Here is a 63,774-nt window from a genome sequence, read left to right as displayed (position 1 = left end):
GCGCGGCTCCTGGGCGCCGCAATAAAGAGCAAGATCGTGGGCAGCCGCCTGGGCTCTGTGTGCGACGCGGGGGGGAGGCGCGGGGTGCTGGGGGCGCTGGGTGCTGGGCTGCACCGGCGGTGGGTGCTGCGATTTCCGTGTCCTGGGTGCACTGGGTATGGGGTGCGCTGGGTGCACTGGTTACGGGGTGCAGCGGGTGCTGGGATTCACTGCGTGCTGGGTGCGGGGTGTACTAGTGGGGGGTGTTTGGGTGCACTGAGTGGAGTGGGGTGCACAGGGTGCATTTGGTGCTGGGGTGCACTGGTTACAGAGCGCACTATGTGCTGGGGTGCATTTGGTGCTGGGGTGCACTGGGTGTGGGGGTGCACTGGTATGTGGGTGCACAGACGGTGGGTGCTGGCATGCACTGGGTGCCGGGCTGCGTTGGTTGCGGGGGCGCACTGGTGGTGGGTGCTGGTACACTGGGTGTGGGGTACACTGGATGCTGGGGTGCACTGGCAGTGGGTGCTAGGTGCGCTAGGTACGGGTTGCACAGGCACTGGGTGCTGAGGTGTACTGGGTGCTGGGGTGCACTAGGTGTGGAGTGCACTGGTGGTGGGTGGGGGGTGCACTGGGTCTTGGGGTGCACTGGCAGTGCATAGGGGTTGCACTGGGTGCTGGGTGCATTCGGCGCTGGGGTGCACTGGACATGGGAGCGCACCAGCAGTGCGTACTGGGTGCACTGGGTGTGGGGTGCAGTGGTGGTGCTGGGTGCACTGGTGGTGGATATGGGGTGCACCGGGTGTGGGGGTACACTGGGTGCTGGGTGCACTAGGTGCTGGGTGCACTGGGTATGGGGGTGCACAGGGTGCATTTGGCAGGGGGGTGAGGGGTACACTGTGTATGGGGGTGCACAGGGTGCTGGGTGCATTTGGCGGGGGGTGCTGGGCGCGCTGGGTATGGGGGTGCGCTGGGTGCTGGGTGCATTTGGCGGGGGAGTGAGGGGTGCACTGGGTATGGGGGTGCACGGAGTGTATTTGGCGGGGAGTGCTGGGTGCCCTGGGTATGGGGGTGCGCTGGGTGCTGGGTGCATTTGGCGGGGGGGTGAGGGGTGCACTGGGTATGGGGGTGCGCTGGGTGCACTGGTGCTGGGTGCCAGCGTGTGCTGTGGCGCCCCGGGGCCCCGCCAGCGGCCGGGTCTGGCTGGGGGGGGGCAGCAGGCGATGCCCCGTCCTGGCAGGGCCCCTGGGGATGGGGGGGGCGGCTGCACCCCACGGCACCCCACATCGCCCCGCGCTGGGGCCGGGCCAGCCCAGCCCCACCTGTCCCTCCATCCATCCACCTTCTCCTCATCCCTCCGTCCAGCTGTCTGTCCGTCTGCACGTCATTCCCGCTGTCCTCTCGCTCACCCCCCCGTCCCCCTGCTGTCCCCCCTTCCCTCCACCACCCCGTCCACCTGCCCCTCTCCCCGTGGGCACCTCTTTCTCGCCCTCCACCCCTCCCTCAATGCCCCTCCATCCCTCCATCCCTCCCTCCATCCACCCAGGCACCTTGCTATCCCTCCATCCATCCCTCTATCCACCCTCCATCCATCCTCCATCCATTCCTCCATCCACCCCGCCACCTCACTATCCATCCCTCCCTCTATCCATCTGCCTGCCCATCCCTCCATCCATCCCTCCATCTGCCTCCTGCTCCCACCATCCTTCCCTCCATCCTTCTATCTCTCCCTCCATCCCTCCATCCATCTCCCTCCATCTCGCCCTCCATCCCTCCATCCTTCCAGCCAGCTCTCCCTCCCTCCCTCTGTCCCTCCCCAGCCCAGCACATGCCTGGGCACCACGGGGCTGAGACGCTCCAGGGACGTCAGCTGGACACCTGGCCCCCCCCCATGGCCACGTCCTCGTCCCCGCCACCCCCCTCCTGCTGGGGCCCGTCCTGGGGGTCCGGCCAGGCTCAAACATTAACCAGGGCCGGGGGGGTGCGAGGGGGCCGGGTGACATCAGCGGGGGGCTGGGGGGGGCAGCACAGGGGGATATAAAGCCCGGTGGCAGCGGCACCCGGGCAGCCAGCACCAGGGGTCCTGCATCCCGCCGTGTCCCCGTGCCACGTCTCGCCGAAGCAGGTGAGCGGAGCTGGCGGGACCCCATCCGCGAGGGGACGGGGGACGCGCTGGGGAGGAAACGGGCCCGTTTGGGAGCGTGTGCAGGGGGTGCGGGCGGGAGGGACGGCGCACGGGCGAAAGGGGGATGCGCGTGTGCAGGGGTGTGCGTGCGTGTGCATGCACGGGGCTGCGCAATCCCCCTGCGCCTGGGGCGGCGTGTCCCGAGTGTGCAAGGCTGCACACGGGTGCTGGGGCGAGCGCGAGTGTTGGCCCATGTGCGGATGCATGTGTGTGCGTGCATGCGTGTGCGTGCATGCGTGTGCATGCATGCGTGCATGTTTCTGTGTGCATGCATGTGCATGCCGCTGTGTGTGCGTGTGCATGCAGGTGTGCACGCTGCTGTGTGTGTGCATGCATGTGTGCGTGTGCGTGTGCCCGTGCCCGGCCTCAGCGCTGCGGCGGTGCCCGGTGCAGGCCATGGCTCCCCGCGGCCGCTGCGCCTCCCTGCTGCTCCTCGCCTGCTGCCTGGCGCTGCTGGCCGGGCGCCCGGGCGCCGCGGGGCCGGCACAGCCCACCTACCCCGGCGACGACGCCCCCATGGAGGACCTGGTCCGCTTCTATAACGACCTGCAGCAGTACCTCAACGTGGTCACCCGGCACAGGTGAGGGCGCGGGCGGCCAAAACGCTCTCCCCGCTGCAACGGGCTCCCTGTTGCAGCACGCTCCCCATTGCGAAGTCTTCCCCGTTTCTATGCGCTCCCCAGTTGCAACATGTTCCCCGGTTCCGGCGTGCTCCACCATTGCATCGTGCTCACTGTTGCATTTTGCTCCTGTTTCAACGCGCTCCCCCGTTGCAAAATGCTCCCCCTCACATCGTGCTGCCCCGCTGCAATGTGCTCCCTGTTGCAACATGCTCCCCCCTTCCAATGCGCTCTCCCATTGCAATGCGCCCGATTGCAATGTGTTCCCCATTGCGATGTGCTGCCCTGTTGCATCGTGCTCCCCATTGCCTCCATCATGTTCCCCCGTTGCAATGATCATGCTCCCCTGTTGCAATGCGCATCCCTGTTGCATTTTGCTCCCCTGTTGCAGTTTGCTCCCCCTTTTAAACGCACTCCCCCATTGCAACGTGCTCCCAGTTGCAATGTGCCTCCCCATTTCAACGTGCTCCCCCATTGCATTGCACTCTGTTACATCGTGCTGCCCCGCTGCAACGCGCTCCCTGTTGCAACATGCTCTCCCGTTTCAATGCTCTCCCCCATTGCAACGCACCCTGGTTTCTTCATGCTCCATTCCTCAGTCGTGCTCCCTCATTGCAACGATTGTGCTCCCCTGTTGCAATGATCATGCGCCCCCAGTAGCATCGCGCTCCCCCGTTGCAACACGCCCCCGTTGCATCGCGCCCCCCGTTGCACCCTTCTCCCCCGTCGCAGGTACGGCAAGCGGTCTGGCAGCTGGGCGCTGTGCGAGGAGCCCTACGGAGCGGCGGGGTGCTGAGCCCCCCAGGTGAGGGGGTGCAGGGGACGTGCCCCCCGGGGTGGCGGGTGCCTGCAGCGCCGGCCGTGCCTCGGTTTCCCCCGCGGCTGTGGCCCTGCCGCCCTTCACCCCCGTCTCGTTGCAGGGCGGCTCTGGGGCCCAGAGGGTGAAGAGGAGCCCGGAGGCCACAGCCCCATCACCGTCCCCATCACTGTCACCCCCACCCTGTCCCCGGGGCCGTGCCAGGTCCCGGGTGCAATAAACCCCTGTTGCAGCCACCTTGTGCCTCTGCCTGCTGGGGGGGACAGAGATGGGGGGACAGGGACTGACTGGGGGGGCTGGCCGTGCAAGGGGCAGTGGGGACACTGGGGACATTGGCCATGCTGGGGACACTGGGGCTACTTGTGCTGGGGACACTGGGGCCATGGGCTGGGCGGGCTGGGGGTCCTGGGGACACTGGGACTGGGGGCGGTGGGGCACTGGGGACACTGGGACTGGCTATGCTGGGGACACCGGGGCCCCAGGGCTGCCCCGCTGCTGGTGGGTGCAGGGGGGCTCTGCGTGGGGCAGGCGCATGTGCATGCGTGTGTGTGTGTGTGTGTGCATGCGTGTGTGTGTGTGTGCATGCGTGTGTGTGTGTGTGCATGCGTGTGTGTGCGTGTGCATGCATGCGTGTGTGTGCTGCGGCACGGGGAGTGCTGCTGAAGGGCACAGGCACGGGTGCAGGGCAGTGTGCGGGTGTGCAGAGGGGTGTGTGTAGCTGTGTAAGAGCCGTCCCGGGATGGGTCACAGCATCCGTCCAACTCCTGCGTGGGTGAAACGTGGCAGCTGCAGGATGGTGACAGGGGCCTCGTGTTGCACACATGCACGTGCGGGTGCATATGTAAGGGTGCACTTGTGCATGAGTGTGTGTGTAGGTGCATACCCAAGTGTGGGTGTGCATTTGTGCATGCATGTATGTGTGTGTGCATGCATGCACATGTGTGGGCCCATTTGTGCATGTGTGTGCGTGGGCACATGCACACGTGTGTGCATGCACACCTGCAGGGTGCATTTATGCATGCATGTGTTTGTAGGTGCAAGCACACGTGTGGGTGCATGCACATGTGTGCACGCATGCGCGTGTAGGTGCACGCACAAGCGTGTGTGGGTGCATCCACACAGGCATGCGCACGTGGGCTAGCAGGCACCCTGCGTGTGCAGGGGAGGGCCGTGTGCAGGCTGCACGCGTGTGCCTGGCTGCTGCACGCCTGCGCGTCCCGTCGCCGGCGGTGCCAGGCGCGAGGGGCCCGCGGGGGCCTGGCCAGCAGCAGGGCCCGCTGCGCCGCTCGCCGCAGAGATGCCCGCCGCCGCCTCCAGCTCCGAGGGGGGTAAGGCGCGTGCCGAGGCGGGCGGGGGGGGCACACGCGTGTGCACACGGGGCCTGGTGCGCGTGAGCAGGCTGCTTAGGCACTCTTGCACGCCTCGCGATGGGTTTTCACCCAGGGGATGCCCACGCGGCGTGTCAGGCCCAGGGAGCACGGTGGCTGGGGGGGGGCTGGCATAGTGTGTGTGGGGGGCGAGTGTGCATGCGTGTGCAAGTGTTTGCATGCATGTGCAAGTGTTTGCAAGCGTGTGCAAGCATGGGGCGGTGCCGTGCACGCCCGTGCGCTCGCTGCGGGGGTGCTGGGCACTGTCGCGCGTGGGGGCGGCGTGCACCTGCGCGGGGCGCGTGCCCCCCGCGTGCGTGTGCGCCGGTGCGTGTGCAAGGGCGCGCGGCCCCTTTAAGGGCGCGCGCCCCCCGCGCGGCGGCGCTGCCCGGGGCCCTCCCGCTGCCATGGCAACGGCGTGGCCCCGCGCCAGCCGCGCGCCCCCCGCCCGCCCTCTTAAAGGGGCCGCGCCCCCGCCGCGTCCCCCGCCGCGGGAGCCTGCACGGAGCGCGCGCCCGGGGGGGGCTCCCACGGGTGAGCATGCACGGGGGGGGGGGTGCGTGTGTGTGTGTGCACGGGTGTGCATGCATGTGAAGACATGCACGACGCGTCTGTGTGTGTGTGTGCATGGGTGTGCATGCATGTGGAAGCGTCCACAGAGCGTGTGTGCATGGGGGTGCATGCGTGTGAGAGCGTGCACGGGGGTGTATGCATATGGGTGTGCACGCAGCAGAGAGCATGCACGAGGTGTGTGTGCATGGGTGTGCACACGGGGGAGAGCATGCAGGGGTGTGTGTGTGTGTGCACAGGGGAGAGCATGCACAGGGTGTGTGTGCACTGCACACATGTCAGCGTGCAGAGGTGCATGTATGTGTCAGCATGTGTGCAAATGGAGGTTCACATGGATGTGCGCACATGTGAGGAGGCACAAGTATGTGTGCATGGGGTTGTGCACACATGCGCAGGTGCATGGGCATGACAACATGCTTATTTGTGCAAATCTATGTGCACGGCTGTTTTCGTGGGTGTTTGTGAGTGTGTGAGCCCGTGGGGGTACGTGTGCATGTCAGCATGTGTATGTGTGGGTGTTCACATTGGTGTGCACACGTGTGTGAGCATGCACGGGCAATCATCTGTGCTGGTGTGTTTACGTGTGCAAATTCCTGCACGTGGCCGCTCTCGTGGGCACGCACGAGTGCGTGAGCACGCAGAGGGATGCGCGCGTTTCCCCACGGGCATGTTTGTACGTGAGCATCCACAGGGGCTTGCACGCGTGTGAGCACACCCACGCACGCGTGTGCTGCACGTGTGCCATGCACAGGCGCGTGCACGCGTGGCTGCGTGCTTGTGCGCTGGCTCTTCACGCGGGCGTGCACACGCGCAGCAGCACGAACGGGCGCACGGGTGCTTTGCGGGCGCCTGCAGGGCTTTTGCACGCGGTGCCTGCGAGCGTGCGCGTGCCAGGGTGCCCGGTGGGTGCATGCCGCACGCACGGGTGGGTGCTTCACCCCACAGGCCTGGGCGGGCGAGCAGGCCCCGGGGGGGCCGCGTGCGCGCCCGGGCGTCGAGGGCGGCGCGGGTGCGGTGCAGCGCGGGTGCTGGCCCGGCGGGCGCAGCGGGGGCCGCGGTACCCGGATTGGGGAGGTGGTGGCGGCGGGGAGGTTGGGCTCGCCGCCCGCAGCCATGAGCCGCGGCCCCGGCGGCGGGCCCTCGCCGGCCACCCGCGCCCCCGCCGCTGTCCCCCTGGGCCCCGCAGGTAGGGGGGGCTGCGGGGGGGGAGGCTGGGGGCGTTCGGGGGGGGGGTGAGGTTCCCCCCTCGCCAGGGCTGCGGGCAGGGAGATGCGGGAAGGGGGAGTCTGCGGGGTCATGCTGTGACAATCCCCCTCCTCCGAGATGGGGTGGGGGCTCTCTGGGTTGCCCCCCCCCTCCAGGCTGCATTGCACCCCCCCCCACCCCCCCGCCCCGGCTGCATTGCAACCAGCCGGTTGCATTGCAAACTCTCCCTTGGTTGAAATGCAACACCCTGCTGAATTGCAACCCCTGGCTATAGTGCAACCTTCCCCCCCCCCCCAGTTGAACTGCAACTCCTCGGGCTGCATTGCAAACCCCCCCCCCCCGCAGGTGTATTGCAGCTCTCCCCCGGCTGACCTGCAATCCCCTGGCTGAATTGCAACCCCCCAGTTGTACTGCAACCTTCCCTGCACAAGGTGCATTGCAACCCCGCCCCCAGCTGCATTGCAACCCCTGGGTGTATTGCAACCCCCCCCCCCGGCTTAATTGCACCCCCTGGGTTGCTGCACGTCCTGGGGGGGTGAGTGGGAAATAACCAGCCCAGCCTCGGCTGCACCCACCACCGCAGGGGGTGTCCCCATCACCCGGGGTCCCTGGGGAGAGGGAGGCCCAGGGTGGGGGTGGGGGCCCATCCTGCCGGGGTGGGTTGGGGGCCGGGGGCACCCTGTGGCCACCCTGTGCCCCCCCTCCCCCCGCCTGCCGGCTGCTTCTGACTTTCCCCCCTGTGGCTGCTCTCTCCTGCTCTGCACCCCGTCCTCCGTGGCCCTGCGCCCCTGTGTCCCCCCGTGCCCCCCCGTGTCCCCCCGCGCCCCCCAGCCATGCAGCAGGTCCTGGACAACCTCATCGCCCTCCCCAACTCGCCGGCGGCCGCAGACCTGGACCTCATCTTCCTCCGCGGCATCATGGAGAGCCCAATAGTAAGGTCCTTGGCGAAGGTACAGTGGCGCGGGGCGCCGGGGCCGGCCCCGCGGGCTCGCACGCGAGTGTGCGCGTGCACAGGGGTGCGTGTGCGCTGGGCTGTGCGTGCAGGTGTGCAAGGGTGTGCATGCACGCAGATATGTGCATACATGCATGCATATGGATGCAAACACGTGCATCTGTGCGTGTGCAAGTGTGTGTGTGCATGCAAGTGCACATGTAAGTGTGTGCAAATGTATGTGTGTGCACAGGTGCGCGATACATGTATGTCTGTGCAGGTGCGTGTGCGTGCAGGTGTGTGCAAAGGCGGCTGTGTGCTCTTGCACACCCGTGCCTGTATTGCATGGGGAAAGGTGCACCTGTGCGTGCCAGCGTGCACGCAAGCGGGGCTGCGTGTGTGCGTGTGCACACACGTGTGTGTGAGGCTGTTGTGTCGGGGTGAGGGAGGGCCGGGTCGGGCCGGGGGCCGCGGGGGGTGTTGTGAGCGCGGTGCCGGTCGGGATGGCGAGAGGCAGCGCAGGGCCGGCTGTGCGATGGCTGGAGCAACAGTCTGCGGGGAGGGGGGTGTGTGTGTCACCCGTGGGCTGTGCTCGCGGTGCGCGGTTGGCTTCGCATCCGGCGTGTTTGCCAGTGTGCGTATGTGCACTGGTGTGTGCACACGCTTGTGCGATGGCACGCGTGTGCACAGCTTTGCACGACGGTGTGCGTGCAAGGCAGCGTTTGCTCGTGCGTGTGTGCAAGGGTGTGTGTGCCGTGTGTGTGTGTGTGCAAGGGTGTGTGCGCCGTGTGCGTGCGTGCCCGGGGCGCAGTGCAGCCCCCGGCCCGGCGGCGGCCCAGTACAAACCCAGTTCGGTGCTGGGACATCCTGGGGCGCTCGGGCTGCCGGGGGGCAGCGGGGGGAGGAGCAGTGCCAGCAACCCCCACAGCTGCTCCCAGTTCAGCGCTGGGATGCAGAGAGCTGGTCTGGCCGAGCTGTACTGGGCTGTACTGGGAGGGCGGGGAAATCCCCCAGTCTGCGCTGGGTTATAGCGGGGCCTGGGCTGGGCTGGACTGGGTTGGACTGGGCTATACTGGGCACTCCTCGATTGCATGGGCTGGACTGGGTTAGACTGGGCTGGACTGGGGAGTCCCCCAGTGCATGCTGGGCTATACTGGGCTATACTGGGCACTCCCCCAGTGCATACTGGGCTATACTGGGCACTCCCCCAGTGCATGCTGAGCTGGACTGGGCTGGACTGGGAATTCTCCCAATGTATGCTGGGCTGGACTGGGGACTCCCTCATTGCATGCTGGGCTATACTGGGCTGGACTGGGGACTCTCCCATGCATGCTAGGCTGGACTGGGCTATACTGGGGACTCCCCCAGTGCATGCTCAGCTGGACTGGGCACTCCCCCATTGCAGATTGGGCTGGACTGGGCTATACTGGGCTGGACTGCGGACTCTCCCAATGCATGCATGCTGGGCTATACTGGGCTATACTGGGCACTCCTCCAGTGCAGACTGGCCTGGACCCCGCGGGCAGGAGCAGGTGCCGGGGGGCGAGCGGCTGCACGCGTGGGGGGGGGGGGCGGCGCGGGGTCCCTGATGCCCCCCGGCCCCCCCAGGCCCACGAGCGGCTGGAGGAGACGAAGCTGGAGGCGGTGCGGGACAACAACGTGGAGCTGGTGCAGGAGATCCTGCGCGACATCGGGCACCTGGCGCGGCAGGACAGCGCCGCGGCCGAGCTGGCCCGCATCCTGCGCGAGCCCCACTTCCAGGTGCCGCGGGCGGGCGGGGGCGGCGCACACGCGTGTGCATGAGCGTGCACGAGCGTGCACGGCGGGGCTCGGCGTGGGCAACGCGTGCGCGTCGGGGTTGCAGTCGCTGCTGGAGACCCACGACTCGGTGGCCTCGAAGAGCTACGAGACGCCGCCGCCCAGCCCCGTCCTGGATCCGGCCTTCAACAACCAGCCGGTGCCTCCTGACGCCGTGCGAATGGTCGGCATCCGCAAGACGGCCGGGGAGCACCTGGTGAGCTGGGCACGGGGGCGCTGGGGCGGGATGGGGCGCCGCTGGGTGCTTGGGGCAATGCTGGGTGTTGGGAGCACTGCTGGGTGCTGGGGGCATTGCTGGGGGCATTGCTGGGTGCTGGGGGCATTGCTGGGTGCAGGGGTTAGTGCTGGGGGCATTGCTGGGTGCATTGCTGGGTGCAGGGGTTATTGCTGGCAGCTTTGCTGGGTGCTGGGAGTTTTGCTGGGGGCATTGCTGGGAGCATTGCTGGGTGCTGGGGGCATTGCTGGGTGCAGGGGTTAGTTCTGGGAGCATTGCTGGGTGCTGGGGGCATTGCTGGGTGCAGGGGTTAGTTCTGGGAGCATTGCTGGGTGCTGGGGGCATTGCTGGGTGCTGGGTGCAGGGCACTGCTCAGTGCAGGGCATTGCTGGGGCTGGGGCACTGCTGGTGCTGGGTGCAGGGGGCACAGCTGGGTGCAGGGGGCACAGCTGGGTGCAGGGGCACAGTTGGGTGCTGGGGGCATCGCTGAGTGCAGGGATCCCTGCTGGGTGCTGGGGGCATTGCTGGGTGCTGGGGGCATTGCTTGGTGCAGGGATCCCTGCTGGGTGCTGGGCCCATTGCTGGGTGCCGCCCGTGCACCCCAGGCCGCGCGGTGGGTGCGTGGCCGTAGGCGCCCCGCGGTGGGGCCCGGCGCTGACCCCCTGCCCCCCCCCCCCCAACCGCACTCCCGGCGGCGCCGGGTGCTGGCGCAGGGCGTGACGTTCCGGGTGGAGCGGGGCGAGCTGGTCATCGCCCGCATCCTGCACGGCGGCGTGGTGGACCAGCAGGGCCTGCTGCACGTGGGCGACGTCATCCGCGAGGTGGACGGGCGCGAGGTGGGCAGCGACCCGCGGGCGCTGCAGGAGCTGCTGCGCGACGCCAGCGGCAGCGTCGTCCTCAAGATCCTGCCCAGCTACCAGGAGCCTCACCCGCCCCGGCAGGTAGCACCCAGCACCCAGCACCCTGCGCCCGTGCCGCGGGGACAATGCGGCGCCTGTCCCCTGCCGTCCCCGCGCTGCCTGGCACCGGGGCTGTCCCTGCAGCGGCGCCGCCGGCCCCTGCGCGTGCGCGGGCGGGCGTCGGGTGCAGCGGGTGCCGGTAGGCATGTGTGCCATCGTGGGCACCGCGGCGGCGGTGCTGAGCACCTGCGTGTGCCTGTACCTGGGCGCGGTGCTGTGCGTGGGTGCCGTGTGGTGCGCGGCCGCCGCCGCGGGTGCTGTGTGCATGTGCCTGGCTGCGGCGCGTGTCTGCGCAGGTGCTGCCTTGGGGCGTGCGAGGGGGGGTGCAAAGGGGGCGCGGGGCGGTGGTGGGGGCGGCTGCGGGTGCTGATGTTTGCACCGCGGCTGGCTGTGATTTGTGCACGTGGGGGCGCAGGGGGTGCTTTGCAGGCGGCGTGTGTGTGTGTGCATGCATGCGTGTACATGCACACTGCATGTTCGTGTGCATGTGCAAGCAGCAAGGTGTGCAGTGAGGGTTGCACGTGTGCATGCCCACGCTGAGTAGTGGTGCATGCTCTGTGCATGCATGTGTGCAAGGTGCATGTGAGTGTGTGTGTGCAAGCGCGTGTGTGTATGTATGCATGTGTGCAAGGAGCACACAAGTGCGTGCATGCAAGGAGCATGCATGTGTGTGTGTGCATGTGTGCAAGGAGCCAGGAAGTGCATGTGTGCAAGATGTGTGCGAGTGCGTGTGTGTGCGAGTGCATGTGTGTGTGCGTGCATGTTTGCAAGGAGTGTGCAGGTGCACGTGTATGCGTGCAAGTGCATGGGTGTGCGGGTGCACGTGCGGGTGCACGGCCCGGCCCCCTGCTCCCTGCGCCCCTCCTGGGGCAGCCGTCACTCCCAGGACACCGGGGTGTCGCTGGGGAAACTGAGGCACGGCGGGGCCCCGACTCGGTAAGGCAGAGCCGGCACCCCAGGAGCGTGGCGCCCCGCTCGCACCCCAGCCCCCAGAGCTGGGGGCCCCCCCCGGGGCGCCACGGCCCTGCTCACCCCGGCGCCCCCAGGTCTTCGTGAAGTGCCACTTCGACTACGACCCCGGCGCCGACAGCCTCATCCCCTGCAAGGAGGCCGGGCTCAAGTTCGCCGCCGGCGACCTGCTGCAGATCGTCAACCAGGATGACCCCAACTGGTGGCAGGTGCGGGGGGGCCGGGGGGGGGCTGGGGTCTCCCCGGGCCACATCGTGTCCCCTAGACGTGCCCCGTGCAGGGGCGGTCCCGGGGACACGGGGGTCCCCCTGCACCATGCCGTGTCCCCTAGATGTGCCCCATGCAGGGGGCCCTGGGGGACACGGGGGTCACACTGTGCCACACCGTGTCCCCTAGACGTGCCCTGTGCAGGGGGGGTCCCTGGGGGACACGGGGTCACCCTGGGCCATGTCATGTCCCCTAGACGTGCCCCGTGCAGGGGGGGTCCCGGGGGGCCGGTTGCCCACGTGCCCCTCGGTGCCCCCCCAGGCGTGCCACGTGGAGGGGGGCAGCGCGGGGCTCGTCCCCAGCCAGCTCCTGGAGGAGAAGCGAAAAGCCTTCGTCAAGCGGGACCTGGAGGTGGCTCCCACGGCCGGTACGGACCCCCCCCCCCTCCCCGGTGCCCCCCCACCCCCCCCGGGGCCGCGTGCCCACGGCCCCCCCCCCGCGGCTCAGCCAGCCCCTGCCCCGCAGGCGCCCTGTGCGGCAGCCTCAGCGGGAAGAGGAAGAAGAGGATGATGTACCTGACGACGAAGAACGCCGGTGAGCCCGCGCGTGTGCGGGGCGGGTGGCGGGGGGGGGGGGTGGTGGTTTGCAAACCGCCCGGTGACGGTGCCAGCGTCCCGCGCAGAGTTCGACCGCCACGAGCTGCTCATCTACGAGGAGGTGGCGCGGATGCCGCCGTTCCGCCGGAAAACGCTGGTGCTCATCGGGGCGCAGGGCGTGGGGCGCCGCAGCCTCAAGAACAAGCTGCTGCTCTCGGACCAGGCGCGCTACGGCACCACGGTGCCCCGTGAGTGTCCCCTTGTCCCCTGTCCCCGTCCCCGGCGCCGCGGCTGTCCCGCCACCGTGGTCCTGAAACCCCCCCCCCCCCCCCCGGTCCCCGCGCAGACACGTCGCGCAAGCCCAAGGCCAGCGAGCGCGACGGGCACGGCTACCGCTTCGTGTCGCGGGGCGAGATGGAGGCGGACATCCGCGCCGGGCGCTACCTGGAGCACGGCGAGTACGAGGGCAACCTCTACGGCACCCGCATCGACTCCATCCGCGCCGTGGTGCAGGCGGGCAAGATGTGCATCCTCGACGTCAACCCCCAGGTAGGAGGCGGCGCCGCGCTGCGGGTGGGGGAAACTGAGGCACGGGCCGCCTTCAGCCGCCTCGCCTCGCCCGGCCCCGCAGGCGGTGAAGGTGCTGAGAACGGCCGAATTCGTGCCCTACGTGGTGTTCATCGAGGCGCCCGACTACGAGACGCTGCGGGCCATGAACCGGGCGGCGCTGGAGAGCGGCGTGGCCACCAAGCAGCTCACGGTGGGTGAGAGCCGCCGGGGCGGCGGGGGAAACCGAGGCAGGGCGGCGTGGCGGAAGGAGGGGGGGTCCCGCCACCCCCCGACGGCTTGGCCTCCCGCGGGCAGGACGCGGACGCGCGGCGCACGGTGGAGGAGAGCGGCCGCATCCAGCGCGGCTACGGCCACTACTTCGACCTCAGCCTGACCAACGCCGACCTGGAGCAGACGTTCGGGCGCCTGCGCGAGGCCATGGAGCGTCTGCGCGCCGAGCCCCAGTGGGTGCCCGTCGCCTGGGTCTACTAGCCGCCCCGGGGCTCGGGGGGGGGGGCTCGGGGGGGTGGCCGAGCCGAGCCGAGCCCCGCTCCTCCGCCAGGGGAGCCCACTGGTGCGACGAGCTCGCCGTGCTCAGCGCCGCTCCCCCAGGAGCTGATTGGGGGGGGGGGGTCTGAGCTTTCTGGAGGGCCCCTTTCGCCCCCCCCCCTCCTCTCACTCCCATCCTGATTTTGGGGGGGGGGGTTATCCCATGGGTAGGGATGGGGATCCCCCCTCCACTGTGTCTTTGGGGGTGCAGGGCTCTGCCCCCCCCCCATCCCCAGCACCCACACAGCTAATTCACTGCCAAAACTGTCCCCAAATCCCCCCCACTTTTATCCCGTTGGCCTGTCGTCCCCCCCCCCCCCAGTGTCGCAGTTTTGGGGTAGGGGGGAGGCTGGGGGTTCGGGCAGCCCCGCGCCACCGTGTGGCTCCCAGCCGCCTGCCTCAGTTTCCCCATGGGGAAGCGTTGCCCCTTGCCAGGGCGGCGCGTGGGTCGGGATCCCCCCCCCCCCCCGGGACCCTCTGTCCACTCATGTCGGGGTGGGGACCCGTCTCTGCCACTTGTGACCCCCGTCCCGTCCCCCCCGTCGCCCCTTCCTAGGTAGCAATAACCCCGTGCCGTCCTCCTGCCCACCGTGGGTTTAGCCCTGTAATTAACCTTGTAATTAACCCTGTAATTAACCCTCTAATTAACCCCCCCGAGGAGGGGGCTGGGGCTTCCGGCTGGTGCCAGGCCGGGTTGTTTTAGGGTGAGTCGAGTCGGGGCCGGAGGGTGACCCCGAGGGACGGGGAGCGGGACCCTGCCGGCTCCCGGGGGCTCCGGGGCAGGGCGTGCGGGCACATGCGTGTGCACACACACGTGGGGGCCCCGCTCTCCTGCCCCCGTGCCCTGGTCCCCCCCCTCGCTGCCGGCAGGTAGCTGCGTGTGCCCCGTAGCGCCCGGTAGCCAAGTGTGTGTCCCCCCCCCAAGTGCCCCGTGCGTCCCCCCACGGCGCCTGGGCCCCCCCCCCCCTTTTGGTACTTTGCTGTTACTTTTATTAAAGACAAAGGAGAGAAAAGCAGTGATTTAGCATCCTTGTGGCCGCACCCGGCTGGCGTGGGGGGGGTGATGGGGGGGGTTGCTGCCGCCCCAGGGAGGTTTGGGGGTGTCCTGGGGCTCAGCCTGTCCGGGGGTGCAGCACCCCGGTGTGTGTGTGCGTGTGTGTTTGGGGTTGGTGGTTGTGGGTGCTGGTGGTGGTTGGGGTGTGCGTGGGTGTTGGGGTGTATTTGTGCATGCATGTGCTGGGGTGTGCGTGTCGGTGCGGGTGTGTGTGTGTGTGTGTGTGTGTGTGCATGTGTTAGTGTGTGCTTGGGGTTGTATGTGTCTGTTGGGGTGTGTGCATGCTGGGGTGTTGCGTGCATGCGTTGGGGTGTGCGTGTTGGGAGTGGTGGGTGTGTGTGTGTGTGTGTGTGTGTGTGTGTGTGTGTTGTGTACCTACAGGCCCTTACGTGACACTGCCGGGAGAGGTCAGTAGAGCTGCAGCCACCGGAGCTGCCACTGTGTGTGTGTGTGTGTGTGTGTGTGTGTGTGTGTAGGGGTGTGCATGTGTGTGTGTGCATGGGTGTGCGTGTGTGCAGCGGTGTGCCTGTGCGTGTCTGCGTGGGGGTGTGCGCGTGGGGGGGGGTGCGTAGCAGCCGGCGGGCACAGGTGCAGCACGCAGCGCTGTCCGTGTGCACACGCGTGTGCGGCGTGGCCTGCGAGCACGCCGCCTCGGGGCTGCCGCGTGTCCCACGTGTCCCGCCGTGTCCCTGCGCTGCCAGCAAGGAGTTAAGGTGGGGGGGGGCCGTGCCTGCCTCCGCTCCCCGCTCTGCCCTGCGCCCTGCACCCTGCACCCGTGAGCGCCCGTGTCTACAAGCTCCCGCGCCTATAGGTTCCCGCGCCCGTGAGCTCCAGGGCGGTGAGCACGGCGCGGGCGGCGTGGCCGTGTGGGCCCTGCTGCTGGTGGCAGCGCTGGTGACACTGGCCCTGGGGCTGGTGGCCCTGGGGCTGGTGGCCCCTGGGCGCAGCTCCTTTGCCGAGCCGCCCTCGGGGGCTCCGAGGCCGCTGGTGACGGAGCAACGGCCCAGGGACAAGGTGCTGAAGCAGGGTGAGTGCGCGGGGCGGCCTGCTGTCCGTCCGGCTGTCACACGTGCTGGCTGTCTGGTGGGGGCACGTGCTCTTTCTCTGTCTGTCCACCCTGTGCGCGTGTGTCCGTCCGTCTGGGGTGGCTGTCTGTGGCTCTGCCAGGGTCTGCACCTACTGTCTGTCTGTCCGTGTGGGCGCGCGCTTCCCTTCCCTCTGTCCATCGGTCCCCCGGGCAGGTGCTCTCTCTCTCTCTCTGGCCATCCCTCCATCCTTCTGTCTGTCCATCCCTCCCCCTATCCATCTGTCTGTCCTTCCATCCCTCCCCCCTTCTGTTTGTCTGTCCATCTATCCATCCATCCCTCACTCTGTCTGTCCATCCAGCCATCCCTCCTTCTCCCCCTCCAGCCATCTGTCCATCCCTCCCTCTGCCCATCTGTCTGTCCATCCATCTGTCCATCCATCTATCCATCCACCCATCCATCCCTCTACTTACTTATCCGTCCATCTCTCCATTGTTCCCTCCATCTGTCCATCCCTCCTTACATCTATCCGTCTGTGCACCCACCCATCCCTCCGTCCGTCTGTCCATCCCGGCGCTTGTGCATCACGTGCAGCGTGCATGCACTGCGTCACGTGCAGCGCGCGTCCGTGCCAGGTGCAGGGCGCGCAGCGTGTGCGTGTGCACGTGCAGCACGTCTGCAGCGTTTGCAGTGCCGCGCTGTTTGTGCGCAGTGCGCGCGGCGCCTGCTTGCAGTGGGCGCGTGCCGCAGTGGTGTCTGTGCAGTGCGCGCAGCGCCCGCAGCTCGGGGTGAGGCCGGGCCACCCCAGCACCTCTCAAGGCGACCTGGAGCAGATGACACCTAATGACTTAATTCCCCCATCTGGCACCCTGGGACACCCACCCCGTGGGCTCCAGCCGCCCCACACCCAGGGGCCTCCCCTGCCACGTGTCCCCGGTGGGGGGACAACCCCGTCCCCCGGCCAGTGCCAACGCCCCGCACCTTTGGGGGCCCGCAGGCATCCACTCCGTGGTGGATCCTACGACGTGGTGGGCCTGGGCGCCCGGCGGTACCAGCTCCACGCCGGCAAGGCCGCCCTCGCCACCACGCTCGAGGAGCAGTTCCCACCAAGAAGGCGGCCATCCAGGAGCTCATGCGGCTCTCCAAGGTGGGAGCCCCCGGGGACCGGTGGGGATGGTGTCCCCTCACTGCCCTGGGGGCTGCGGGGTGGGAGGTGCCATGTCCCAGGGCCATGTGGGGTGCCCAGGGCACGATGCTGGGCTCCCTCCTGGCTCAGGCTGGCCAGTGGGTGCCTGGGGATGTGGGTGCGGGGACATGGATGGTGGCACTGTTGCCTCTGGGGACATGGGTAGTGGGGACATGGGTGATGGGGATGGTGGGGATGTGGGTGATAGGGATGGGCAGTGGACATGGGTGATGGGGATGGTGGACATGCAGTGGTGGGCACATGGTGGTTGCAGCAGGGACACGGGAAGTGGGCCCATGGCCGTGGAGGTGGCTCGTGGGTGACGTGGGCTGGTCCCCGTGCAGCTGGCCACCAGGTGCATGGCCCCGCTGGTGGTGCTGAAGATGGTGCCGCTGTGGCTGGCCACCTTCCTCATCCACATTGGCCTCATCTACTGGATGTCACCTGTCTTCCGCATGGCGGCCACCAGTCATAGCGAGGCCGTGGCCTGGCTGATGGCGACCTCTGGGCCCTGCTCAGCTACCTCTTCTACAGTGCGGGGGTCCTGGGCAAGGGTCTAGGGCTGTCACAATGGGGGAGTGCCATGTCGTGATAGGGGAGGGCTGTGTCGTGATAGGGGAGGGCCATGTTGTGATGAGGAAGGCCGTGCTGTGATAGGGGAAGGCCATGTCATGCTAGGGGAGGGCCATGTCACAATAAGGGAAGGCTGCATCGCGACAGGGGAGGGCCGTATTGTGATAGGGAAGGACCATGTCACGATAAAGAGGGCTGTCTCACAGCAGGGGAGGGCCGTGTCATGGTAAGGGAGGGCTGCGTCATGAAAGGCAGGGCCATGTCATGATAGTGGAGGGCTGCATCGCGACCTGCCTGGCGCAGGGGGGGGACCCATAGCCAAGGCGGGGGAGATGCGTGGAGCAGCCCTATCGCGACAGCATTGTATCGTGACATTATCGTGACATAGCATTGTATCGTGACGGCGTCACACCATGAAAGTATTATAGCCGTGTCCCCAGGCACGGCGCCACGGGACGCCAGCTTCCTCATGAACGTCCTCGTGGTGCACCACCACCAGCGGGGCATGGGGACGCGGTGGGGGGGCTGGGGAGCTGCGTCCCCCTCTCCAGGGGTGGCCACACGGAAGGGGCCGAGCGAGGAGGAGGAGGAGGAGGAGGTGGAGATCTTCGTGCCTGGCGACATCTCCGACGCTGGTGTCTTCAACACCTTCTGCAAACTACTGCTGCCGGAGCTGCGGAGCCGCCTGGGTGAGGTGGCCACGGGGTCCCTGGGGCCATGGGGATGGGGGACCTGTGACATCCCCCCTCCCCGGCGGCTCCCAACCGGCCTCCCCGCAGGCGTCCGCTCCCGCCTGGACATGGTGCAGCGCGGCGTGGGCTCCTTCCTGGTGTTCGTGGGGCTGCGGGGCGCCGTGGCCGAGATGGCCTTGCCCTCCACCAACTGCTGGATCCACCCCCACGACGACCTGGATGGGATGTAAGGGGGGGTGCCGGGGGGGCCGGGCAGGGCGCTTGCGGGCGGGTGCACGGCGCTGTACGTTGGGCCCGGCAGGATGAGCCATTACGCCGCGAGGACGTCCCCGACAGCCTGGCCGTGATGTTCATCACCTTCCCCTTGGCCAAGGACCCCACAAGCCAGGAGAGGCACCCAGGTACCGCCAGCCCCCCCCCCCCCCCCCCCGGGATGCCTCCGCAGCCTTGATCCGCTCGGCTTCGCCGGATCAGAGGCTCCTTAATCCGGCAGGAGGGATTAAGGGCCGGGCGATGCTGCCAGCGCGTCCCAGGGTGACACCGGCTCGGGATGCCACCCCATCCCTTGGGGCACCCGGCCGGCCAGCAGAGGAGTTCCCCACGGCGCTGGGTGCCGGGGCGGATGATCCGGGGGGGGGGGGGGGGGGGGCTCCCTGGCCCCTCTCTGGCAGTGGCCAGAGAAGCCCGGTTGGGGGGGGGGGGTGCAGGCAGGGGACGGGCCAGCGCCGGGGGCTCCTCAAGGAGCAGATCAAGGGGCACCAGGGCCACACAGCGGCTTGAGCCACCCCCGGGAGGGACGAACCCGTGGGGCTCGGCGGCCCCGGCCCCCCCAAAATCCCTCAGAAGTCAATAAACCGGGAAGCCCCAGCGGCACTGTGTCCCTCGCGTGGTGACGGTGGCCCTGACCCGGGCTGACGCAGGCTCAGGCGGGTGCCGCGCCGGTCCCCTGTCCCCGGCCGTGACCCCGCGGGCTGCCAAAGTCCGGGCTGCGCCCAGGCTGCGCCCGCGTCCGGGGTGGCACCGGCTGCGCCGTCGCGCCGCGGCTTTCCTGGTTCCCGCTCGTGTCGCCCCCCCCCCCCCCAAAAAAAAACCCATCACGGTGGTGCTTTCACTCATCCCGTTTTAAGGAAAAAGCATATGAAAAGAGAAGCCCCCCCCCCCCACCTCCGGCCCCCACCGGGGGACGCGGACCCAGGCGTCCGGGCGCTGCGCAGGGGGCTCCTCCGTGGTCCCGCCGCCCGACGGGGCCGCCAGCGCCAGCGCGGAGGTCGGTGTCGGTTGTCCTCAGTGTCCCCCGCTTGTCTTTGGTGGTGGGACCGGGGGGGGGGGGGCCCTGAGCCTCCCCTCCCCCCCCCAGCCCGCCCCGGGTGCCCCTAGGGGCTGCTCGGGGGGGGAAGGGGCGGCTGAGCCCCGACGTGGAGCCCGCACTCGACACACGGCCCCTCCGCGTGCGGGTACAGGAACGGCTTCGCTGTCACCTGGGAGCGGGCGGGCGTCGGAGGGGGGCCCCATACCCCCCCCCGGCCCCCCAGGCTGGACCCATAGCCCCTTCCCACCCCCCCCCATGCCAGACCCTATAGCCCCCCCGTTCCCCCATGCCGGGCTCAGCCCCACGGCCCCATAGCCCCCTCCATGCCCTCCCCAATGGGCTCAGCCCCACGGCCCCATAGCCCCCTCTGTCCCCCCCTACCAGGCTCAGCCCCACGGCCCCCCCGTCCTGTCCCCCGCCCGGCTCGGCCGCCCTGTCCCCGCTGCCGGGGGCCTCCACCCACCTCGCTGTAGGGTGGGGGGTCCAGGCCCTCCGGGGGGGCCGGGCTGGGCGGGCCGGGGGCGGGGGGCGGCGGGGGCACCCCCTGGGGCATGGGGGCCGCGGGGGGCCGGGGGCCCTCGGGGGGCAGCCGGTCCCAGCAGAGCTTGCGGCAGATTTGGACGACGATGATGATGAAGAGGACGCTGGCGATCAAGAGGCAGGAGGAGATGATGAAGAACCTGGAGGGAGGAGGGGGGGAGCAGCGAGAGCCTCGTGCCGGGGGCCGGCAGGGACCCCCCCATCCTACCCAGCCCCGAAGGGGGGGGGGCTGCACCACCCCGTCCGTCCGTCCATCCGTCCATCTCCCCACCACCACCGCCCCCTTACCCGTGGGGCTGCTTGACGAAGTCGTCGAGGGGGCCGTCGTGGGGCTCCCGCTGCGGCATGGGGGCGCGGGGGGGGGAACGGGGGGGGGGGGACACGGGACACGGTGCCCGGAGGCGGCGGCGTCGGAACCGGGCACCCGCCCTCGGTGACACCGGGCGCCCTTTGGACCCGGCGCGGCTCCGGGTGCCGCCTCCCTGCCCGGCCCTGCCCGGCCCCGCGCCGCCTTTGGGGTGAAGGGGTGGCAGCTGTGCCCCCCCCCCCGCTGCCCCCCTGCTCCCCCCCCCCGCTCCTCTTTGCTGCCTTGGCACCGTTGGGGGGGGCGGGGGAGGAGGAGTTTGGGGTTTTTTTCGGAGCGGGACCAAGCCGAGGGGTGCTGCCCCCCCCCAAATCGGGGGGGTGAGAGGCTGGGGGGGGGGGGTCGCGCCTGCGGTCGCCCCGTCCCTTGGCTCCCTCCAGGTCCGTCTGTCCTCGGGTGCTGGGTGCTGTACGGGGGGGGTGGGGGGGGTCCCGCGGGCAGCCCGGATGCCTGGGCTCCTCGGAGATGGAGATCCCAAATTGAGGGGCTGCAATTAGGGTCCCCAGACGCCGGGTGCTCCCGAGGCCCCCCCCCCCCCGTCGAGGAGGGCTGGGGGCAGCCAGGGCCCCGCGAAGGGACCTGTCCCGGCACCCGATGCCATGGGGGGGCCACGGGACCTGGTTTGGCTGTGGGCTCCGTGATCGCCGCCCCGTCCCCGTCCCTGTCCCCTCTCCTCCCCACGGCCCGCCTACCCTCCGTCCATCCCTCCGTCCATCCCTCCGTCCATCCCTCTGCCCCCCCTTCTCCCCACCCCCTCCTGGCCATCCCGCCATCCCTCCTTCCTGCATTTCGGGACTGGGGGGGCTTGGGGAGGCGCGAGGGGCTGTCTGGGCCAGGTGTCCCCCGCCGGGGTCCCCTGGGTGGGGGGGGGACACCCAGGGGACCCCCCATCTCGCCCCCGCGCCGCCCCCAGCATCTGGCTCCCAGCTGCGGGCGCTGCTTCCCGGCCCCGCTCGCTCCCTGCTGATGTGGCAGCCGCGTCCCAGCCCCGACCCCGACCCCGTCCCCGTCCCCGTCCCCGTCCCCACGGCCACCCCGGCCCTTTATGGGGTTCCCCCCCCCGGGGCAGCCCTTCTCCCCATCCCTCCCCACGTGGGACCCCCGGGGGCTCCCCAGTTTGGCCCCGGGGTCCCCAGGGCTTGCTGTGCTGAGCCCCGGCTTCGCGGAGGGGGGGGTGCGGGGGGGGGGATTTTGGGGACCACCGGGCTGGTTCGCTGCTGGACCCGGAGGCCTGGAGCAGCCAGGGGTCTGGGGAGGGGGGAACATCCCACCTCCCCGCCAGGATTGAGGGATTTTTGGGGCCTTTTCCAGGCTGCATCTCCTCTTCTCCCGAGGGGGGGGGAATTTTGCCCATAGCTGCGAGTTTGGGGGCAGAAACGGGGCCCCCCCGGCCAAGGGCACTGCTGGCACGGGGGGGGGCATCTCCCCTGGGTCCCCAAACGGGGGCTGGGAGCGGGGCCGTCCCTTGGGGCTCCCCGGGCACCCCGGCTCCCGCCACCTCTGCACCAGGAGATGGAGCCTGAGGGAAGGAGAAGGGCTGGGAGAGGAGGAGGAGGAGGAGAGCAGGGAGGAAGGGGAGAGGCAGGGAGCAAAGCCAGAGCCAGCGAGGGAGTGAGGAAGGAGGGAGAGGGCGAAGGAGAAAGGGGAGCGCCGGGGAGGGCTGGCCGGAGACGGGAAGGAGGGATGGGGGAGAGAGGTGAGCTGGAGGGGTGGAAGAGGCAGCGGCAAAGCCCCCAGGCTGCCTTGGGGGGGGGGGGGATCTCTTGTCCCCGTCCCTGCAGCCCGGTGACCTCGCCGGTCCCCGCCGGCGGGTGGCCGGGGAAGTCCTCACTGGGGCCAGCTGGCGGGCCGGGCTGGGAAGGAGCCCGTGAGTCATAACGAGAACAAATCATTAACGTGGCCGGTGGCGGCGGCCGGTGCCTCGCCGGTGCCGCAGGCAGGGACACGCTGCCAGCCCCATCGCGTGGCACCCGCTGCCGCGGCTGCAAGGGTCCCGGGGGGGGGGGGGGCTGCATGCACGTGCACATGCACACACGTGTGTGTGTGTGTGTGTGTGTGCACCTGTGCATTGCACACGTGTGCAGCATGCGCGCGCACAAGTATGTGCACACACGGTGCATCAGCGCGACGCTAGTGGGGACCCCGGGGCGCCCCATGGGCAGAGCGGGGACAAGCGGCCGCAGAATCAGCGGGAACCAGCAGGATCATCCCGCTAGTGGGTTTATTCCCAATGGCTTTGCTGGACGGGCCATGGAATGGCTCTGTCAGCTAATTGGCTCAAGCACTTAATGAAGGCTTCGCCCCTGGCACGTCCTCCCGTGCCCCAGGTGCAGGATTACGGGCTGCCCCGGAGCCGTGGGGCTGGTGCTGCTCCTCGGGGGCCAGGTGCCCCACGTGGCCGGGGGGAACGGCGCCTTCGAACCCCCAAATCGGCCTCCTGCCCGGGGCTGGGCTTGCGGTGTGCTGGGGAGCAGGACAGCAAACGGGGGCCTCTGCCAAGGGGACCCCAAAAGGCCATGTCCCCCCAGGCTCACACCGTGTGTGTGTGTGTGTGTGTGTGTGTGTGTGTGCGCGCAGTGGGCATGGGTGTGCTCACGCCGCATTGCGCGTGTGTGCGTGCGGCACGTGTGCGAGGGCTCCCGCACCGCCCCCCCCCCCCGGAGGCCAGGGCAACCCCATGCCCACGGCGCCCGGCCCCGTGCGGAGGCCGCGGTGCCGGTCCCTCCCCGAGGCCACAGCGCTGCGTGTTCATCCGCTGCTGAAGATTACAAGGTGCCTCGGGAGGCTGCAGGGCCTTTTTTTGGGCTCCTAATTACACGCCAGCCGCCACCAGGCTAGAATTAAATCCAGGCGGGAGGCAGAAATAGCCGAGAAGCCAGGTGGGTCCCGGCGCGGCGGGTACCTGTGCCAAACCCAGCCCGGCGGTGACGCTGGCCCCTCTCCCCGGACACACGCGTGTGCACGCGCCGCAGCCGCACACATCCCGCTGCAACGGGCGTGCAGGGGACGGCCAGGCTGCAACGGCCCTGTGTCCGTGGATGCAGGGTTCCCAGCCCTGTCCTGCCGGCAGGGCAGCCGGAGCCGCGCCGTGGTGCCACCGGCTCCCACGGGCACAGCCCCAGCCCGGGGACGGATTTTGTCCCCAGGTGACCCCTTGTCACCGCCGCCCGTTTCCCTGCCGGGGCCAAATGCAACCAAGCCCAGCACCACGGTGGGTGCCGATGTCACCCTGTCCCCCGCCATGTGCGGCGGAGGGGACGAGCCAGGGAGCGCCTCGTGGGGATTCTCTGATGTCTCGTGGAGGGTTGAGCTCGCCCTGCGCCGCTCCCCTCCTCCCTCCGCTCACATTTGGTTGAATTGGCGGCCGGGCCGGCGGCGGGGGGCCGGCGGCGCTCGCAGATGCGGGGTTGCGTCAGCAGCCTCTCCGGAGGGAGCCCGGCCGCCGGCGGCCCTGCCGGCCCCCTCGGCGTGAGAATCCCTCCGGGTGCAGCTAGAAAGCTGCCGGCAGGGCACCGCCGCGGCCGGGGGGAGCCAGGCGCCATGCAAAGCCTCGCGCCGTGCCAAGGCGCAGCGCTTCGCCTGCCTCGGTTTCCCCGGGAGCGAGCAGCCCGGCCCGGCGGGTGCCCGGAGCGGCCGGTGGGACCAAGCCACTGCCCGGCTCCCGGGAAGGCGCCGCCGCGCTGCTCTGCCAGGGCCACATTTGCTTCTTATTTCCTGAGCTGCCGACACCGCAGACGGGGCGAGACGAGGCCGAGGGGCTGCTGGGCACGGCGGGGCCGGGGCCATGGGGTGTCCCCGAGCCCTGCTCGTCCTCCTCGTCCTCCTCCTCCCACCCAGGATCCTGCAACTGCGTCTCCCCTCTCCCTCCCTCTTTCCCTTCCTTCCTTCTCTCTCCCTCTTTCTCTCTCTTCTTCCCTCCTTCCTTCTCTCTTTTTTTTCTCTCCTTGCTTCTCTTTTCTCTCCCGTGCAGCCCCAGGGGCAGGATTTGGGGTGCTGGGCTGGGGGTTGCTGGTGCTGGATCAATGCACACACATGCACACTCATGCACACGCATGCACACGCATGCACACGCATGCACACAAGCACACACACTCGGAGGTTTTCACACCAGGGCTCAACCCCATTCCCCAGGGTACAGGGACCCGGCATGGGTGACCGTGTCCCCGTCCCTCCCCCAGCTCCCATCCAGGCCAGCGCCACCCCGGCCCCCTCCCTGCGCCCCGTCTGGCCCCGCGGCCCCCTTCCCCACCGCGGCCCCTCTGCCCCCTCCCTCTGGCCTAGCCTTTTCCCTTCCAGCTCTGCTGTTTGAAGCTATTTTTTCCACAGCTCCTGCCAAGAGCCGCTAATGAGAAACAAACGGGCTCCTCTGACCACTGCTGCTCCCAGCCCACACACCTCCGGGGCTGCCCGCGGCCCCGGCTGCCGCAGGGGTCCTCCGCCGGGGACCGGCATCCTGCACCGCGACACGGCTCCTCCGCCGGGCACCGGCATCCTGCACCGCGACATGGGCTCTTCGCTGGGCACCGTCATCCCAGCCTGGGGCACCGCTCGTCCGTGGGGCACCGCCGTCCTGCCCATTTGGGACATGGGGCCCTGAGCATCTCCCTCCTGCCCATCCAGGACTTGGGTCCTCCGCTGGGCACCACTGTCCCACGCCAGGACACGGCTCCTCCATCGGGCACCATCATCCTGGGCCGGGACATGGGTCTTCGACTGGGCACCTCTGTCCTGCACCTGGACACGGCTCCTCCATCGGGCACCATCATCCTGGGCCGGGACATGGGTCTTCGACTGGGCACCTCTGTCCTGCACCTGGACACGGCTCCTCCATCGGGCACCACCGTCCTGCCTGGCCAAGACATGGCCCTGGGCATCTCCATCCTACCTGGCTGGGACGCAGCTCTTGGCGTCCCCATCCTGCCCGGCTGGGACATGTCAGTAAGGCCATGGCCCCTGAGTGGCAGCATGGGGCCGGTGACAACCTGCTGACCCCACGTGTCCCCTTGGGGATGCCCCAACGAAATGCCTGTGCGCTGTCCATGGGGCAGAGACGGGCCAAGGAAACGCAGCCTCCGGGGTTTCCCGCGGGACCCCGAGACAACCGCACACCTGCTGCTGCATGGGGACCCTGCGGAGACCTGCAGCCCTGCGGGAAGCACGGAGCGGCTCCCCATGCCGGGGGCACAGCGCGCCGGCGCCCCGTCCCCGCAGGCGGATTCGAACCCGCGGCCGGGGAGCGCCGCGTGCCTGCGCGCCGGCGGCGTCTCGCCCAGGCCCCGTGACCTGGGGTCCAGCCAGCTCGGGAGGAGGGTTCGGGCCGGGGCGGGGGGGACCCGCGGCGCCGGGAGGCGGCGAGGCGCGAGGGAGTCCCGCGCCGGCCCCCGCGCCGGGTGCCCCGGCCCCCCCGGGCGCCACTCGCTCCAGCTGGGCGCCGCAGCCAAACATGTGCTGTTCCAGTTGGCCCCGGCCGGCACCGAGTTATCTGCGGCTCCTCGGCCGGTCACATTTTCCACTGAGCCGTGTTTGTGTTTGAAACGCGGCTGGGAGGAGGGGAAGAGAGGAGGGAGACGGAGCGAGATCCCCGCCGGATCCCCGCCGCAGGGAGGGGGCGGCGCGGGAACGCCGAGTTGCGGCGGCGGGGCCGGGAGCACGGCTCGCACCCAGGGCGGCAGCGGTACCAGGGACGGCAGCGGTACCCGGGCACGGGAGCGATTCCCAGGGATGGGAGCAATGTCCATAGACGGGAGCAATTCCTAGATATGGGAGCAATTCCCAGGGATGGGAGCGGTACCCACATATAGGAGCAATTCCCAGGGATGGGAGCATCACCTGGAGATGGGAGTGGTACCCAGGGATGGGCGGGTTTCCTGGGGATGGGAGTGTTTCCCAGGGATGGGAGCGTTTCCTGGGGGCGGGAACGCTGCACGGAGACGGGTGCACCAGTTCCTCGAAGACCGGAGCTCCCCAGGAGCCGGGAGCTGATGCCGCTTTTGCTCCCCTCCGCTGCTGCCAGCTCCCACGGCGCCCGGAGGGCCAAGACGGGGCCGTGGCATCGGCTCCGCCGCACCGGCAGCCCTCAGATGAAGTCAGCCTCCTCCTCCTCAGGCTCCCAGGCGTGGCCACGGACACGCCGGTGGCTGATGCCACCTGCGGCTGGGGCTCGCGGCAGCCACCGGGGCCGCGCGCGGTTCCTCGAGCGAGAGCGCCGGCGCCAGGCGCAGCCGGAGGGGCCGGCACCGGGGCCCGGATCCTCGCCCTGCTTCCTCGAAGGAGCCGGCCGCGGCGTGCCAGGGTGACGTTGGCGGCTCGGGGCCGGCTGGCCCCGCTCCTGCCTGACCTGTTTTCTCTCCTCCAGCCCTTCCTCGCTCGCCGCATCCCTCCGGCCCGGCCTGGCCCCGGTGCCGGGAGCCGAGCGCGCCGACGGCTTCCTGTGTGGGCGGAGGAATTTGGCGCGGAGCCGCCAGCGCTGCGAGCCGGCCGCCGCGCGCTGCTGGGGAGCGCGGTCCCCACCGGCACGGGCACCCCGCCGCCTGCTTGGGGGGGACGGGGGGGTGTTTGGGGCCTGGTCCTGGCTGTCCCCCGGCCCACCCCGGAGCGCGGGACCTTCGGGATGTCTCCCTGCCACCCACGCACCAGGGATGGGTGCGGCGAGGGATGGGGGCCCTTGGTGTGAGCCCAGCCGCCGGCGCTGCCTGGGTGCGGAGAATCCTCATTCCTGGGTGCCAGTGGGTGCTATGGGGCGCGGGGGGCCATGGTGGGGCAGGGACCCCCCAGCCCCGCTGCCCCCGGCGCTGGCCCCCGGGGAGCTCCCTCGGCTTCGGGAGATGCTCTCCTCTGCGCTCCACTTGGCCGGTCCGGACTCAGCCCTGGGAACAGGGAGCGGACAGTGTGGCATGGGGAGATGGGACCTTGTGCTCCCATCCTGGGGAATTACTCCCATCCCTGGGTACTGCTCCCATCCCTGGGAATTGCTTCCACCCTGGGGAATTGCTCCCATCCCTGGGAATTGCTTTCATCCCTGGGTACCACTCCCATCCCTGGGAATTACTCCCATCCCTGGAAATTGCTCCCATCCCTGGGAATTGCTTTCATCCCTGGGTACCACTCCCATTCCGGGGAATTACTCCCATCCCTGGAAATTGCTCCCATCCCTGGGTACCACTCCCATCCCTGGGAATTACTCCCATCCCTGGAAATTGCTCCCAACCCTGGAAATTGCTTTCATCCCTGGGTACCACTCCCATCCTGGGGAATTACTCCCATCCCAGGGAATTGCTCCTGTCCCTGGGTACTGCTCCCATCCCTGGGAATTAGTCCCATCTCTGGGAATTTCTCCCACCCCTGGGAATTGCCCCCATCTCCAGCAGGCTCAGGATGGCCAACACAGCTGCTGGCAGTGGGGGAAAGCGCAGAGCCGGCTCGGCCGTGGGGTGCCGGGATGGGACCCTGCCGCGTGCCCTGGGAGCAGCCGCGAGGGCCGAGCCGGCGTGGGTGGCAGGGCCGGTCCCTTCCCCCCGGCCCGGCATGGGAGCGGGAGCAGGAATGTGCTGGGAGCCATGCGCTGGGCCAGCGCCCAGCCCAGCTCCCTGGCTGCTCTCCGGGGACGGCAGGGAGACACGGGAGCCTGGATGTGCTGCCAGCTGGAAGCACCGGCGGGGCGGCCGCGGCAGGGCCTGGGCGACAGGGGTTTCCCGGGAGCACGAGCGGGGCCTGGCTGCGGCTCAGGAGGATGGACAGGGGGACGGAGCCACTGGATGTGAGAGGAAAGGGAATGATGGAAGGAGAGGAGCGTCCTGTGGAGAGAGAGGGCTGGGAGTCGATGGGGATGGACGGCTGGAGGGATGGTGAGTACAAGGATGGACGGAGGGATGGATAGTAAAGGGATGGGTGGGCATAGGGATGAACAGATGAGGGATGCTGGAGACAGGGATGCTGGAGGGGGATGCTGGAGAGAGGGATGCTGGAGAGAGGGATGCTGGAGGCACTATTTCATTGTGGCACTTAAAAGTAAACCGGGAGACTCAGTTTTATCACAAAACCCTCTTTTAGTCTCTGCCAGCTCCCCAGAGCCCAACCCTCCCGTGGGGTCGCACAAACATGGGGCCGGGGATGGCGCCTGGGGCAGCGGTGATGTCCCCTCCGGCAGGATGGGATCACTGCCCACAGCTCAGCCCCACCATAGACCCACGGCTCAGCCCCAGCGTTGACCCACAGCTCAGCCTCAGTATTGACCCATGGCTCAGCCCCAACACTGACCCATGGATCTGCCCCAATAATGACCCATGGATCAGCCCCAACACTGACCCACAGTTCGGTCTCAGCACTGACCCACAGCTCAGTCCCATCATTGCCCATGGCTCAGCCCCAACACTGACCCACGGCTCAGCCCCAGCAGTGACCCACGGCTCAGCCCCGGGCACAGCTCGCTCCCCGCAGCACAGGGCAATGCCCACGCGGGGGCGTCGGGGTTGGGCTACGCGTGGGGCCGAGCAGGGCTGGGGCGTCGCGGCAGCGGCCGGCCCCGCTCAGCCCCCCCCGCGCCGCCCCTCCGCCTGCCGACGTGGAGGCTGCGCCGGAGACGTGTCAGCGCCGTGGGGTGGGAGCCAGGGCATCGGCTGGGCCTGCCCCAAATTTCGGGGGGGGGGGGAGAGGGGGGGTGAAGGCCCTCGGCAGCATCCCGGCGAGGGGAGGAAGGAATGGCCCGGCAGGGGCCAGGGGAATGTGCCCGGCACCGGAGCCGCGGCCGGGTCCCTGCCGGGCTGTAGCTGTCCCCCGTCCCTGTCTGTGCCTGTCCCCCGTGGGGGGGGGGGGGGGGAGAGTCTGCTTGTGCAGGGGGTGCGCGGCACGGTGTGTGTTTCTGTGTGCATGCATCGAGGTGGAGCTGCGCGTGTGTGTGTGTGTGTGTGCATGGAGCGTGCATGTGTGCGCACACGCGGGTGGGTGTGCACACGTGTGTGCACGTGGGGCTCAGCTCTGCCTGTGCACGCCTGCCTGCAGGGTGGAGCCGTGCGTTCATGCGTGTGTGTCTGCGTGTGCTGGCAGCAGATACGTGTGTGTGTGTGTGTGTGTGTGTGTGTGTGTGCCAGGAGGGTGGATCCGTGTGTGTGTGTGCACAGTCCGGGCCGTGGGGCACCGGGTCCTGCTCACACCCCGTGTCCCGCGACCCGCACCGGCTTGGGGACACTCTCTGCTTTGGCGTGGCTCCTCGCTGCGCTGCCGTGCCTCAGTTTCCCCTCCTGTGTGCATTTGTGCAGCACCTGGCACACGCGTGTGCACGGGGAGGGGACGGGATGCTGCCGGGAACTCCTGCTCCCAACGGTTTTGTTGCGGGTGGGGTGGGGGAGGGACTTTTTCGGCTTTGCCCTTTTTCAGCCTTTTTTCAGCCTTTTGTCTGGTGCCCCCCCCCGCCCCGGATAGGCCCCGCCCCTCTCGGTGTGGCCACACCCCTTTCCCCCCGGCCCCCCACTGCCAATGCAGCAGGGCCTGGCCCCAGGGATGGGACGTGGCGGGGACGGGGGACACCGTGGGGATGGGGGACACGGCAAGGATGGGGGAAGACCACGGGTATGAGGGAGACGGCAGGGATGGGGGGACGCAGCAGGGAGGGGGGGACGTGGCAGGGATGGGGGGATATAGCAGGGATGGGAGGGAATGCGGCAGGAATGGGGGGGAACACGGCTGGAATAGGGGGGACGTGGCAGGGATGGGGGGGACACGGCAGGAAGGGGGGGAGCAGTAGGGACAGGGCAGCCTGCGAGGGAAGAGTTAACCCCCCTCCCACCCCCAGCCCAGTGCAGGTCCCAGAGGCAGGGAACTGGGATGAACTGGGGGGGAGGGATGGGAGGAAGATGCTGACGTGGGGCTGGTGGGACCTGGGGTGGGAAGTGGCCAGGGAAGAGGAGGAGGAGGAGGAGGAGGAGGAGGAGGAGGAAGAGCCGAGGCTGGGCTCAGGCATCGCTGCTTCAGCTCCACCAGAGCCCAGCTCCAGCTGGAGGGACCCTGGCGTCCGGGGCCGGGGCGGCGGAGCTGGAGGGGCCGGGATGGGGGCGCCCGGCCCAGCTCCCCCTGCCAGGCCCCAGGCTGAGCCCTGCCCTCGTCGGGGACGGCCCGACCCTCCCATCGCAGCGGGGACCGGCCCCCCCCAGCCCCAGGGACCTCCGCACCCCTGGCTTTGGGGGACCCAGGGACCCCTCAGCCCTGGGAGACCTAGGGAGCCCCAGCTTTGGGGGCCCAGGAAAGCCCCAGGGACCCCGGCACCCCATCCCGCACCGGCTGGTCTGGGCACCCCACTGGCGCAGGCAGGTGCCCTCGTGGCCCGAGGGCTGGAACAGAAGGGCTGAGGGGCTGGGGGCTGCTGACGGGAGAGGAGGGACCCCCCACCCAGGGCTGCGGGATCCCAGTGCATCCGTGTCCTCACACCTCCCTGTGAAATGATCCCTCTCCCCAGGGACCATCCTCTGTAACCCCTTATATGGGGGTTATACCCAGCATCCAGCCAGCCAGCCAGCCCTCCACCCGTCCCTCTGTCTGTCCGTCCATCTGTCCGCCTTCAGCCTATTTGGCTGGAGGACCCCAGCCCCCTAAATCTAAACTGAATCTCTTACAAAAGGAGGAACCACCAAACCCCAACCTGACAACCGCAACCGCCCGACAACCCCAACCTCTTGATGAGTGCAACCACCTGACAACCCCAAACCAAGAGCACCACCCAACAACCCCAACTGAACGTTACCACCTCAGCCCCACTCCAGTGAACCCAACCCAACCGCGACACCTTCACCCCTTGAAACCCCAACCCAATCGCGACACCTTCACTCCAGCAACCCCAGCACCTTCACCCCAGAAACCCCAACCCAACCGCGACACCTTCACTCCAGCAACCCCAACCCAACACCTTCACCCCAGAAACCTCAACCCAGCTGCAACACCTTCACCCCAGCAACCCCAACCCAACCCGGCCTGACACGACCTCTGCAGAAGAGGTTGTCTGCAACTCGTGTGGCACCTGATGTGGGCTCGGTGATGGATTTTCCAGCTCGCAGAGACCCTGTTACTCCATTTACCAGGATCTGCCAAACTCCCCGACCTCCTTGACTGGCTCTCCGACCTCCCTCTCGGGAGCAAGACACCCCCAAAGTCCCAGCTCGGGGCGGCAGTGGGAGGCACAGCCCCACGCGTCGTGGCCCTGGTGCCCATGGACGTGGTGCTGGACGTGCCAGGCTCTGCCCTGGGGACCTGCTGAGGCTCCCGCCAGGGTGGAGACCCTGCAGATCCCCCCAAAACCAGCAAAGCGCTCGGCAGAATGAGAGCCCAGACGGGAGCTACGGGGCCGGGGGTCGCCCCGACCCTCCTCGGGCATCTCCACCGTGTCTGGCTCTGCAAAACCTCCCGCAGGCTCGGGGCTCAGCGTGGGGGTCGCGGGCGGTGCTTTGTCCCGCGCCGGACGCCTGGGTCCTCGCCGGCCCTCCCCGGCTGCTGGAGCGGTGGCCGGCGGGAGGAGGAGGAGGAGGAGGAGGGTGCGAGGCGGGCGCCGGCGGCCCCACGCCCCGTCCACGTGGCGCTGGGGCCCTCTTCCCACCGCGGGAAGGGGAGAGCGAGGGCCGAGGGGAGCGAGCCCGGCCCGCCTGGAATGAGGTCACTTGGAAGAGCCGCGCCGCTGAGAAATCCCAGCCAGGCTTGGGAGCCGGCCGGGAGCGGCGCTGCCCCCGGCAGCCCGTGGGCTCCGCACCCTCCGGCAGCCCCTGGCACGGGTGGGGGGGGGGTGACTGCAACCCCCCCCCCCATCCCATCCCGACAGTCAGGGAAGGGACATGCCTGGGGTGCCCAGCCACTGTCCCTGCGGAAAGGGTGTCCCTGTGCCGCCCCCGGCTTTTGGAGGCAGAGCCCTCGGCAGCCCACCGGCATCGTCCCACCCTGGGACCCCCCTGGCAGAGCAGTGGGACCCCCCCAACCCCAAAACCCCGGCTGCCGTGGGGCAGAGAGCTCCCTTACGGCCGGGGGGGCACCCAGAGCTGGGAGACACCCAGGGGAGGGGGATGCCTTGGGGAGAGGGGCAGAGACCCCCCCCCAAAAGAGATCCAGGGAGTCCCCTGGTGACTCGGGAAGCTTTGGGAAAGCAGAGGGAAGCAGCTGGAGCATGGGGGCTGCAGACACCCCTTGCGCTCCCGCTCGGGTGGGCTGCGGGGCATCGCCCCATCCCGGGCCGTCCCGGGGGGATGCGCAGGGCCACGGCCGGGAGCCACCGGAGCTGCAAACTCTTCAATGAAACCGAAAAGGAGAAAGGGGGAAAAAAATAAAAAAAAATAAAGAGAGAGAAGAAAAGAAAACTGGCAATGGAAAATGTTCGGCGTGTACCTCGGCCCTCAGAGTTTCCATCCCGGGCTCTGCAAGCCGAGCCGGCAGGCGAGGCAGCCGCGGCCCGGGGGCCCCGGCTGGGCTGCCCTCCCCGCGCCGGGGGCTGCCGGCGGCTCGGCCCCCGCATGGCAAAATGCCCTTTCCCGGAGCCCCTCGGCCCCAAAGCTCCCCAAAACCCCCCTGGGGGCGGTGGGGATGCGACCCCCCCCCCCCCATTTGGGGCTGCCCTCCCTCTAATCTCCGTGCTGCTCTGGGCACCTGGGGGTGACGGACCTGGGATGCAGAAGGGCCAGCATGGTCCCCACCGTCCCCGGGCAGGCGGCTGCGAATCCCGGGAAGAAATGGGCTGGGGTCTCCCAAACTCCCCAGTCGGGCACCGCAGCCCCCAGTGCTGCAGGAGCAAGGGGGGGGGGGTCAGTCTGTCCCCCCACCCCTGGCCGGTTCATGGGGGGCTGCTGGGCTCCAGGACCCCCCCAAACCACCCCAGCGTCACCCATCGCCTGGCGGAAAGCCAAGGATGCAGGAGGAGGGATGAACCCCTGGAAACAGGCGGGGGGGACCCTCGGGGTCGCCCCGCCGTCCCTCGCGGGATGCGAGCGCGGCTCCTATTTTCGGACCCCCCCCCCCCCCCAAGCAGCCCCTGCACTTGCCCGGGCTGCCCAGGGCCCCGGCGCGGGAGCCGCGCGTCGCGCTGGCAGCCCGACGGCCAATTAAGCAATTGCCCTGGCTCCTTTGAACGGCGGCTGGAAATAGCCGGCGCAGTCGCTGCCCGTGATTACTGGGTTTTGCCCTGCCGCCGCAATTGAGGGTGCCGAGGGCCGGCCGGCCACCAGGAATAGCCGGGGCGGTGCCGGGCTGCGGGCTGCGGCCGCGCGCGCCGGGGGGGCATCCGCCGGGAGAAGGGAAACTGAGGCAGCCGGCCCCTTCCCCGCTGCAGCGTGTCCCCCACTTCCCGCACCGGGCACCGAGGAGGGCAGAGCAAGGGGGACCCAGGCGTCCGGGGGCCCTCCAAGCTGCAGTGCCCGTGCCAACCGTGGCGGGGTGCTGGGGAAATCCCAGGGAAATCCGTGGTGCCGGGGTGCCAGCGAAGCAGGTCCCAACCGTGCTGCTGGGAGCAGGACGCCTGGCTCCTCTCCTTGTTGGGTGGGCTTGGGGGGATAACTCAGCTCCCCAAAAAAGGGACCCCCCCCCCCATGGGCTCAAACCTAATGGCTAGTGGGGGCCAGCGCCAGCCTCGTCCCCCTGCCAAATCCCACGTGCCCCCAAACCGCAACCTGGGAGTTGGGGTGCAGCAGCAGAGCTGGGGGGGACCCAGGAGTCCCCCGGCCCCGGCAGGACCCGATGCCGCAGCAGATCCCCTGGGACAAGCAGGGACCCACGGCGGGACACACCAGGATGCCGGCGCCCTGCACCGGGCTGGGGGTGAGCACCCACGAGCACCCACGAGCACCCCGAGGGGCCGGGCGGGCAGGCGGGAGCGCTGCCGGGCCGCGGAGCGAGGAGCGACGCAAGAGAAAAGGGAGTTAATCCGCTCCATGTGTCTGCGCTGTCGAGGGGAGTTAACTCACACCAGATGCCTGCGTCTGCTCCAGCTCTCGCAGCGCAGCGCAGGCAAACAAGCCCCACCGCCGCCTCCCCCAGCCCCCGGCCCCGGCGGCTGCGCTTTTCGGTAGGTCCTACTCGAAGCGCAGCCACTGGAACGGGCATGGGGACGGGGACGGGGAGGGGGACGGGGATGAGCAAGGCGGGCGCATCGCCACCTCTCCTCCGCTCGCCCCCGTCCCAGGGCTTGGGCAACCCCAGCCCCGCTTGTGGCCACCAACCCTTTGGGGGGGGGGCCCGCGTCCTCCTCCCGCCCCAGCCCAGTTGGCACCGGTGTGAACCCAGTGGGGCGCACGGGAAGGGGGACCCCCATCACCCTGCTGGGACCCCCCCCTCCCCAGCACCCAGCCCGGCCCCAGCACCCCGGGCACAGCCCGCGGCATCCCGCCGCCCCGGCCTGCCCCTGCCAAGCCCGCGGGGCGAAACCCCGTCCCTGTCCTCGCCCGGGCGCTGCGGGACGCTCCTGGCGCGGGTGCCACCGGACGGGCGGGGAGGGACCCCCATCCCGCGCCCCGCGGCAGCCGGGGAAGGCCCAGGCCCCGGGGCTGGAGTCTCCCATTTCGCTTCCTAGGATCCTGATGGCTTTTCCAGGCTTTTATTATTAGTAGTAGTATTATTTTTTTTTCTGAAGCAGCATTTCTTCCCTTTCTCTTTTTCGGTTTCCCCTCCCTCGTTGTTCTGGTTCCCCCCCAGCCCCCATCGCCTGCACGAAACCCTCCTGCATTCCTCGGGCGGGCGGCCGGGGCTGATGAGGTGGCATCGGCCCCCCTCCTCCCTCCCGCGCTACATGCATATAAAAAACGATGACATTCTTTTCTTTTCTGTCATGCTGCAAAAATTAAAGACACATCTTCAGCCTGGAGCACGGCCAGGGGTTTTCGAGTCGCAGAGGCATGATTGGAGGAGTCTTCGCCTGCAACGTGTCTCGGATGCATAGATACAGGCTTGAAAGCCGGCCAGCTGCTCCGTGTGCGTGTGTGTGTGCGTGTGTGTGTGTGTGTGTGTGTGTGCAACTCGCAGATAACTCCTTCTGCTGGGCTTTTTTTCTTTGCATTTAATTGCAGGCTGGAAAAAAAGACCTGGAGAGGTCACCGGCGGAGCCTTTTTTTTTTTTCGCTCTCAAGTTCGACGTGTCTCTTCCCTCCCCCCCCCCCCCCCCCCGTTACTGCATTGTTTGATTCCCCCCCTGCAAAAAAATAAATAACTCGGTCTCTCATTGAGAGCTGCTGCTCGGCTGCGGGTGTTTAAAGCGGGGGGAGAGCGTGTGTGGTTTTCTTTTTGATGAGGCAGGAGCAACTTGGTGACCCAGCAGGCTGATGAGTTTGCAAGTGCTCAGCCCTCGCGGCATGGCCAGGCCGGAGGGGGGCGGCGGGCGCGAGGGCTGGACCCCGCTGCCTTGCGTCTCCCGGCTCCCCCGAGAGAAACGGCAGCCCCCGGCCCCATTCCCGGCTGGAGCAGCCCCCCGTGCTCCCCCGGAGCACCCACAGCCCTGTCCCGGATGCCTGGGTCCAACGAGCTGCTGCCGGGCGCTGGGAGGGGACCCCCGAGCCCCTGGGCAATGCCCAGGGCGCCGTTGTCAGGATACGGCCCCGGGGACTCCCGCGGGGAGGCGGCCCGGCCCAGACCCTTCGGCTGCTCTCTGGGCCCACGGAAAGGGGCAGCTCAGCGCCGCGTTTTCCCTAAAACCCCTTAAAATCGAGCTGCCCCCCCCCCCATATGCCACATCGTCTGGGGGACGTGCAGAGAGCTCCCCACACTGTGGGGTTCCCGTCCCCCTCTGCCCTAGAGATCCAGGCATCTGCCACAGCCCTGCTAAAATAAATAAATAAATAAATAAATAAATAAATAAATATATATACACACATACACATATATATTCATATTATTTTTTTTGGCATGTAATTACACCCTCCCAAAATTGCACAGTATATTGTGGATTATTGTCAGCGAGCTTTTTCTTTTTCCAACCAACGTGGCTCTTCAAATGTGGAAACAGCCATGGAGACGTGCCAGAGGGGAGGAAGAAAGGGAAGAAAGAGAAAGAGAGAGAGAGAGAAAGAGAAAGAAAAAGAAAGAAAAAGAAAGGAAGGAAGGAAGGAGAAAGAAAAGAGAGATGATATAGAAAGCAAGCAAGCAAAACCACCCCAAGCCAAGCAGCCCCTTGCTGCATTTAGCAGCAGGGTTGGTGGCCCCAAGGTCCCCGTGAGCACCCAGCCCGCACGGGGGGTCCTGGCCCCGGGGACGCCCTGGGTTTTGCTTGTGCAACGTTGTCCCCGTGCCCCGGTGGCATTGCTGGGGTGGGCGTCCGCGTCGCCCCAGCGCGGCCCCGGCGTCGCACAGGACTGCGTGGCGCGAGCGGCGGGAGGGCCGTTCCCGTTCCCCATCCCTGCTCCGCCCGGCTGCATCCCGACCCCGCGGTGCTGGGATGCGCGGGAACCCCCTGGGGGCCACCCCCCCCCACACACACACCCCTCCCCGATTGCACCCCCAAATCCAGCCCTACGGCCACCTCCGCACCCAACACCCCCCAACCCCGAGACGCGGCGCGGGGGGTCCCGTCACCCCGGGGTGGCGGCGGCGGTGGCCCCGCGCGGGAGGGACTGGCCCGGCGGCCCCACTTTGGGGTTTTGTGCGGGTGTGCGGGTGCGTGTGTGTGTGTGTGTGTGTGTGCGCGGGTGCGTGCGCCGCCCGGACCCCGGGCGCGCCGGGCCCCGCTGATTGGCCGAGGGGCTGTCCAAAATCGCCCGTGCGCTCGGCCGCGGGCTGCGACGGGTCCCACCTCTCCCCGCCGCGGCACCGTATAAAAGGGGAGGCGAGGCAGTGGGAAAGGCAGTAGGAAGTTTCTGCTGGGGTCCGGATTGGAGCTACACAGTCAGAGCAGCCCTGTATGACCCGACTCTGAAACAAAGAGGCCCAAAGAGTCTACATGTCTAATATTTAGACATGTTCAGCTTTGTGGATTCTCGGTTACTGCTGTTGATAGCAGCGACTGTACTACTCACCCGCGGGCAAGGAGAAGAAGACAGTAAGTAGCCGCCGCTCGTTCTCGCGCTCTCTCCGCCGGCGGGATGGGGCCTCGAGCGGCCGGGGACGTGTGGCCGCTTCGACGCTTCCCTTGCTCCTTCCTTCCCCTTCCCGCACGCCGTGCTGCGGGAAAAGGGAGAGCAAGCTCCTTAAAAAGCAGCTGCTTTTCCCAGAGGGGGAGAGAAAAGAAAAAAAAGAAGAAAGAAGAAAGCGGGTGGCGGGACGCGGCGGCGGCGGCTTTGCGCGGAGGTTTGCGCCGGGGTGGTGGGACACGGGGCTGGGATGGGATGGGGACGCGGCCGGGTCCCCCCCGGGGCGTCCTCGGCTCCATCGCTCTCCAGCTGTGGTCCTGGAGGGCTGGAGGCAGCCGGGAGCGCGGCGGCGGGCTGGGACACCGTGCCAAGTTGGGAGAGGGAGAGAAGGGTGGGGAGCGAGGAGGCGGCGGGGAACGAGGGGAGGACGGGGGAAGCAGGGGCGGAGGAGCCCGGGAAAGGGGGAAAAGCGAACGAGAGCCGCGGCAGCGCAACGGTGTGAGGAGCCGGAGGGGAGGAGAGGAGGGGAGGCGGGGGGGGGGGGGGGGGCGACGGCCCCGGGATCTGCAAAAGCCATCAGGAAAGAATTAGAAAAGTCTCGGATGATTCATAAGGAAAATGTTTTAGCAGCCCGTAAAGCCGGGGCCGTCTAGACATCACTTCACAGACAGCCCCCTTCGCCCCGGGGATGCCGCCCTGGGTTTTCGCCCTGCGCCGGCACAGGATGCGACCCCCGGGGGTGCCGGGCAAGGGGGGCACAGCCCGGCGCCCCCGCCTCACCGCCGGGACCCCCGCGGGTCCCCGGGGCATCGCCAGGCCTGGGGGAGCGCGACTGCAGCCTGCGGCGTTTTCCCGATTTTGTCATTTTTTTCTTTTCTTTTTTTTCTTTTTTTTTTTTCGGTGTTTCCCACCGAAGCGGCCCCGGCAGAGCAGGGGGTGACGGGATGGAGCTGGCTCACGCCGCCCTCCTCGCCGGGCGCCCGGCCCTGCTCGGGGCCAGCCCTCCGCCCTGGCGCTCTGCCCTGCCCTCCACATGCGCCGGTTCGCGGCGCTTCCCCCGCCTGCCTCCATCCGCTGGACCGTATTCCCTCGCCGGCGGCGCAACCAATCTGGCCTGATCCAGCCCTAGCCCGGACCCGCCTGGATCTAATTTCAGCCCGAGCCGCCGAGCCAGCCCACCTGGCCTGCGGTCCAGCCACCCCTAATTCGCACTTGCTGCTTTACCAGCTCCGCTGGTGATCCCGTTTCCCCAAGCCCCTTCCCAAATCCGCTGCAGCATCCCCTCCCCGCCGCCCCCCGGCAGCAGCTCCCGGCCTCCCCGCCACCTCTGAGCCCCCGGCCCGGCGCGGGGGCTATTTGCCTTGGCCCCGGCTCTCACGGGCCGAGGTTGCAGTTGGACGTAACAACTGGCTGGAGGTTTTGTTTAAATTCCAAAGTAAGTGGGAAGAGTTTATTGTGGTGGTGCTTTTCCTGTGTCACCGCGATGGGCTGATGAGAACCAGATGAACGGAGAAAAGCTCCAGGAGAGGGGGGAAAGAGGAGGGGAGGTGGGGGAAGCAAGGAAAAGGACGTGCTGGAATTGCCAAGGAAAGGCGAACGAGTGCCTGCGGCCGAGAGCGAGCGTAAATCTCAGCGGCTCACTCCGTGGCCCGGTTCTCGCGCCCTCACGCTCCCTTCCCCGTCTCCCTCTCTCCCCAGTTCAAACTGGAAGCTGCATACAGGATGGACTAACATACAATGACAAGGATGTGTGGAAACCTGAGCCCTGCCAGATCTGCGTGTGCGACAGCGGCAACATCCTGTGCGACGAGGTGATCTGCGAAGACACCTCCGACTGTCCCAACGCCGAGATCCCCTTTGGAGAATGCTGCCCCATCTGCCCCGAAACCCACGGTACCGTCCCTCGGCCTCGCGCGCGCCCTGCACCGTGGCGAGCGGCAGGGTGCTTCCGCCTCGGTTCGCCGCGACGCTGCTGGGGGGGACCCGCGGTGGCCCCCTCCCCGGCTCAGCATCCGTCCTCGGAGGGGCTGCGGCCCTGGCGGGATGGGGAACGGGGTGGGTAGAAACGTGGTGCAGACTCGGCTCCTCCAACTGACCCGTCTCCTTTCTCCCCAGCCTCCCCTTCCTACCCAGAAACCACTGGAGTAGAGGTAATTCGCCTGCATCGCTTTCCTGAAAAAACTCTTTCCCAAAGAGTTCTCCTTATTTTCTTGGTCTCCTCCGTCATTTTCTAACGACCTGCCTCTCCTCTCCCCACCAGGGTCCTAAGGGAGACACCGGCCCCAGAGGAGACAGGGTGGGTATCATCTCCAGCCTAGCTCCTCCAGCCGGACACGGCACAGCTCCGGGGCTGTTCCCATCTGCACCCTGGAGCATCCCGGCGTGGAGGCAGCACCACCGTGCGCTCACCCCCGCATCCGTTCTCCCTGCAGGGACTCCCCGGCCCCCCTGGCAGAGATGGCATCCCTGGACAGCCTGGCCTCCCAGGACCCCCAGGCCCTCCAGGTCCTCCAGGCCTTGGCGGAGTGAGTATCGGGCAGCCCCTCGGCCCCGCTCGGTCCCGCCGGCGATGCCTGTGATGCTCACGCCTCTCTCTCGCTCCTCCCTGCAGAACTTCGCTCCTCAAATGTCTTACGGATACGACGAGAAAGCCGGCGGCATGGCCGTGCCCGGTCCCATGGTGAGCACCCGGCGGCGCGGCATCCAGGCGGAGGTGGCTGGGCAACGCCGGCACGTGCCCCCCTCTCCGAAAATTGGCTGGGAACACCCACCGTCTCGCCCCGCGCTGGGGCTCGGTGCGGCGCGGCTCGCCGAGGCCGCTGCCCCGGCGGGGAGGAGGTGGGAATGTTGTAAAACAAGGAGAAAAGCCGTGGGGCGGGAGCGTTTCCCGGGCAGGCAGCGCCGCGGCGGCTGCCAAGTGGTAGGAGGTGTGAGCCGAGGCGGGAGGTCCTGGGAAGAGACGCCGGCACCGGCAGCGACGAGGGGACGAGGCGGCATAGCGGCGCGGCGGCTGCTCAGCTTGAGTTTCCTTTGCTTCGTTCCTAGGGTCCAGCTGGTCCCCGCGGTCTCCCTGGCCCTCCTGGTGCTCCTGTGAGTATCTCCTTCATGTCTCCAGCATGGATTTGAGCCCCAGCCCTTGACCTCGAACCCCTTGGTTCTGGCAGCCCAAAGTGTCCTTTTGGCTCTCAGCCGGAATAAACTTTCCTGATGGAGGGGCAGGGAGGGGACCGGGATGGGGCGAGGGCCAGAGGTGGCCTCCCACCCTTCCCTGACACCGGTGGTGGGTGACAACACACACCTGGCACTGCATGCGGGTCCTCACTCCACTTTACCTGGGTACCACTGTTGCCAGCAGGGCAATGTCTTCAGACCATGCTGCTCATTTTCTAACTCATTTTTTTCCTTTTTTTCTCCTCCAACGCTGTAGGGTCCTCAAGGTTTCCAAGGTCCCCCTGGTGAGCCTGGAGAGCCTGGTGCTTCTGTAAGTCTTGCTGATATTCTCCTTCTTCCTCATATCCTGTCAGTCTGGGATGGATTACTGAGTTTTCCCAGCCTAAGCCTTGGCTTCGTCCTTGCCATTCCCTCCTTCACCGCTTGAGGGATTCTCTGGCCAGAGATGTCTCGGCTCCGGGCCAGGAGCGGTGGGAATGGCGCTGCCTTGGCCTGGGAATACCCAGCTCAAGCCCGTGGGAGGGTGGCGGGAAAGCCTTGCTCAGGCGCCGAGCCCTCACCCCTGTGCCCTGCATCTCTTCTAGGGTCCCATGGGTCCCCGTGGTCCAGCCGGCCCCCCTGGCAAGAACGGAGATGATGTAAGTAACTGCTGCAAGATCCCACGTCCTGCGGGGAGGATGGAGTCTCACCTCACTTGGAGCTGGGTTTGGGGCCAGATGGCCCCATCAGTGCTGGGCCGGTGGATTCAAGGTCTTCAGGCGAACAGGGGCCACCTGGCCCAGGATCATCCTCCAATGAGTTGTCCTTCTCTTTGCCTTCTCTTAGGGTGAAGCTGGAAAACCCGGCCGTCCCGGTGAACGCGGTCCTCCTGGACCCCAGGTAAGATGTCTCCAGTGTCTGCTGTATTCGGGAGATGGTGGCTTCCTCCTCCACAGGCATCCCTGAGGGGGGGTCATGGCAGCCATGTTGGCCCACATGGGCAGGAAGCATCTTGTCCATCCACGCATGGGCTGGCCAGTAGCTGATGGCGAAGCCTGGGAGCAAGGATGTGCTCAGGAGTTGCTCCTTGGAGCCCTGGGAGGTGGGAGCAGGCGGGCAGGGGACAGCAGCCCCCTGCGCCTCCGTGGGCCTCTCCAGTCACTCTCTGGCTTTTTCTCCTAGGGTGCACGTGGTCTTCCCGGAACTGCTGGCCTGCCAGGCATGAAGGGTCACAGAGTAAGTCGGTCCTTGGTTACTGTTAAGATTTGGGAGTCCTTGAAGGCCATGTGTGGCTGTACGACATGCCCAACCCAGGCATGAGCCTGTGGGCATGTGGGGAAGGGGAGCACCATGGCTACTGCTGGCCTGGAGCCCTCTGCTAACACTGAATCTGGAGGGCCATCCCACCTGGAAGTGGGTTGCGAGAGCACCCAGTTGTCCTCCCTGTCCTTCATGGCACAAGGGGCTGGAACTCCTCCTAGACCCAAATCCTGACTCTGACCAAGATAGTGAGGTCTTCTCCTGACCCTCACTCTTGTCTCTTCTCTCCCCTGCACTCCAGGGTTTCAGTGGTCTGGATGGTGCCAAGGGTGAACCCGGTCCAGCTGGCCCCAAGGTGAGGAACTGCCTCTACAAGGGCATCTTTGCCTTCTCTCCAAACTTTCCTCTCCTCCGTCTGCTTTTGGAAATCACTGATTTTTGTCCTTATTCCTAGGGCGAGCCCGGTAGCCCCGGTGAGAACGGCGCTCCTGGACAAATGGTGAGTGAGTGAGTCCTGTTCTTTCCCAGCCAGCCCCAACAGTCTGAGCCAGATGCAAAAGAAAAGGGTGAAGGAAGAAATCCAGCCTTGATGAGCAAAAGGATTTGGGTGGTGGGGGGAGAATGTGGTGGGGAAATAGCTTGTCCTCTGGGCCTGGTTCTCCAAAGTTGCCCCAGGACATTGGGGCAGGGAGGGAGTTTTACTCCCTTGAGACGTTGCTGCAGGAAGGGCAGGGGGAGAAGGAATGGGAAAAGGCTCAGCATGATGAAGGCAGCTCTCCTCATGGTGGCATGTGTCTGCTCTCCTCCCCAGGGTCCTCGTGGTCTTCCTGGCGAGAGAGGCCGCCCCGGTCCATCTGGCCCTGCTGTGAGTATCCCTTCTGTGCCTTTGGGCAGGGCTGAGCCTCCCTCCTCGGGCTACTCTGCCCTGGGCATGCAGGGCTTGCTCAGGAGCCGGGTCTTGCGCCACTGCTGCAGATAAGCATGACTGATGGATGCCTCCTTTCTCTCTCCTTGCCCACAGGGTGCTCGTGGTAACGACGGTTCCCCCGGTGCTGCTGGTCCTCCAGTAAGTAACAATACTCTCCTGGAGCAACTGGCCTTAGCTTGAGCAGTGTCAGCTTCCCTGGAGGAGACTTGCTGACTCCTGGATGGGAGATCCCCTTCCAGCATCTCTTCGTTGGCCAACGCCAAAGCACAGCTCAGCTCCATGACCACAGCTTGGAAATCCTGGCCAGGGTCCAGAGCTCTGCTGCCCAGAAAACCCGCCAGCTCCAGATGTGCACTGGAATTGCTTTTCTGACACGTGCCCTCTCTCTCTCCTATAGGGTCCAACTGGCCCAGCTGGTCCCCCTGGCTTCCCCGGTGCTGCTGGTGCTAAGGTAGGGACCTGCCTGACCCTATTCTCTTAGGTGGGACCTCTAGATCTCTAGGGCTTGGCAGAGAAGCCGAAAAGCTGGTGGAAACAGGGAGAGGGGAGGAGGAAGGATTGAGTGTCAAATGTGTTTCCCATGTGGCCTGAAAACTTAGAGAGCAGAGCTGAGCCTAGCCCAGATGGCTATGGGTTCATCCATGCTTGGTGCCAGGCACATCTGCAGCCAAAGTGGCTGCACTTCTCATCTGTAGTGGAGATGAAGGACTTCTCCAGCTAAATCTCACGGTTGCATTTTACATGGCTCAGCTGTCTCTCCAGGCCGTAGGACTCTGCCTCTGTGGAAAACCAGGCCACAAAAGAACAAGGAAATCATCCATTTTCCCATACCCACGCTCCACTGGGAAGTGAGATGGAGGTCCTGAAAGTCCAGGGACGTAAGGAGGTTTCACAGCAGCTCATGTGCTCATGTCTTCTTCTCCCTCCTCTTCCTCTCCAGGGTGAAACTGGTCCCCAGGGTGGTCGCGGTAGTGAAGGCCCTCAAGGTGCACGCGGTGAGCCCGGTCCCCCTGGCCCTGCTGGTGCTGCTGGTCCTGCTGTAAGTGGCATCCAATGGCTCATTCCCATTGACGTTGTATCCTGCTAGCCCTGGGATAACCCTCATCTTCGTCTCTCTCCCCTGCAGGGCAACCCTGGTGCTGATGGTCAACCTGGTGCCAAAGGCGCAACTGTAAGCATCCATCGTCATCCTGTCTTTCCTCACGGCTCTTGGAACCAAGGTCCATGTGGCTCCCTCACCACCTTTTCTGCCCCTTTTAGGGTGCTCCTGGCATTGCTGGTGCTCCTGGCTTCCCCGGTGCTCGTGGTCCCTCTGGACCTCAGGGTCCCAGCGGTGCCCCTGGTCCCAAGGGTAACAGCGTAAGTATCGTTGTCCTTCTCCATCTTGCTTGTGATGGGCCTTCTTCCCCTTGCAAGGCTGGGCAGAGATGATGAGCAGCAGGGCTCAGTCCTGACCCTTGCCTCTGTGGCTGGTATTACCACTTCCCAAGGAAGAGCTTTCCACCTTCTCCCTGGGGTCAAGTCCCTTCCTCTGCTCCAGCAACCCACTGTCCTGCCTGGAGATGTTTCCCTCTGGCATCCCCCATCAAATAGCAGGGTGGGCACTGGGGACTGAAAGCTCCTTGGGAGATGCTGAACATCTCCCCTCATGCTGAGGATCCCAACAGGATGAGGCTCATGGCTCTCTTTGCTCATCAACCTGGTATTAAACAGCTCTCTTTTTTTTCCTTCCACCTCCAGGGTGAACCCGGTGCTCCAGGCAACAAGGGAGACACTGGTGCAAAAGGCGAACCCGTAAGTAACCCCCTCACAGCCCCGCCAGGGCTTGCTGACAGATCTGACCTCAGCTTGGTTCCACGTACCCTGAGAACACTCACCCTTCTGCCTCCTTCTCCAGGGCCCTGCTGGTGTCCAAGGTCCCCCTGGTCCAGCTGGTGAAGAAGGCAAGAGAGGAGCCCGTGGTGAGCCTGGCCCCGCTGGGCTTCCTGGCCCCGCTGGTGAACGTGTAAGTAGGAGTTCTCCCTGTTGCTATCGCTGTCATAACCCTGTTCCCATCCCTCTTCCTCCAAGACCCGGTTCTCCTCTCCGTGGACACCTTGCCCACCGGCTCCACCTCCTGGGCACTCCAGGCTTCTGCCGGATGGAGAGCCAGACACCTCCTGAACCAAACGTTGGGATGGTGAAATTCCCACCTGATTTCAACGTCTTCCAACGCCCTCACTCCACCAGGGCCCCTGCCTGAGATCTCCACTGGAGCATCTCACAAGCCCTGAGGGAGACCAGGCCTGCTCCTGACTGGAAGCTGAAGCCCATATCAGAACATCTTTCCCCTGAAACCCCAAGTCCCCTGAAGCTGCCCCATTGCCTTGGGCTTATTCCCACTGCCAGCAGCCCAAGAGTTCTCCGCCACCCCGCCTGCTCTTCATGTTGCCCAGCCGCGCCACACTGACCGCTCTTGTGTCCCTTGCAGGGTGCTCCTGGCAGCCGTGGTTTCCCTGGTGCTGATGGCATTGCTGGTCCCAAGGTAGGTACCAAACTCTTCTCCCCACCTGTATGGGAAAGATGTGTCCTGAATGGGGCAGTGGGGATGAGATGGGTTTGTCATCTTGCCCCCTGCTCTGCTCTAGATCACTCGATCCCAAGGCTGGTTCTTTATCCTTGCCTTCTCCCATAACAGGGCTCTCATCACCTGCCTTGGTCCATATCCTCCAGCTGGAGTAACCTCTGTCTCCTCTCCCATCCCTCCCTAGGGTCCCCCTGGTGAGCGTGGGTCCCCTGGCCCTGCTGGTCCCAAAGGATCTCCTGGTGAATCTGGACGCCCTGGGGAACCTGGTCTCCCTGGTGCTAAGGTGAGTGTGTGGAGGAATGGTGGGATGGACGTGGAGGAGATGGCTTGGGATCAGGCTGGGTGAGGGCAGCCTGGAGATCTTGGCAGGACCGGCTGTGAGAAGCAGCAAGCCACGTCAACATGACCATGGCTTCTGGTGCATTGGTGGCCCTGGTCCAGGCACAGGCGAGAGCTCCAGAGCTCTTTCTCTTTCCATAGAGAAGGCCACTTTCAGAGATGCTAAATCTCCTGTTTTTTGCAGGGAGCAGCACGCTCCTTGCAGCCAGCAGAGGAAACCTGATGTCCTAACCCACCTTTTGCTCTCTTCCAGGGTCTGACTGGAAGCCCTGGGAGCCCTGGCCCTGATGGCAAGACTGGTCCCCCTGTAAGTAATACCTGGCTGACCGCCCTGCTCCTTCCTCCCCACCCTCTTGGCTCATCATGGGGTTTGCTAACAGGGCTCTTGCTTCCTCCACAATAGGGCCCCGCTGGTCAAGACGGCCGCCCTGGACCCCCAGGCCCACCTGGAGCCAGAGGCCAAGCTGGTGTGATGGGTTTCCCTGGACCCAAAGGCGCTGCAGTGAGTGCCAACATGAGCCGCTTCCCACAGTGACAAGGGGCTGGTCAGGGCTCCCCAGCATGGAGGCAGAGATGCTGCACAAGGCCAACTGGGGGCTTGGTTGTCCTCGGGGGCTTCCTATGAGCTGGGCCACTGTGACCTCCTGGGATGTGGAAGGGCATGCTGGCTCCCTCGGGCTGGACACCCAAGGAGGGGGTGGCTCAGGGGACGTGTCCCCAGAGAAGGGCAATGGGGGAGCGGAGGGGAGAGCTGGTCTAGCGCACCCACCAGCCACATCCAGGTGGGGGTGCGAAGCCATGCCTGACGGAGTTGTGGTCCCACCTTGGTCTCATTCTGCTCTCCTGTTTTTAGGGTGAGCCCGGCAAACCCGGTGAGAGAGGTGCTCCTGGTCCCCCTGGCGCTGTTGTAAGTATTCACCCGGCCCTGGAGGCTGCAATGCATCCGCCTCCCAGGACCAGACCCGACCTGGGGTTTGCGAGGGAGGTTCACCTCAACGTGGGGCAGAGAGAGGGCCTGGGCAGGGGGGAAACAGGACTTGGGCTGGCAGAGCTGGGCCCTAGGAAGGCTCCAAGGAACAAAACTGGCCAGAATATTGTAGTGGGTTGAAGCGGCTGTGAGTCAGGTGTGATCATTGCCAGAGGCTTTGGAGCAGGGACAAAAGGCTCTGCAAGGAGGTGACGTGTCCCAGGGCAGCTTGCAGCTTCTTCTCTGGTCTGCCAAGGGTGCTACAGTTCCATCCTCCTCTGCACTGTTAGGGATATCTCTCTGCCGTCCATGGGTTCATTGCTTGGGGTCCCCTCCAGAAGCACCTGAAGGTCGGGTCTGGCAGGCTGGGCCCCCTTCCCCAAATCCACCTGTGACCAAACCCTGCTCTGAGCACCTTCTTCCTCCTCTTCCTCAGGGTGCTGCTGGCAAAGACGGTGAAGCTGGTGCCCAAGGTCCTCCTGGCCCTACTGTGAGTATGAATAACCCCTTCCCCACCTGGAGCTGTGCTGGACCACTGGGGAACAGGCCTGGGAGCCAGCTGCCTGCCCTGATGCTTGCCCTGTCTCCTGCAGGGTCCCGCTGGAGAAAGAGGTGAACAAGGTCCCGCTGGTGCTCCTGGCTTCCAGGTGAGGAACAGTCCCTTTTCCCCGGTGGGGGGGAAACCCCTGCAGCAGCAATGCTGCTCCTGTTCTTGTCCCCTTGGTCACCTGCCTCCATAACGTCTCTTCTCTCCGCTTCTTCTGCAGGGTCTGCCCGGCCCCGCTGGCGCCCCTGGTGAGGCTGGCAAGCCCGGTGAGCAGGTGAGTGGGGGAAAGCATCGTGTGGGGGCTGTCCCTGCCTTGTCCCTGTATCCTCCCCATTGCTCGTCCCCTGGCTGAGGGTCAGGGCTGCTGGATGTGGACACCCAGCACCCAGCTGCTGCAGCCACCCTGCCCAGTCCCCCCTGTCTGAGCCGAGCTGGGGGAAAGCCTGGCTGCCTTCCCGGCCTGAGGCAGCGGAGCGGGAGAGCAGCTTCCAAGCATGCCAGCCTCACCAAGCCCCCCCACGGCCTCCTTGGGGCGATCACAGAGGTGGCAGCACAGGGGACCGGGGACAACCGGGGAGCCCATCTCCTCCTGGGACTGCCCCATCCCTCCAAGGGGCTGAGGAGCCCCCTGGCCTTCCCCATCCCCAAGGGCACCCCAAGGGCAGAGCAGTGGGAGCCCTGGGGTGGCCAGTGTCTTGGGGTGGGAGGAGAGTGGAGGGTGCCTGCCATGGCCTGGCTGGGCAGGTTAGGACCCATGCGGTGTTGGTGCAGGGGTTGCTCACCTCCTTCCCGTGCTAACTCCAAAATCTCTCTGCTTCCCCACACAGGGTGTCCCTGGAGATGCCGGTGCTCCCGGTCCCGCCGGTGCCAGAGTAAGTTGAACCTTGCTTTCCACCTGAGCCAGTTTTCGATCTTTCCTCTGTGCCCACCGCCTCCGTAACCGGCTTGGCTCTTTTCTTCCCTCCCTTCTCCAGGGCGAGAGAGGTTTCCCCGGTGAACGTGGTGTCCAAGGCCCCCCTGGTCCCCAGGGTCCTCGTGGTGCTAACGGTGCTCCTGGTAACGACGGTGCTAAGGTAGGTCCCAGGTCTCCTCTCCACCTCAACAGGGCATGCGGGGTGGGGACCATCCCACGCAAGGGCACCTGCTGCTGTGCACGGGGAGGGTGGCTGTCTCCAGCCGGCGGCTCCTCCGGAGCAGCCAAAAAGGGGGGGGCCATGGTCTTTGCTCCCCCCCCCCAACACTTCTTCTGGGGGCTTGTGGCATGGGAGCTGCAGGGCTGTTTGCCACCTGCAAGCCAGGCTGAAGCGGCGGAGGGTTTGCTCTGCGGAGGAACGAGCTCTGATTTCTTGCTAACACACATTTTGTCTCTCTCTTGCCCAGGGTGATGCTGGTGCTCCTGGTGCCCCTGGAAACCAAGGGCCCCCCGGTCTGCAGGGTATGCCCGGAGAGCGTGGTGCTGCCGGTCTGCCAGGCGCCAAGGGTGACAGAGTAGGTGTCCCCGGACGTCCCGTGGTCCCTCTCGCCAGCTGCCCCATCTTCCCAGGCTGTGCCCTCACACTCCTATCATCTCCAGCCTCGCGCTCTCCGGCCCCTCAGGGGCTGGATGCATCGTCCCTCCCGCGGGGCCAAGGCAAAGCCAGAGCCAGGCACGGGCACCCAGAGCGAAGCCCGTTCCCACTCGTGTCCTCGTACAAGCACGGCCCTCAGAGGCTGGTAGACAAACTGGGGGTTTCCTCCAGAGATGGGGTGGTGGAGGAAGATCCCAGCCTCTCCCAGGCTGGAAACAGCAGGGCCCGAAGGTGGGAGGATGAAGAGCTGACAGTGCCACGGGTCACACTCTGAGGCGCCACAGAGAGCTGTGACGAGGAGGAGGAGGGGGATGAGCTCTAACCTGCCGTGGCCTTCCTCTCCCCCAGGGCGATCCCGGTCCCAAAGGTGCTGACGGCATTCCTGGCAAAGACGGTCTCCGAGGTCTCACCGGTCCCATCGGCCCCCCTGGCCCAGCTGGTGCTCCCGGTGACAAGGTGAGGTGGCACCAGGCAGGGATGCTGCACGGGGAGCACAGCCTTGCTGCTGGCTCCTCCCGACCCGCCACATACTGGTGCCTCATTTCCAGAGGTTTTAACCCATTTTTTTTTTCCTCCCCATTGCCAGGGTGAAGCTGGTCCCCCCGGCCCTGCTGGTCCCACCGGTGCCCGTGGTGCTCCCGTAAGTGTCCCGCGGCTTGCGGCTCCACCGGCAGTGGCCGTCTCCTGTCCAGCCCTGACACCGGCTCTCTTGGCTTCTCTCCTAGGGAGACCGCGGTGAGCCCGGCCCACCTGGTCCTGCTGGATTCGCTGGCCCTCCCGTAAGTCAGCGCAGTCGCCTTGGCTGCGGGTAGCCCCTCGCTCCCCCCCCTTGCTCTCCCTCCGGGAACAGCCAGATCCTGCATCGCTCGGAGAGGGGGGGCGATGCTACCCGGGAGCTGGTGGGATGCTCTCCCGCAGGATGCTCTCCCATGGGATGTGCCGCCCGCTGGCCTCACCCCCCTCCCCATCGAGGGGGGCTGGTGGCCCCCGGCACCCCCTGGGCTCACCCCGGCTCTGCTCTCCCGCAGGGAGCTGACGGCCAGCCTGGTGCTAAAGGTGAAACTGGTGATGCTGGAGCCAAGGGTGACGCAGGTCCCCCCGGCCCCGCCGGCCCCACCGGTGCTCCTGGCCCTGCCGTAAGTAGCCCCTCGGCCCCCATCCTGCCCCCGCCCCCGGCCATGGCTTGGCCTCGCCGCTCACTCCCGCTGCTCCTCCGCAGGGTGCTGTTGGTGCTCCCGGTCCCAAAGGTGCTCGTGGCAGCGCTGGACCCCCTGTAAGTACCACGGCAGGTCTCGGGTGCAGGGGGGATGCGGCTGCAGGGCCCCCGGGGAAGGGGATGCTAGAAGCACCGGCGCGGGAGCGGGGAAGCAGCTGGGCCACGCTCCCCTGTGGCCTCACTGCGGGCAGCTGAATTCCCCACGGGATTTTGCTCCCGGGCCCACGACAGCATGATGTGCCCAATTTGGGGGAGTGGGGATGCTGCGTTTCCAGCGCTGCCTCTCCAAGGATGGCTTCTGCCTGGGGCTGTTTCATCCCATGGGGGGGGGGGGCAGATCAAAAAGGGGGAAGGTTTGCCCTTATCCCCCCAGATGAGTAATAAGCCCCCACCTAGACTGGTGCACAGCTTTCTCCCTTTTGGCTGATGGCTCCTGGGTTCCCTGTGAGCCCCGTGGATGAGTGGGACTTGGTGGCCCTCAGCCAGGGCACCATCTGCTCGATCCGTTTCGCCGCTCCGGGCAGCGGGTCGGAGGTGCTGGTTGCACCCAGAGGAGCCCCGCTCCCAGATCAGGGCTTTCCCAGCACGAAGCGCTGGCACATCCCTCCCAGGCACCGGGCCCTGAGCCTGCCTGCAGCCGCGAGGCGCAGGTGCAGCTCGGCGAGCCCAGGGCTGGCCCTGCGTGACATCAGCTTCTCTCCCTTCTAGGGTGCTACTGGCTTCCCTGGTGCTGCTGGAAGAGTTGGTCCCCCCGGCCCCTCTGTGAGTACCTCCTCCTCCTGCCCTACCTGCACGCGGAGCCAGGACGGGGGCAGGATTTCGGGGCAGCCCGTCAGGGTGGGAGAGGCAAGGGACGATGCTTGGAGCTGCCAGCCGCGGTTCCTCTGCCGAGGGCTCTGCTCGGAGGCACGAGGCAGCGATGAACCGGGCGAAGGTCCAGGCGGCTCCGCGACGGCCGATCCCAGCCCTGTCCCAGTTGGCACCGGGACTCACCTGGACTCCCTTCAGACGGGGAGAGCCGCGGCGGCCGCAGGGCTTCGCGAGCCGAGGCTTGGCCGGCTGCCCCGGGACTGAGCTCCTCTCCCCTCGCAGGGTAACATCGGCCTCCCCGGCCCCCCAGGCCCCAGCGGGAAGGAAGGTGGCAAAGGACCCCGTGGTGAGACCGGCCCCGCTGGCCGCCCCGGCGAGCCTGGCCCCGCTGGTCCCCCCGGACCCCCCGGCGAGAAGGGTTCTCCTGGTTCCGACGGTCCCATCGTAAGTCATCCCCGTGCCCGACTCGGTCCCCTCGCATCTCCGCGCGGTGACTGCACCGGCCGGGGACGTCCCGGTGGGGCGGCTCCGAGCCGCTGCGCTGGTGTCGCTGCGTCTCCCTGAGCTGCGATTTCTCCCTGCAGGGCGCTCCCGGTACTCCTGGGCCCCAAGGTATTGCTGGCCAGCGCGGTGTCGTCGGCCTCCCTGGACAGCGAGGCGAGAGAGGTTTCCCTGGACTCCCTGGCCCATCTGTGAGTAGGCGAGGGGCTCGCTGCGCGGGGCAGAGCTCCTGGGGCTGCTCTGCCCTCAGGCTGGAGCATCCCGGGGGCCAGGCGATGCCGGGACCCCCTTGGGATGCAGCGTCGCTACGTGGCCTGGAGTCCCCGTCCTTGCTCAGAGAGGGCTCCGGCTGCACGGTCCGGGTTGGAGCATCTCCGTGGTCGGCTTCTCCTCCAATGCTGCCCCTTCCTCTTCCCTGCACAGGGCGAACCTGGCAAACAAGGTCCCTCTGGCTCCCCCGGCGAGCGTGGTCCTCCCGGCCCCATGGGCCCCCCTGGACTGGCCGGACCCCCTGGCGAAGCTGGACGTGAGGTGAGCAGCGGTGGCACGCAGGGGACTGTCTCCCCTGGTGACATGGGGGGACGCAGGCTGGGCGCTTGGCCCCGATGCAGCGGTGCTAGACCGGCCCTGCTGAGCACGTGCCAACTCATGGCATCACCGGGGCACAGCTGGGCCCGAGGTGGGCTGAGCGGAGATGGTGTCTGTCCAGGCCCTCTCTCCGAAACCCTCGTTAGCGCTTGCCTGCCCTAACGAGGGGGGGTCTTTGCTCCTCCACAGGGTGCTCCTGGCGCTGAAGGTGCCCCCGGGCGTGACGGTTCTGCTGGTCCCAAGGTGAGTGCCCATGGCCGGGTTGGTAGGAAGGGAGTGGTGGGGCTGAGCCGGCCCATGCTGACGTCTCTGCTTCCTCCTCCTCCTCCTCCTCGCAGGGTGACCGTGGTGAGACCGGCCCTGCTGGCCCCCCTGGTGCTCCTGGCGCCCCCGGTGCCCCCGGCCCTGTTGGTCCTGCTGGCAAGAACGGAGACCGCGGTGAGACCGTAAGTGATGCTCTGCCCATTCCTGCTCAACCTGAACCCCTGCCCCAAGCTGGGGGGGGGGGGGATTTGCACCCCTTCCCTGGTGGAGGGACCCAGGAGTCCTGGCCACCAGCCTGCGCCACTCAGCCCCGGTACCGAGCAAGGGCCGACCCAGAAGCGGGTCAGAGTCCGGCCCTCGGCCCCGCTCTCGCCGCTGGAGGGAGCTTCCCCTCTGGACACTGGCGAGGGGGCCCAGGCGTCCTGGGGACCCAGGCGTCCCGACTCCTGCAGGCCACCCTGCCCTAGGCGCTGGGTGACACTGCCCGCCGCACTGCAAAGGAAAGCTCCGAGGATGCTCTAACCTGTCACCTCTCTCCTCCTCTCCTAGGGCCCCGCCGGTCCTGCTGGCCCCCCTGGTCCTGCTGGTGCTCGTGGTCCTTCTGTAAGTTCAGCTCCTCCGTCTTTGCGCAGCGGGTGGGCGACAGCCCCACAGGCATTGGGGCGATGCCTGGCCTGGTGCAGCCCCTCACCACTCAGCACATCGTCTCTTCCTCCTCCTCCTCCTCCTCCTCCAGGGCCCACAAGGTCCCCGTGGTGACAAAGGTGAAACTGGTGAACAGGGCGACAGAGGCATGAAGGGTCACAGAGGCTTCTCCGGTCTCCAGGGTCCACCTGGTCCCCCCGTAAGTACTTCTGCCTCCTGCCCCAGGCCAGCACCCAGCTGCGGTGCAGGGGCACCTGCCTGCAGCATCGCCCCAAAGGGCTCAGGGGCCAATGACCAGGTCCCCAAGGTGTCCATGCTGCTGGATGCTGCCTGGTGCCCACAGGGACCATGCTGGTGGAGCAGCCCTGCACAGCTCTCATTGCCTGAACATGTTGCCAATGGGATATTTTCTGTTTCTGCTTTGCACAGGGTTCTCCTGGTGAACAAGGGCCTTCTGGTGCTTCTGGTCCCGCCGGTCCAAGAGTAAGTATCCCCTGCTCCCCCAGCATGGGGATGCCTGGGACAGGACCGTGGTGTCCACCCCATCCCTGTGGGGCCCTCCGAGCGCTCACCCATTCTTCTTTTCCCCGCATAGGGTCCCCCCGGCTCTGCTGGTGCCGCTGGCAAGGACGGTCTCAACGGGCTCCCCGGCCCCATCGGTCCACCCGGTCCCCGTGGCCGCACCGGCGACGTCGGCCCTGTCGTATGTAGTGTCTCCACCACGGTGTCCCAGCCACTCACCGGCCGCCGTGCCAAGCCGCCCGCCTTCATCTCTTTCTCCTCCTGCCACAGGGTCCCCCCGGCCCTCCCGGACCCCCTGGTCCTCCTGGTCCCCCCAGCGGCGGCTTCGACTTCAGCTTCCTGCCCCAGCCACCCCAGGAGAAGGCCCACGATGGCGGGCGCTACTACCGAGCTGACGATGCCAACGTGATGCGCGACCGCGACCTGGAGGTGGACACCACCCTCAAGAGCCTGAGCCAACAGATCGAGAACATCCGCAGCCCCGAGGGCACCCGCAAAAACCCTGCCCGCACCTGCCGTGACCTGAAGATGTGCCACGGAGACTGGAAGAGCGGTCAGTGGCGTCCTGGTTCCTGTCACCCCCCGTCCCGCAGCCGTGAGCCCCCATGGCCCTGACAGCCCTTTCTCTGCCCCTCAGGCGAGTACTGGATCGACCCCAACCAAGGCTGCAACCTGGACGCCATCAAGGTCTTCTGCAACATGGAAACAGGAGAGACATGCGTCTACCCCACCCAGGCCACCATTGCCCAGAAGAACTGGTACATCAGCAAGACTCCCAAGGAGAAGAAGCATGTCTGGTTCGGCGAAACGATGAGCGACGGCTTCCAGGTGAGCGGGGGGCCGCGGGGCCAGGGTGGTGGTGATGATGGTGGCTGAGCACTGGCCGACCTAACTTCTCCTCCGGTGCAGTTCGAATACGGCGGCGAGGGCTCCAACCCGGCCGACGTGGCCATCCAGCTGACCTTCCTGCGCCTGATGTCCACCGAGGCGTCGCAGAACATCACCTACCACTGCAAGAACAGCGTCGCCTACATGGACCGCAACAGCGGCAACCTGAAGAAGGCCCTGCTCCTCCAGGGCTCCAACGAGATCGAGATCCGGGCGGAAGGCAACAGCCGCTTCACCTACGGCGTCACCGAGGACGGCTGCACGGTGAGTGGTGGCGGCTGTGTCACGGCCAAGGGGAACGCTCGGGGGTCCCCGGGGGGGGACATGGCGGGGGGGAGCGCCGAGCCTGACCGTCCCCTTCCCCGGCAGAGTCACACCGGAGCCTGGGGCAAGACAGTCATTGAGTACAAGACGACAAAGACCTCCCGCCTGCCCATCATCGATTTGGCCCCCATGGACGTTGGCGCTCCGGACCAGGAATTCGGCATCGACATCGGCCCCGTCTGCTTCTTGTAAACCGGAAACCCCACGCGTACAGGAGAGAGTAAATAATAAAGAAAAAAAAAAACAAAAAAAAAACAGCCAAAAAAGGAGAAAATTTCACATGGACTTGAATTCGTGTCGGTTTCTATCCAGCGTCGCTCAAACTATTTTCGTTTCCGTAAAAAAAAACCCAAAAAAGCATTAAACCAAAAAAAAATAAAAATAAATGACTTTTCAAACCAAATAACCAGGAAGTGGGTTCGCTTGCTTGCCCTTCTCTCCGTCTTCTCCTCCTCCTCCTCCTCTTCCTCGGGGTCATTCCGTTTTACGCCCCGAAGACGGCGCGGGGCCGGCTCAGCTCGTGGCTCCCCAGCCCTCGCCTCGCAGAGCGCCGCCGAGGCCCTTCCCGTGGCCGAGCCGAGCGCTCCAGCCCCGCCGACGGCCTTCGATCCCGGCAAGCCGCTCGGAGAGACCGACCCGCTGGCGCCGAGGCGGCGCGAAACCAGCTGCTCCCGCCGGCCAAACCTGCCCCTCGCCTCCTCCCTCCCCGGCCCCTGCGAGCGCTAAGATCTCTCCTTGCAACCTGGAGTTGGGCAACATCCAAACTAACCGACCTTTCTCTGCCTGGCTCTTTGCTACATGCATTTTTATATATATATATATATATATATATTATATATACCACTGAAAGGAAGATGTTTAACTCATTTATAACCTGACTTTTGTTTTTTTTTTTTAAACTCTTTTCTTTCCCTTTTTTTTTTTTTGTTTGTTTGTTTGTTCAGGCAGCAAAAAAAATAGGAGGCCAACCAATTCACGGGGACCCGCGAGCCCGGACGCAGCGGCCGAGCGCTCCCCGCTCCTTCGGGGCGCCGGCGGCCAGGCGCAAAGACGAGCGCGGACCCGCTTTTTGCAGGCGAGCCCCCGGCTCGGCGGCTGAGCCGTTCCCCCGAGGCAAACCCCGACAGCCGAATCCCTGGAGCAGAGAAAACCGGACCGTTCAGTGTATATTCTCCTTTTCTGGAAGGCTACCTCACAGCTGTGGTTTTCTTTTTTTCCTTTTTTTTTTTTTTCCTCCAAGTAGTTTTAGGTTCGTTTGGGGTTTTTCAGCCGTGCCGGGACTTTCCTGCCAGGTTCAGAGCAAAGGTGCTAAGTTTTGTCTATTCTTCCTCTCCTTTTTGTTGCTATGTTGATTTTTCCCCCCCCCCCTCCGTTCAAGGTCCATCTGGAGTTGCCGGGGTTTTTTTACCCCCTGGATTTTTGTCCTTTTTTTTTTTTCTTTTTTCCTCCCCTTTTGTTTTATTATTTCGGTCTAATCGCGGAGGTTCGAGCTGGGCGAAGCCACCGCGCAGCGTCAGCCCCGGGACCGCTTGGTGCTACAGACATGGGAACTGTCTGAAAAGACGTGAGTCTTGGGTTGATTTTATTTTTTTTCCCTCTTTTGTTTTGTTTTTTCTTTGCTGCCCAGGTCGACTTGTGAATTTTCTAAAGGTGCTATTTAACCCCCCCCCACATGCATCCTTAAAGCAAGGCGTGGAGACAAATGCAAGGTAGAGCCAAAAAGCCTTGAAAGGGAAAGGAAAGCACATGAAAGCAGCCCTGGTTTCCAGGTTAAGCAGGTGCATTTCATTTCTGCTCTCATCTTCCAGCAGCTTTCTCCATCCATCCATCTCCCCCCTCTTTCTAACCCGCTTCTCCGCCGCTCTCATCCTCCTGCCGCCCTCCGCAGCCACCACCAGCTCTTTCTTCTAACCTCCCTCTTCTCACCGCTCTTTCTCGCTCCCTCGCTCCTTCCTGGGGGAGAGGAGGGGGTTTGAACCCACCCCGTTTGCCAGCCCATCTCCCAGCGAGGCAGATGTTCCAGGGCGTACGAGGAGTCTGTACCTAGTTTGTATATGTATAATAATTTGAGATGTTTTTAATTATTTTGACTGCTGAAATAAAGCATGTGAAATGATCCAACAAACCTGCGGTGCTCTGCAGTCGTCTCTCGCGGCCGCCGGGGTCCCGGGCGGGTGGGGGGGGACCCTCGATGGGGGGCTGCCGGATCGGGGTCGTCCTCCGCTGGCGCTGGGGGTCCCGATGCTGTTCGCCGCCGGGGCTGCCGCTCTCCTTCTGCTTCGCTCCTGCGCTCCCGTCTTCCCCGCCTTCGGCGCCCGCCTCTGCCCCGGCCCCTTCCCGGCCCCCCGCCAGCCCTGCCCCTTCCCCTGCCCGCCCCACGGCCCAGGGTCGGACCCACTGCCCAGCCCCCGAGGCTCGGGGGGGGGGGGAGCATATGGGGTACAGCCATGGTCCGGCAAAGGGGACCTCGCAGCAGCCGTGCCCAGGGAGCAGCAGGGCTGGGGGAACATCTGGAGGGGCTGCAGGGAACATCTGGGGAGCTGCAGCAAGCGGCATCAGGCTGGTAGGGGGCAGGCTGGGCTGGGGGTCCAGGGGTGCCCCCCACCCAGGGGGCCCCACAGAGAGGGAGAGCTGGGGAGACACAGTCTTTGTGGTTTTACAGCGAAGCGCACAAAGAGAGGCTGGGACCATGCGCAGAAATCGGGTGCAGGCAGGTTGTACGTGCCCTGGCTGCAGATGTGCGCAGATGTGCAGGTCTGTGCACATCTGCACCCCGGAGCAGCACCCACACAGGGCACAGGGGTGCCAGCACACGCCGGGGGTAGCACATGCACCTTCGGGAGCGCAAAGAGCCGGGCAGACACCAGCAGCACATGGGCGCACGCGCACCCAGCGAGCGGGTGCCACAGGCATCTCCCAGGCTGCCTGCAAGACCCTGCCACGGAGGGGGCCCGCGATACCCTGCCAGTGCCAGGGCTGAGGGCATCTCCCGGCGTCCCCCAACACACCTTCCCCAGCGAGGGGACGGTTTCTGCACCGCGGGGTCCGGAGGCGCTCGAGCCGCGTGGCAGGATGGGGCGCTGAATGCCGCCTTTCTCCTCGGGCCGCGCGGGAAGCGCCGCAGCCGGGTTCCGGCCCTTTCAATGGCTCCTCTTGTTTCTCCTTCGGGCCCTCGTGTTTTCGTAACCCCCCACCCTGGCCGCCTGCCCCGGCGCCAGGGGGTGGCCCCGCCGTGAAAGAGGCTCTTTCTTTGCAGGCACGAACAGCCCGCGCTGCCGGGCTCGCAGGAGGCCGGGGAGCAGCCGGCTCGCGTCGCCGTGCCTGGGGGCACCCGGGACCCCAGCGCCGTGCACCCGCGTCGGGGAGACGGAGCTGCCGGGCAAGGAGGGGTTAAGCCAAATCGCAGCCCGGCTGAGACGCTCGAGCAGGATGCCCAGGTTTGCACGGCGGATGGGGCGAGCCAGCTGGACCAGGCGAGAGCCCCCAGGCAGGTGCCCCGTGCGGGGGAGGATGCCAGGTGAGATGGGTCGGGGTCCCCCTTTGCACCCCTCACCCCCCCGAGCTCTGGGGTGAGCCTGGCTGGAGGACACCCGTAGGGCTGCTCCCGCAGCCTGCCCCGAACTCAGTACGCGTCCGGTGGGGACGCCCGCAACTGTCCCACACCCGCGGCACCCCATGCACCCTGCTCGGCGTGGGGACAAGAGCCCACTCATGGGGCTCCTCATGGGAACTGGGGCCATGGAGGGAGCAGAGCTGGGGACGGGGGAGAAGACGTCGGTGCTGCAAGCCAGGAGTGTGACTCCTGTGCTCACTGCTGGCTCGCAGAAAGTCATCCTGGGCCAGGCAGAGGGACACTGCCCTGCCACCGAGTGCAGCCTGGGGATGTGGGGGCACCTCTGCACCCCGGGATGCTCCAAAGAGCCCCCTAAAAGCAGAGGGAACCCAGTGGGTGGAAAAGCAGAAAGAGGGGCCCAGAGGGCTCCCCCCAGCAGGCCTCATGGTGGGGGTGGACCAGGAAAGCCCCTGCTGCATCTCCTGGCAGCCGCCCCCTCTCCTGCGGGAGTCGTGGGGTTGTGAACGCTGCTCCGGGTCCTGCCGGTCCCAGGGACGCAGCCTGGTTCAGAGCCAGCTGGGACACAGCCGGCGCAGAGAACAGGCAAATTCAAGTCACCGTTTGGTGGCAGATACTCGAGGTGGAGCCTGCGAGAGCCCAGACCAGCCGGGCACCAGCACCGCGGGCACCAGGCCCAGCAGGGACCAGCCCCAGCAGGGGCAGGCTGTCGAGCCGTGCTAAAGAGCAGCTTCGCCCGAGAGCCCAGGGCTGGGGGGAGGGAGCCGCAGGGAGGGGAGGCACCACCCTGCCGCCGCTCACCCAGGAAAGAAGGGAGAAGACGCGTTTCATCGCTAAAGAGCAGCTTTACCAACCCAACGCCACCCCACCGCAGCGGAGGAGACCTTTCCAGGCCGCTTGCACCAAGCGCAGGGCAGCAGGAGAGACGCGAGCACCCGGAGCAGCCCATTACCTGGAGACACGGAGAGAGCAGCTTAGTCCCAAACCCCCCAAAAGGCCACCTAGCTCCCACGGATCTTATTTAAGGGTTTCATTCGCTCCTGGGCCCAGGTGGGACAGCTCAGGCCACAGCGGAAGGGAATAGGACCCAGGTGTCCTGCTCCACCCCACCGGCACACCTGGGTGCTGACCCCCCCCCCCAAGCCACAGTGGCCCCCCGAAACCCGCCGCCGGGGCTCACCGCTGGCGTGGGAGGAGCGGGAGGCGGGCGGCATCCCCCAGGCCCCGCGTGGGGTCGGCGCGCTGGCCCGTGCGCACGTTGAACATGGGCAGGGTGGAGAGGGGCCGCGGGACGTCGTCGCGGCTGCCGGCCATGTGCCGCAGCTCCTCCGCGTTGCCGTGGATGGTGGTGTGATGGACCAGCTGGATGCTGCGGGCAGCGGGCCGTGAGCGCACCCCCCCCCCCGAGCCAGCACCCAGCACCCACCCCGCATTAACCATCACCCCTGGATGGGGAAGCACCGGGGGGGCCTCTCGGGTGACGACTTGGTGCCAGGCACAGGGGACCAAGGGCTGGGGACCGGTGCTCCGGACCCGCACGCCGGTTTGGGGAGGGTTTGTGCACGTTTGTTCCCAGGACCAGTTTTTCCCACCCCAGGGGAGACCCCACGGAGCCCGGGGCCGGGGGTGCAGGTCGAGGGGGGAGCGGGACCGACGAGACGGAGGCCGGTCACCTCGGGGACCAGCCCTCGTAGCTGGCGCCGTGCGAAGTAAAACAGCTCTTGTGCTCAAACCCTCGTGTGTCCCGGGTTATTGGAGGTGGCCCAGCCGGGGGGGAAGGAGGAGAAGAGCCTGCAGGGCTCCCTTTGGGGCTGGGAGACCTCCTGTGCGGCTCGGCCCCCGGCGCGGGCAGCCCCCGGCTCATCCGCCACCACCCAGGACACCCCAACCAGCCCCAGGACTTACTCGGACGTTTCCAAGTCCCTTTTTTGCCTACAAAACCAAGCAGAAAGGGAAAAACAGCAGATGGTGAGGGAAGGGGTGCCACCTCCACCAGACCATCCCAGTGCCGGGATGGCCGGCGACAGGGGCAGGAGCCCATGTTACCCATGGAAATCCCCCGTCCCCTCCCCATGCAGCGGAAAGTTGGGGGCTTGGGGGGTTTTTTGGGTGCCCAAAGGCACCGGTGCCCCGACTCACACTCCCTCCCTGCGGCAGCACATGAGGTGGCCCAGGAGCAGGCAGAGCAGCGCGGCCACCAGCAGCGGCACCAGGATGGTGAGCAGGTAGCCGGCGAGGAAGTCCCCGGCGGCCGAGGCGGTGGGAGGCGCGAAATCGCCGCCCTCCTCCAGCACCCCGGTGCCCCGGGCCGGCCCCGGAGCCGTGGGGCTGGCAGAGACCTCGAGCTGGAAAAGAGGTGGCGATTAGGGAGGGATGGAGTGACCTGGTTTGGGTTGTCCTCGCCCCCCGCTCCCGGAGAGGAAGGGGGGTGCAACACCATGCAAGGGGGGCACGGTGCTGCACGCTGTCCCCATCCCCACGGGCGATGCGGGCCCGGAAAGGCGGGGGGGGATCTCACCAGGGTGAGGTTGCACCAGTCGATCCGGAACCACGGCCCGAAGGTGTCGTAGCAGGTGGCGACGGGCTGCTGCCCCAGGCTGCAGCGGAAGCGGCTCTGCGCCGAGGTGGCTGCTGCCAGGCAGTGCGAGAAAGCGGTGCGGGAGCCCACCTTGACGTACACCCTGGCGGGGGGGACAGCGGGGACCCAGCTGTGACGGGGCGCCCAGCACCCCCAGCGTGGCCGGTGAGCCGCCTTGCTGGAGACAGGCCCCCAAATCTGCTTTTTCCCACGGCCGGGTGCCAGAGCGCAGAGGCTTGGGATGCATCCGGGAGCAGATCCCCCCCGAACCTGGCCGGCCCCGGGCATCGCTGCGGTCCCTTCGCCCCTACCCCTCCTTGCGGCCCTCGATGGGCAGCGGGACGCGGCCGCCCCGGTCCAGGGCCGAGGTGATGTTGATGATGCTCAGGTCGTCCTGCTCCCAGACGCCGTCCACGGCCTCCCGGAAGAGCTCCCGCGCCGCGGCCGGCAGCATCTCCTCCACGTTCCTGTTCGCCACCAAGAACTCGCCCTGGTACGGCGGCGTCCCGGCTGCGGGACACAGGGCTCGCGTGGGGCTGGTGGCCGCGCTGGGGCCCCCCCAGCCCCGCGCCGCCCTTACCTGGGGAGGGCACGACGGTGACGATGACCCTCTGCGCCGCCGTCTCGTACGTGTCCCTGCTGTACGCCAGCACCTGCAGCGGGAGAGAGGCCCCGGCCATCCCGGAGGACACCAGCTTCCCCCTCGCGCCGGGCGGCACGCTCGCACGAGGACGTGCAAGATGCGCCGCGGGGTGCGGGACCCCCCCACCGGCACACGGGACCCCCCCCCACCAGCACCTACCTCGACGACGTGGGTGCCCAGCTCGGCGGCGGTGGGCGAGCCGTAGAGGTAGCCCGGCTCGGAGGGGCCGCGCTGGGCGTAGCGCAGCCAGCGGGGCAGGTCAGGGTGGCCCCGCAGGTGGGGCTGGAAGGTGATGGGGCCTTCGGGGGCGACTTCTGGGCGCCGGGACACACGGACGCGCGTGCACAGACATGGGGACACACGCACGCACACACACACACGGGGTGAGGCTCTGCTGCTGGCAGACCCCCGCCCTGCAAACCCTCCCACGTCAAACCCGTCCCCACGAGGAAGCGCGGCTGCACCCCGGCGCCTCCTGTTCCGTTTTTGAGTTTAATTCCCCCAAATTGAGGTGATCCCCGACTCCCTAGTCATGGGGGACAAATTGCTCCTGCTCCCCGGTGGGTTTAAAAGCTGCAGCGGGGCTTGAGGGCAGCAGGAGCAGGTGCCCAAATGGATGGAGGGGTGCCTGGATGGAGGGATGGATGGAAGGATGGATGGAGGCATGGCTGGACGGACAGACAGTGTCAGGCCCTGGCCAGTGCCCCCCGTTAACTCAGTTATGGTCCCGGGGCCCCCCCCAGCCTGGCTGCCACGGGGGCGTCCCCATGCAGCACTGCTCGCCTCCCCCCCCCGTCCCTCACCGCCGTCATCCTCGTGCGCGGCGAGGAAGGCCTCCTGGAACGGCTCCCGCTCCAGCTCGTGGACGAAGATGGCTCCGGTCTCGGAGGAGAGGCGGAGGTCGGGGAGGGAGCCCCGGGCACCGCCGAGGGCCACGGCTGCGGCGAGGCACCGGGGCTAGAGCCGGGGCAGCTCCTCTGTGCCTCAGTTTCCCCACTGAGACCCCGGGCCGACCCGAAGGCGCTGGCAGGCCCCTGCCCGTCCCCCTGGCGTCGGGCGCTCCCGAGACAAAGGGCCGGGCTATATTTAGGAGGTGCTGGGGATCGGGACGGGGACGGGGATGGCGCCTTGCCCGGCGGCAGAGAAATCCCCGCTCGGACCCCCCCATCCCAACCCCACCTCTCCGGGTGCCCCCGGCCACGTCCCGCCTGGGGGTGCCCCCGGCCCGGCCACTCGCCTGCCAGCACCCAGAGCCGGAGCAGCTCCGGCGCGTCCATCTTCGCCGTCAGCCCGGCCGGGAGCGCGGCCAGGGCCTGATTGACAGAGGCAGCGGGAGCCACCGCGCGCGGCGGGGACGTTGGCACGCACGGCGGGGACGGACGACCCCGCCACCGCCTCCCCCCGGGCGCCGGTGCCCTCCCAAACGCCACTGGCTCCGGGGAGGGAGGAGGCCACCGAGCCGCCTTTGCACCCCGAGGAGGGCATGGGGGGGCCCCGCCGTCCCCTCCGCCGTGGGGTTTTGGGGCGGCCTCGTCCCCGCGCGCCCGCCTGACCCGCTCGGCTGGGCGGTTGGGGACGAGAGGCGGCGGCTGCGGGGCACCACGTCGAGGGCGGCACACGGCGAACGCAGCCGCCGCCGCCGCCCGTGCTGCCGGGGCGGAACGGGACGGGACGGGACACTGGGGAACGGGACACTGGGGAACGGGGCCGGCAGCCCCCGTCACCCCCCTCCCGGCCCGGCCGTGCTCTCGCTGCCGGCTTCAACTCCCGCCGCCGTCCCGGGAGCAGGCGGCGTCCCGGAGCGCGTGCAGCGGCGCGCACACGCGTGTGCTTCCGCACGGGAGCGCGTGCACGCGCCGGGGGGGGGGGTGCAAGCGGGTGCAAACCCCGGTGCCGCGCCGGGACAGTGGCGGGGACCGCGCGCGCGGGGAAGGGAGGGGAAGGGAAGGGAAGGGAAGGGAAGGGAAGGGAAGGGAAGGGAAGGGAAGGGAAAGGCCCCCCCGCGCTCGGCGTGACGCAGCGGCGGGTGCTGCGAGAGCCGCGGTTTCGCCGCGGGCGGGGCGGGGGGGGGGGGGGCCCGGGCCTGGCGGCGGAAGGGGAAGGGAAGGGAAGGGAAGGGAAGGGAAGGGGGCGGCCGTGGGGGACGTCACGGCACGTCGCGGCGCGTCACGCACAAAGGGCCAGGAAGCGGCGTCGGGCGCGGGGCGGCTGCAGGGTCCTGGTGCCCTCGCGCTGCCCGGGCCGGGGGGGGCCTCTGCCCCCCGCAACGGCGGGGATGGGAGGCGAAAAGCGGTGCTCTGTGCCCTGCCCCCCCCCACCCAGCCCTTTTGGGGTGCTTTTTCCAGGAGGGGGGGGGTCCTGCCATGTTGCCAAACCTGTGGCTGGTCCCCCAGGCTGTCCCTGCCCCCCCAGCAGAGAGCGAACCCCCCCCAGTACCCGCCAAGGGAGCAGCCCCCCCGCTTTGCCGCAGGGAAACTGAGGCAGGGGGGTGCTGCCCGGCGGGTGGAGCGGGGCGCGCGCTGGCCGCGGGCCCGGCACGGCCCTGCCTCGGTTCCCCCCCCCCCCCCCACGGGTGGAGGTGACGTGGGCCGGACGTGCAGCGCCGTGC

The 63,774-nt window shown here is 67.0% G+C and overlaps 5 protein-coding genes across 12 annotated transcripts in view; 4 read left to right on the top strand and 1 right to left on the bottom strand.

Moving 5' to 3' along the window:
• LOC136994388 (peptide YY-like) overlaps nt 1–4 on the top strand; it is a 1,509-nt gene extending 1,505 nt beyond the window's left edge. The window contains exon 3 of the mRNA XM_067312038.1: nt 1–4. This exon is cut by the window's left edge and continues 202 nt beyond it. The gene's annotated coding sequence lies outside the window, so the exon portion shown is untranslated.
• Nucleotides 5–2,560: 2,556 nt separating this feature from the next.
• LOC136994415 (pancreatic polypeptide-like) lies at nt 2,561–3,580 on the top strand. Its single transcript, XM_067312176.1, has 2 exons — nt 2,561–2,745; nt 3,517–3,580. The coding sequence occupies exons 1-2, from the start codon at nt 2,561–2,563 to the stop codon at nt 3,578–3,580; spliced, it is 249 nt and encodes an 82-aa protein (XP_067168277.1).
• Nucleotides 3,581–4,820: 1,240 nt separating this feature from the next.
• MPP2 (MAGUK p55 scaffold protein 2) lies at nt 4,821–13,613 on the top strand. 7 transcript variants are annotated; one of them, XM_067311874.1, is made up of 12 exons: nt 4,821–4,929; nt 7,576–7,694; nt 9,284–9,436; nt 9,540–9,689; nt 10,421–10,648; nt 11,713–11,844; nt 12,164–12,269; nt 12,368–12,436; nt 12,525–12,686; nt 12,785–12,987; nt 13,070–13,198; nt 13,303–13,613. In XM_067311874.1, the coding sequence occupies exons 1-12, from the start codon at nt 4,899–4,901 to the stop codon at nt 13,477–13,479; spliced, it is 1,659 nt and encodes a 552-aa protein (XP_067167975.1). In that variant the 5' UTR covers nt 4,821–4,898; the 3' UTR covers nt 13,480–13,613. The 7 variants fall into 7 exon arrangements, with proteins under 7 accessions (XP_067167975.1, XP_067167977.1, XP_067167976.1 ...); XM_067311876.1 differs by lacking the exon at nt 4,821–4,929 and adding an exon at nt 5,428–5,502; XM_067311875.1 differs by lacking the exon at nt 4,821–4,929 and adding an exon at nt 6,597–6,724 and having other exon boundaries at nt 10,493–10,648.
• Nucleotides 13,614–37,084: 23,471 nt separating this feature from the next.
• Nucleotides 37,085–56,499, top strand: COL1A1 (collagen type I alpha 1 chain). Its single transcript, XM_067312164.1, has 51 exons — nt 37,085–37,260; nt 38,990–39,184; nt 39,407–39,441; nt 39,552–39,587; nt 39,724–39,816; nt 39,903–39,971; nt 40,337–40,381; nt 40,719–40,772; nt 41,047–41,100; nt 41,288–41,341; nt 41,624–41,677; nt 42,003–42,056; nt 42,156–42,200; nt 42,513–42,566; nt 42,723–42,767; nt 43,027–43,080; nt 43,570–43,668; nt 43,756–43,800; nt 43,890–43,988; nt 44,370–44,423; nt 44,527–44,634; nt 45,100–45,153; nt 45,380–45,478; nt 45,788–45,841; nt 45,938–46,036; nt 46,388–46,441; nt 46,938–46,991; nt 47,095–47,148; nt 47,269–47,322; nt 47,876–47,920; nt 48,023–48,121; nt 48,429–48,536; nt 48,965–49,072; nt 49,203–49,256; nt 49,342–49,395; nt 49,645–49,752; nt 49,836–49,889; nt 50,541–50,594; nt 50,925–51,086; nt 51,227–51,334; nt 51,567–51,674; nt 51,921–51,974; nt 52,070–52,177; nt 52,545–52,598; nt 52,732–52,839; nt 53,070–53,123; nt 53,236–53,343; nt 53,433–53,715; nt 53,800–53,990; nt 54,072–54,314; nt 54,420–56,499. The coding sequence occupies exons 1-51, from the start codon at nt 37,179–37,181 to the stop codon at nt 54,564–54,566; spliced, it is 4,362 nt and encodes a 1,453-aa protein (XP_067168265.1). The 5' UTR covers nt 37,085–37,178; the 3' UTR covers nt 54,567–56,499.
• A 2,287-nt stretch (nt 56,500–58,786) lies between these two features.
• Nucleotides 58,787–63,029, bottom strand: SGCA (sarcoglycan alpha). Of its 2 annotated transcripts, none has more exons than XM_067311948.1 (10): nt 62,346–63,029; nt 61,970–62,048; nt 61,326–61,480; nt 61,104–61,176; nt 60,835–61,033; nt 60,464–60,626; nt 60,085–60,290; nt 59,851–59,877; nt 59,126–59,314; nt 58,787–58,897 (listed from the first exon to the last, which is right to left on the bottom strand). In XM_067311948.1, exons 1-10 carry the CDS (start codon nt 62,649–62,651, stop codon nt 58,894–58,896), a joined length of 1,401 nt encoding a protein of 466 aa, XP_067168049.1. In that variant the 5' UTR covers nt 62,652–63,029; the 3' UTR covers nt 58,787–58,893. The 2 variants fall into 2 exon arrangements, with proteins under 2 accessions (XP_067168049.1, XP_067168050.1); XM_067311949.1 differs by having other exon boundaries at nt 61,970–62,104; nt 62,404–62,526.
• Between the last annotated feature and the right edge of the window lie 745 nt (nt 63,030–63,774).

Source organism: Apteryx mantelli, chromosome 28 (assembly GCF_036417845.1).
Source record: "Apteryx mantelli isolate bAptMan1 chromosome 28, bAptMan1.hap1, whole genome shotgun sequence".
Taxonomy (NCBI): domain Eukaryota; kingdom Metazoa; phylum Chordata; class Aves; order Apterygiformes; family Apterygidae; genus Apteryx; species Apteryx mantelli.
The sequence above is the reverse complement of the archived record's forward strand: the minus strand, read 5'-3'. Positions and strand labels throughout refer to the sequence as shown.

What these genes read in the sequence shown, in the direction of transcription:
- LOC136994415 (XM_067312176.1), top strand. Translation starts at nt 2,561, where the DNA reads ATGGCTCCCCGCGGCCGCTGCGCCTCCCTGCTGCTCCTCGCCTGCTGC. An exon ending in AACGTGGTCACCCGGCACAG is followed by an intron (nt 2,746 to 3,516) that starts GTGAGGGCGCGG and finishes CCCCCGTCGCAG; the next exon opens with GTACGGCAAGCGGTCTGGCA.
- MPP2 (XM_067311872.1), top strand. Translation starts at nt 6,652, where the DNA reads ATGAGCCGCGGCCCCGGCGGCGGGCCCTCGCCGGCCACCCGCGCCCCC. An exon ending in TGCGCGAGCCCCACTTCCAG is followed by an intron (nt 9,437 to 9,539) that starts GTGCCGCGGGCG and finishes TCGGGGTTGCAG; the next exon opens with TCGCTGCTGGAGACCCACGA. An exon ending in ATGACCCCAACTGGTGGCAG is followed by an intron (nt 11,845 to 12,163) that starts GTGCGGGGGGGC and finishes GTGCCCCCCCAG; the next exon opens with GCGTGCCACGTGGAGGGGGG.
- COL1A1 (XM_067312164.1), top strand. Translation starts at nt 37,179, where the DNA reads ATGTTCAGCTTTGTGGATTCTCGGTTACTGCTGTTGATAGCAGCGACT. An exon ending in TGGCCGTGCCCGGTCCCATG is followed by an intron (nt 39,972 to 40,336) that starts GTGAGCACCCGG and finishes CTTCGTTCCTAG; the next exon opens with GGTCCAGCTGGTCCCCGCGG. An exon ending in CTGGCAAGCCCGGTGAGCAG is followed by an intron (nt 47,323 to 47,875) that starts GTGAGTGGGGGA and finishes TTCCCCACACAG; the next exon opens with GGTGTCCCTGGAGATGCCGG.
- SGCA (XM_067311948.1), bottom strand. Translation starts at nt 62,651, where the DNA reads ATGCCCTCCTCGGGGTGCAAAGGCGGCTCGGTGGCCTCCTCCCTCCCC. An exon ending in CGCGCACGAGGATGACGGCG is followed by an intron (nt 61,481 to 61,969) that starts GTGAGGGACGGG and finishes CCCGGCGCCCAG; the next exon opens with AAGTCGCCCCCGAAGGCCCC. An exon ending in TGGGCACCCACGTCGTCGAG is followed by an intron (nt 61,177 to 61,325) that starts GTAGGTGCTGGT and finishes CTCCCGCTGCAG; the next exon opens with GTGCTGGCGTACAGCAGGGA.